General features: G+C 43.1%; 1 protein-coding gene and 1 long non-coding RNA gene across 3 annotated transcripts; both read left to right on the forward strand.

Annotated features, from left to right (window-relative positions):
- The first annotated feature begins 12,652 nt into the window (after positions 1 to 12,652).
- Positions 12,653 to 19,880, forward strand: SRSF1 (serine and arginine rich splicing factor 1). 2 transcript variants are annotated; one of them, XM_070932021.1, is made up of 6 exons: positions 12,653 to 13,103; positions 15,346 to 15,530; positions 17,415 to 17,587; positions 17,844 to 18,030; positions 18,448 to 18,567; positions 19,363 to 19,880. In XM_070932021.1, exons 1-5 carry the CDS (start codon positions 12,910 to 12,912, stop codon positions 18,468 to 18,470), a joined length of 762 nt encoding a protein of 253 aa, XP_070788122.1. In that variant the 5' UTR covers positions 12,653 to 12,909; the 3' UTR covers positions 18,471 to 18,567; positions 19,363 to 19,880. The 2 variants fall into 2 exon arrangements, with proteins under 2 accessions (XP_070788122.1, XP_070788123.1); XM_070932022.1 differs by lacking the exon at positions 17,844 to 18,030.
- A 4,322-nt stretch (positions 19,881 to 24,202) lies between these two features.
- LOC139318083 (uncharacterized) lies at positions 24,203 to 28,784 on the forward strand. The gene is made up of 2 exons (XR_011600489.1): positions 24,203 to 24,342; positions 25,598 to 28,784. It is a non-coding gene; the product is annotated as an uncharacterized lncRNA (long non-coding RNA).
- Positions 28,785 to 65,338: the final 36,554 nt, after the last annotated feature.

Genomic DNA, 65,338 nt, shown 5'->3' on the forward strand with positions numbered 1-65,338 from the left:
GGCACTTGGTACCATGTCCAAGAATTTTATAACATACATCAGCAAATTGCAGCTTCCTGCAATAACACCAGCGGAATTGCAAAAAACTGTGCTACTTGGAACATTGTACATCTTAAGAAGGTACTTGGTTGATACCTAGGACGCTGGCAGCAACCTGTATCAACCATTAGCACCAGTCAATGGTATTTGTGATGCATTTTTGAATGTTTAGTTGACTGAGTTTCATGTTTAATGAATAAAGTAAATAATAATAACTTTATTGTCATTGTACGTGTATACACAGTATACCCATACAACGAAATTCACTTAACACCCAAGACCGGGTCCAACGCACATACAATCCCCACCCTCACCCACCACAAATTCCCCACCCCTAAACCACCCAAACATCCACACAACAGACCAAGTAATGCTGTCCAACAGCTCACTGATGGTGGCCCTTTAGTTCATTGTTGAGTGCAATTATAGCTCTAGGATAAAAACTATTCAGAAAACGTGTGGTGCAAGTTTTAATTGTTCTGTATCTTCTGCCAGAAGGCAACAGTCCAAAAAGATTGTAAGCAGGATGGGAAGAGTCTCGGAGAATGTTATGCAACTTCCTCAAACAATGAGATTCGAAGATGTCATCCAGGACTGGTAGCTGGAGTCTGATGATATTCTGAGCAGTTTTAATTATATATAAACAGAGGCATAGAATCAAAACCACATGAAGTATTAGTACCACTTTATAAAGCCTTAGCAAGGCCACACCTGGAATACTGCATCCAGTTTTGGTTACCACATTACAAAAAAGATGTTGAGACTTTGGAAAAAGTGCAAAGAAGAACAACTAAGATGATTAAAGGCCTGGAGGCTAAAAATATATGAAGAATGGTTGCAGGATTTTCGTTTGGCTAGTCTAGAGAAAAGAAGGACTAAGTGGGACATGATAGCAGTATTCCAGTATTTGAGAGGCTGTCACAAAGAAGAGGGAGTCAACTTATTTTCCAAAGCACCAGAGGGCAGGACAAGAAACAATAGATGGAAACTAATCAAAGATAGAAGCAACCTGGAATTGAGGAGAAACTTCCTAACACTCAGGACAATTAACCAATGGAACAAAAGTTGCCTTCAGACGTTGTGGGTGCTTCATCACTGGAGGTTTTTAAGAAGAGACTAGACAGTCACTTGTCTGAAATGGTAGAGGGTCTCCTGCTTGAGCAGAGGGCTGGACTAGAAGACCTCCAAGGTCCCTTCCAGCTCGATTCTGATTCTGATTCAATTGCCAATTGCTGATGAGTGTGAGCGAGAGTAGAGGGAGAGCCTGGAAAGTAAAGATTGTCAGACACAAATAACCAAGAGATAAAGTTCCTTAGTATCTTATCTCATTCATGGCAAGCTTACAAAATGTCTACAAAAGCCAGGAAGAAGGAATTCAGAACAATGAAAGATATACTGACTAATCAATGAGGGCTTTCACACTTTCTAAGATTCTGTACCTCACTCCTAATTCTGGTGTTAAAAACACCTTATTAAGGTGTGTAGTTCTTGCTTCCTTGTTTGTGCCCTGCTTTACGGCTGTTTCTCCTGCTTCACTATATTGTTTGGAGAACACACCACGCCTGGCTCTCAGTTTTCATGGAATACAAACCAACCTTAGAACGTGGTTTCCCTTTGAGCCTTATTGGCAAAATGCATCCTTGTCTCTCCTGTATACGTTTAAATTGTAGCGGTAGGCGAGATTGACCTTGGGAGATGAAAGAGAAAGGATGCTGCCGAGGGAATGATGAGGTAAAAGAGGGCATAGCCTGCAGCAGCATTATGGACAGCGGGGAAGAGTCAGAAGCTAACTCCTTAGCAGTGGTGGGATTCAAATAAATTAACAACCGGTTCTCTGCCCTAATGACCGGCTGGGTGGGCATGGCCATGGTGGGTGTGGCCATGGTGGGTGTGACAGGCAGCACTCAGTCTCCTGCACCCCCCTGGGAGCAAAAACTGGCTGCGGGGGGGGGCTGCACCACACTCCCCCATGCCACTAGCAGGCCTCCCTGCAGCCTCCTGGGAGCCAAAATGGGGCGCGTGGGGACTCCTGGAAAGGATGGGGCAGGGAGGGGAGGGGCCAGCCAGCAATTTAACAACCGGTTCGCCTGAACCGGCTGAATCCCACCAGCTTCTTATGCTGTAAAACAGAAAGTGGGAAATTTGCATTTTCAGACTTGCAAGATTGATATCAGCCATCCCAGTTAGACCAGACAGAAAATAGGACGACTATATAAGATGTTTTATAGATGGCATATGTCACCAGAAAGATTAGCTAAGATGTTTAAAGATAAATCAGCTAAGTATTGGAAATGTCATCAGTTGCCGGGATCATACTATCATATGTGGTGGTTGTGTAAAGAAGCAAAACAATATTGGGCGAAAATACAAACATGGTTAGAGGGAATGTTGCAGCAACATATAGAGTTCAAACCAGAGATATTCTTATTGGGAATTTTACCAGAGAATTATAGTAAAGAAGATACATTTGATTATTCATATAATAACAGTGTCTAGAAATTGTATTTGCACAAAATTGGAAAGCAGATAAAATCCCGTTGGAAGGAGAAATTATAAAGAAAATTTTAGAATGTGCAGAAATGAATAGATTAACATTGAGAATAAAGGTAAAGAAGAGTCGATGTATTTCAAGACATGGGATAAATTTTATGATTGGTTAGAAAAAAAATATGAATAAGTACATAGAGATAAAATAGATAGAGAATAGATGGGAGAAAACAATTAGAAAAATAGCTACCCAGATGATGTCAAATAAAAGAAGAAAGGGGAGTGGGGGGTAAAAGGGAAAAAAGTGAGATATTATAAAAATGTACGCAAATGATGAAATAAAAATAAATAATAATTGAATAAGAAATTGAAATGAGAAAAAAGATAATTAGGAAATCGGGGCTGCTCGAATACCACTTTAGATTGAACTGAAAAGGGAAACCAGAGAGAGAGGGGAAGGAGTAGAGAGAGAGGAAGGGAGAAGAGGGGAGAGAAGAGGAGAAAGAAGAAAGGAAAAAGGAGAGGAAGAAGAGGGAGGGGAAAGAGGAGTAAAGGAGAAGGTTAGAAGGTGGAAAGAAGAGAGGAGTGGGGGAAGAGAAGGGGAAGTAGGAAAGAGAAGGAGAGGAAGAACGAAGGAAGTAGGAGGAGAGAGAGGAAGGAAGAGAAGGGGAGGAGAAGAAGAAAGGTTGGAGTAAAGGTAAAAGGTAAAAGAGCAGCCCCGAAAAAGTAAAAATTAAAAATGAAAGTTAAAAGAAAAGATGAATGAAAAATGATGGAAATGACTGTACATGTAAATGTGTTTATGAAAAATAAAAATAAAAACTTTATAAAAAAAGGAAAAGAAAAGAAAATATGACGACTACAGGTAGTCCCCAACTTACAACCATAATTGAGTCCAAAATTTTTGTTGTTAAGTGAGTTTGGCAAGAAAAGTCATGAAGTGGGGCAAGAGTTCTTAAGTGAATCACGGCAGTTAGTAAATTAGTAACCAGGTTGTTAACTGAGTCTGGCTTCCCCCCCCCCATTGACTCTGCTTCTCAGAAGGTCACAAAAGGTCATCATATGACCCTGGGACACAGCAACCATCATAAATGTGAGTTAGTTGCCAAGCATCTGCATTTTGATCATGTGACCATAGGAATGCTGTGACAGTCGTAAGTGTGAAAAATAGTTGCAAGTCACTTTTTTGAGTGATGTTGTAACTTTGAATGGTCACTAAATGAACTGTTGTAAGTCGAGGACTACCTGTAATTCTTCCTTGTGGTAAGAGTACATTGTCAACATCTTGCAAGTCTAAAATTATAAATCTCTCACCGTCTCTTACAATCTGAGAAGTTACGTAAATTCCTTCCTGAATCTACCCATTATGCAGCTGAGGGCTATGCCCACTCTTATCTCACCATTCCCTAAACAGCATCTGTTTTCCCAGCTCCTCTGTTTCCCAATATCATTCCCATATACTCATCCATTAAGTATCCAATTGTAGGCAGAGGAAATGACCAGGCTGAGCCTGAGGGAAGGGTCAAATGCATCATTGGTCTCGAGTCCCTTCATGCCCACAAGAGGTCTAAATCCCACCTTGAATTCCATTGACTCTTATCTACCACCAATTTGCTTTGACCTTTAGTAGTTCAGATTCTTGTAGAGAGCATTAGCATCAGTAAACCTATACAGTGTATTCATTTGAATTGCCTGGAGTCCGATTTCCTTCACAGAGATAGATGAATGCACCAAAACAATGGGCTGCTTTACTCATAGCTTGATTATGGGAAGCCAGTGGATATAGCAAAAATGCAGAGCTGGGGATGTATCACATACTGGGAAGGCCCAACATTTACTGGGGGTGGGTGGGGAGGGTGCCTGATTCTTTTTTTAAAGAAAGGGAATGGCTGTTGGTTTGTTATCTCTGACAGTTTACAATGGCAAGAAATGATGCTGAGCTTGCTGATCAGAAAGGTCAGCGGTTCGAATCCTCGGCCCGTATAGGTCTCCTGTGTGAGCAGGGGGGTTGGACTAGATGACCTCCAAGGTCCCTTCCAACTCTGTTACTGTTACTTCTATGCCCAGTTTTTGGCAATTGCATTACAGGTAGTCCTGGACTTTCAGCTCTCAGACCAAAATTTCCATTGTTAAGCGAGACATTGGTTAAGTGAGCTTTGCCCCATTTTACGACCTTTCTTGTCACAGTTGTTAAGTGAATGGCCACAGTTGTTAAATTAATAACAAAGTTGTTAAGTGAATCTGGCTTCCCCATTGAACTTGCTCGTCAGGTCACAAAAGGTGATCACATGACCATAGCATAATGCAACAACAGTCATATATATGAACCAGTTGCCAAGCATCTGAATTTTGGTCATGTGACTATGGGGACCTTGCAACTGTTGTTAAGTGTGAAAAACGTTCCTAAGAGACTTTTTGCAGTGCTGTTGTAACTTTGAACGGTCTTTAAATGAACTGTTGTTAAGTGGAGGACTACCTGTACTCGAAGTCAGTGCAGAGATCCAAGGGGACTGTGCTAAAAGAAAAATCCCAACCCCACATTCCAACAAATTTAGACAAGCTCAAGCTATCAATGGCAATTAGTGTTGGTGGTTGTTAACCAGATGGATGGATGGATGGATGGAGTGGTGAAATCTAAAATTTGTTACTACAGGTTCTGTGGGCATGGCTTGGTGGGGGGGGGTAATGTGACTGGGTGGGCGTGGCCAACTTTTTTCTTTTTTTAACTTTTAAAAGCATTTTTTTTCTACAACGTCTTTGGCTGAAGAGGTTATAGAAAAAATGCTTTTAAAAGGCTCTGATGATCCCAGCTGAGCCACGTGATCATCAGAGGCTTTTTTTTTTTTTTTTACTTTTTAGCATTTTTTCTTTGGCCAAAGAAAATAGATAGATAGATAGATAGATAGATAGATAGATAGTGTTAATGGATTGATAGATATAGATGTGAATGGATAAATATAGATAGATAGATAGATAGATAGATAGATAGATAGATAGATAGATAGATAGATATAGATGATAGATAGAGGTAGGTAAGTAGGTAATGGAAGTAAGTAGGTAGATGGATGATAGACAGATAGACAGACAGACAGATATATAGATATAGCTAGATATCCTGCCTTTACTATTTTTTACACAGAATTCATGACTGCAGAAAACATAAGAGGAGGAGAAACGTACCTTCCTCCTCCTCTTCCTATTTTCCCCACAAGCAGCTTTAAGAGGTTTCAGAAGTCCGCAATGGGGCTATGTGTCTGCTCACGTCTGCTCCGAATCTCACATTTTGCCTTTGAATTTGGATCTCTGCATAATCCTATTCAATACTGCTCTCTGGGGAGAAGAGCAGGAAGGAGAATCGCTGTCCTGTTCATCCTTGGGAAGTTTCTGAATGCGTTTGATCTGCAGGAGTCCAAATTAAAAACATTCCTCCAGATGGCTCTCTAGCCTCCGTTGGGACACATCCAATATTATCCGTCACCCCCAATATTAAATCAAAATCTCTCTTTCCTGTAACTTACGAGTCCTTTTTCCATGCCCTGCATTCTAAACAAAGAGAAGAGCGATTTTGACTTTCTTCTTTGAGATATATTTCAGGTACTATATTTGAGGGCTGTATACAGGGGTGGGCTTCAAAAATTTTAGCAAGGGATTCTCTGCCGGGTTGCTGGGTGGGTGTGGCCATGGTGGGCGTGGCCTAGTCAGCCCTTCCTGGGCTCTGGAGGCTTTCTTCGAGCCTCCGGGAGGGTGAAAACGGCCTTCCCAAGCTCCGGAGGCCCTCTGGGCCTGTTTCCGGCCTTTCCGAACTTCCGGTAGGCCCGTTTTTCGCCCTCTGTGCGCACCCTGCACTTACCTGCATCCAAAATGGGCCGTGTGGGGCAGTAGTGGGTTTCACTTAGCTTTCCTACTGATTCACAAATATGAGCACACGTCAGTGGTAGGTTCCTCCCGGTTTGGTCCGGTTCGGCCGAGCCGGTAGTGGTGACGATATGACGTCACTGAACCGGTTCTCCCCCCCCGCCCTCCCACACCCCCACGTTATTCTTACCTTTTATTTGGTCCCACCCCCAATCTATTGCTGCCTCCTGAGTCCCAGCAGATGACTAGAGGGAAAAAAACTGTTTAAACTCTTGCCGCGGGGCTTCAAAGCGCCGTCCTACAGCTGATCAGTGTTAAAAGCAAACAAATGAGTCGGGTCGTAAGTGCGAGGACCTTCCAGCAATGACTCTGACCAGCTAGCCACGCCCACCTAGTCACATGACTTCCAAGCCACACCCACTATATAAGCCACGCCCACAGAACCGGTAGTAAAAAAAATTAGAACCCACCCCTGGCACGCGTGCATGCGCAGAACATCCGTGATGACGTCCGGGCGGGTGGGTGGAGCCACCTGCTGCCACCGCTACCGGTTCGCCCAAACTGGGTAGAACCAGTAGAAACCCACCACTGGCATGGGGACTCCTGGGAGGAGCAGGTAGAGGTAGGCGGGGCCAGCCAGGAGTGGGATTTGGGGGTTCTCTGAACTGCACAGAATCTTAGCGAGATGTTCTCCCGAACCCCTGCGAACCCCCAGCAGCCCATCCCTGGATGAATAGCCTTGTCTCCCCCTTCCTTTCACCTTCTTTCTCAAGACTGAACGTCCTTAGCTCTTTTCAGTCTCTTCAAAGGACTTACATTTCTAGTTCACTGATCATCCCTGCCCTTTTTTGGACATGTTCCAATTTCTCTGAATCCTCTTCAATCCGATTCAATATGGATTCAGTACCGTGGCAATTTTTTTCCCATTTATGATACTGTTGTTGATTTGGGAATATAATAGCAGTTAGTTTTCAGTCACTCTATACCCCCCCCCCCCCGCAAATGCAAGACTACTTGTGTGGGTGAAGATGACCCTGCTGATAACTTGAACTTCTTCCCCCCAAAAAAGCTTTTGATAAAGTTTCAAATAAAACACTTGTGATTAAGATCCCAAAATAGGCAACTGTATATTCTTGTTTTCTTTCAAAACATTTAGCTTCTCCAGTTCTCAGAAATCTTGCAGATTGCAGGACAGTTCTCTGATGGCCCGAAGAATGGCAGAAAACTGAAAGTAGGAAGATTTTCACAACGGAGGGAGATAAGAAGGGAGCTCCAATCAGCTAATTCAAAAATGATTTAGAGTCTTTCCTATTGGCTCATACTGTCCTATTGACAGTTGCAGTGTTCTGGCGTCCTATGTAAAGGTGGTATTCAGCCGGTTTGGGCAAATCGATAGTGGTGACTGAAGGTGGGCCCGCCTCCGCCCCGGCATAATGCCATCCTATTTAGCCACGTTTTTGAGGCCGGGAGCCAAATTTTTTTAATACCGGTTCTGTGGGCATGGCTTGGTGGGTGTGGCTTGGTGGGCATGGCAGGGGAAGGATACTGCAAAATCTCCATTTCCTCCCAATCAGCTGGGACTCGGGAGGCAGAGAATAGATGGGGGTGGGGCCAGTCAGAATTTTTACTACCGAATTTTTACTAGTTTCTCCGAACTACGAGAAGAAAAAGATTCTGTTCCAGAGGTCTTCAAACTTGGCAGCTTTAAGACTCCAGCACAGCTGGCTGGAGAATTCTGGGAGTTGAAGTCCACAAGTCTTAAAGCTGCCAAGTTTGAGGACCCCTGCTCTATTCTATGAAGATAAGCTGGAGGAAGTGACTTAAATATGGTTTAATTAATTAGGATGGATTTTTTTTAAAAAAAATTGATACATGTACTGTTAGAAAGCTTTGTTAGTTTTGCATGTACAAAAAGAGTATGTATGTATACGCAGATCTGCTGGTTCTTTAATGCTGAACAATATGCTAAAGTTGGTAAAATATTATGGACTAGATCTGAAAATATGAGAATGAATGAGATGGTTAAAATGAGTCTCTTATCCAAATAAAGAGATTATATTTAATTTTGTCTGTAGTTTGAAATTGCTTCCGGATTTTGTGTTTGCAATGAGAAAAAAACCCCCTGAAACTTTGATTCTGTTTTTGTAAACCAGACAGGCTTATTGTTATAGAAATGGCTTGTACCTACTGTTGTGTAAAAGCAAAAAGTTGTGGTTGTAATGTTGTTACCTTCGACTGTGCCAAAGAGAGTTGTAAGTTGGTAGCAGGCGAACTGGTAGCAGCGGTAGTGGGAGGCTCAGCTCACCTGCCCAGATGTCATCAAAAACGCTTTGTGCCTGCACAGAAGTGCTGCGTGCTCAAAAAGTGCACGCATGCACCTGTGCACTATCGATAGCAAACTGGTAGTGCCGGAATTTGAAACCGGGTGCATCCTTGGGAGACCTGAAAAACCAGGATAAGAACAAAGTGCCTACTATCCCTGTCTAACTGTCCCATTTATTTGTATTTACTTCCTTTGTTTATGTTTATGTTCATACCAATACTTCAGTGGTGGGATTCAAATTTTTTTACTACTGGTTCTGTGGGTGTGGCTTGGTGGGCGTGGTGTGGCTTGGAGGGCGTGACAGGGGAAGGATACTGTAAAATCTCCATTCCCACCCCACTCCAGGGGGAGGATACTGCAAAATCCCCATTTCCTCCCAATCAGCTGGGACTCGGGAGGCAGAGAATGGATGGGGGCAGGGCCAATCAGAGGTGGTATTTATTGGTTCTCCGAATGATTCAAAATTTCCGCTACCGGTTCTCCAGAACTGGTCAGAACCTGCTGAATACCACCTCTGCTATACCTGTTATCTTGTACATGTTTGACAAAGAAACAAACAAATAAATAAATCATCATGGAGAAAAATCTATGCAAGTGGTTGCTAAGTCGAAAACAACTTAATGGCATATAATCATTAATTTAATAAAACCAACAAATAAGTGGAGGCTTATTATCCTTACCTAACACAGCCAAACATCAACCATCTGGGGATGGATGTCTAAACAATTGGAACTTTGTACAGGTTGACTTACGATCACAATTCAGCCCAAAATTTCTACCGCTGAGTGAGACATTTGAGTTTTGCCCCACTTAATGACCTTTCTCACCACAGTTAAGTGAATCATTGTAGTTGTTAAGTTACTAAAAAGGTTGTTAATCTGGCTTCCCCATTAACTTTGCTTGTCAGACGGTCACAAAAGGGATCACATGATACTGGGACACTGCAACCATCATAAATACATGCCAGTTGCCAAGTCTCTGAATTTTTGATCATGTAACCATGGGGTTGCTGCAACGGTCATAAGTGTGAAAACAGTCGTAGGTCACTTTTCAGTGCTGTTGTAACTTACAACAGTCACTAAACACTGTTGTAAATCGAGGACTACCTATATTGGATCCGAACCTGAGATGAAAAGTTTTCAGTTTATTGTCTATGGAGATTCTCAGTCATCTAGGCTGTGGTTGATCCAAAGGTGCTTTTTCAAGAGGCAACTGGACTTTCTGGTTTTTCTTTGAAGACGTTTCGCTTCTCATCCAAGAAGCTTCTTCAGCTCTGGCTGGATGGTGGAGAATAGAAGGATTTATACTTCTTGCAGGCAACTGGTCATTTGCATTCTTTTAGAGTCGTTGAGGCCACTTGGAGTTTATCTCCGTGTCCTCAGAGTCACCTGAATAATGCAAATGGGCATGGAGCCTTCTTGGAACTGCTGAAAGAACTGTGTTGTAGACAGGAGATAGATGTCATTTCCCTCCCCCTCTGTTGAGAGAGGGCTGTTCAATTTTGACTTAGATGGCTTCTTTGACCTGTCTTTCAAACCAGCGATCCTCTGTCCAAAATATGAACTTTATTGTCTTCAAAAGAGTGGTCTGTGTCTTTTAAATGCAGATGGACTGCTGAATCTTGTCCTGATGCGTTTGTTCTCTTACATTGTGCCATGTGTTTATGAAGTGGTTGTTTTGTTTCTCCAATGTACAGGTAGTCCTCAATTTATGACCACAACTGAGCCCAAAATTTATGTTTGCAAGAGACAAAATTGGTTAAGTAAATTTTGCCCCATTTTACAAATTTTCTTGCCACATTTTGTTAAGTGAATCACTGCAGATGTTAAATTAGTAACGCAGGTGTTAAGTGAATCTGGTTTTCCCATTGGCTTTTCTTGTCAGAAGGTTGCAAAAGGTGATCACATGACCCCAGGACACTGCAACTGTCATAAAAATGAGTCAGTTGGCAAGTGTCGAAATGTGAATCACATGACGAGGTTGCTGCAACGATCGTAAGTGTGAAATATGGTCATAACTTTGCATAATTTTGTATTTATTTTGTTGTTTATGTAATGTACATTCAAAGTGACAAAAGTTAATAGAATAGAATAGAATAGATAGTATAGAATTCTTTATTGGCCAAGTGTGGACACACAAGGAATTTGTCTTACTCTAACTCACTTTTTTCAGTGATGTTGTAACTTTGAATGGTCACTAAATGAACTGTTGTAAGTTGAGGACTACCTGTACAGATCTGCACATGGCTCTCTGCATTGTACTGCAAGTTGCTCAGTTTGTGTCTGGGTGTTTTATCCTTGGGGTGGACAAGCTTCTGCCTTAGTCTATGGAGATTCTCAGTCATCCAGGTCATGGTTGTCCCAAAGATGCTGTTTTCAAGAGGCAACTGGACTTGGTTTTTCTTTTGAAGACGTTTCGCTTCTCATCCAAGAAGCTTCTTCAGCTCTGACTGGATGGTGGGGAATAGAAGGATTTATACTGCCAATAATAAGGAAAGCTGGTCATTTGCATTCTTCTGCCTTAGTGTATTATTGGGTTTGAAGCAGTGGTGAAATCTAAATTTTTTTACTACCGGTTCTGTGGGCGTACCTTGGTGGGCGTGGTGTGGCTTGGTGGGCGTGGCAGGAGGATACTGCAAAATCTCCATTCCTACCCCACTCCAGGGGAAAGATATTGCAAAATCTCCATTCCCACCCCACTCTGGGACCAGCCAGAGGTGGTATTTGCCGGTTCTCTGAACTACTAAAAATTTCCGCTACTGGTGCTCCAGGACTTGTCAGAACCTGCTGGATTTCACCCAGGTTTGAAGTATGCACACATGTTGCATTGGCTTCAGTTTATTGCAGAGGTCTTCAAACTGGGCAGCTTTAAGACTTGTGGACTTCAACTCCCAGAATTCTCCAGCCAGCATAGTTGGCTGGAGAATTCTGGGAGTTGAAGTCCACAAATCTTAAAGCTGCCCAGTTTGAAGACCTCTGGTTTATTGATTTCAGCACTGTCCAAGTCCAGGTAGCTGCCAGTTATAAGGAAAGCAAATTAAAATATGCAATAGAATAAATTAATAAAGTGGGAAATCCAGACAACCCACACTGAAGCGTATGCAACAAATGCCACCTGAAGAACATTCTAGCAACTGGGGCATTCCTACATCCGGGAACTGCAAGCTTTCCGTTTGCAACACAAACGTGAATATAAACACGTGTTTTCTCTGCGCGCACGTTAACGAACTGCAACACTGAGGGAATTTATTTTTTTAAAAAAACAGGTGATGCGTCCGTTGAGCCTCATTTCTTTTAAAGATGCCGTTTGTTTCCTCAATACGACTTTCTTTTACACGGAAAGGCGGCCTCCCGAGGTGGGTTTTAGCGTCAGCCGTGTCCGCATTTTAATTTTCGTTTCCAGTCGCCGCCTGACCTCAAACCTATTGGCAGCCCTCGTTCTTCGCAATGCATTATGGGGACATTCTTCTCTTTTCGCGCCAAGGCCTCCCTTCGCGTGATGCATTGTGGGATTACTCACACTCCTCCTTTGTGCAACTCCTTATAAAAGCCGGATCTTCTTCGCGCGCACTTTTAACGGTTCGCGGCCCCCTGGAGGCTAGCGGAAGTCCTCAGCCACGAGGCCTGTTTGAAATTAGGTGTTTCCTTTCAAGTTAAAAGCCCAAGAGGGTGACTTTAAAAAAAAACAAAACGCCGCATCTAACGTCGGCAAATATTGAACGGCGCCCCATAAACTGTTCGATAATAACTTTGGAAAGAAATCTTTCGGAGGGGGAGGGGGGGAAACAACAACAACAACAAAAAAAAAAATCTGGAGAGCCGCGCATGCGCCTTACGAAGGGCGGGAAGGCCGCACTCGCCTCAGCTCCCCCCCTCGGGAGTGTGACGTCAAGGGCGCGGAAGGATCCTTGCGCAGGGCAAGTAGAGCGCATGAGTGAACGGCCATTTTGTGGCAGCCGAGAGAGCCGAAGCGGGAGGAGGCATCGCTGCTCCTGTCGTTGCCCGTTGGCCTCGCCCGCTTTTTTTCCCCCTTTCGCTCCCTTTTTTCCTTCGGTTGGATCGGATCGTTGCCGGTTTTATTTTTTTTTAAATTCCTCTTTTCTTCTTCCCCCTCCGCTCCTCCTCGGGCTGCTTCCCGCCCTTGGTCCTCCGCCTTCTTCTCTCACACATCGACCAACCCCAACCGCAGCCATTGCTGACCTCGCCATGTCTGGTGGCGGCGTGATCCGCGGCCCGGCCGGGAACAACGACTGCCGCATCTACGTGGGCAACCTGCCGCCGGACATCCGCACCAAGGACATCGAGGACGTCTTTTACAAATACGGAGCCATTCGGGACATCGATCTCAAGAACCGCCGAGGGGGGCCGCCCTTCGCCTTCGTCGAGTTTGAAGACCCCAGGTCAGTGGCCGGGACGGGACGGCAAGTGTGGGGGAAAAAAAACCGCCTCAGGGAGATCGCCGCCCTGAAAGGGATAAGAGGGTGCAGCTTCTCTTAGTCCAGGCCGGCGTAAACTCCGTGCCTGTTACTCCAGCTCCCATCATCCTCCCCTTAACACGTGTCGGACGATCGAGGCGATGGGGGAAGGGCGGGACGAGGGAAATCGATCGCGGTAAAGCCGCCCCGTTTTGGTGTGTGTATGTGCGCCGGGTTGGGATATTGTGGAATAAAATAAAATAAAATAACATTTTGGAATAAAAGGCGCGGCCGTATGTCGTCCTCCTGGGGATATCGGAAGGTTTTCAACGGTTCCTACCCTGTGATGAATCCTGTGCATTCATAATGACGAGTTGGGAAGAGCTGGCCAAACTCCCGGGGTGGTGAAGTGAAAAGAAGGACTGGGGTGGGGGGGCAGCATGATAGTCTTCCAGTATTTGAGGGGGACACAAAGAAGAGGGGGATCAACCTATTCTCCAAAGCACTTAAAGGCAGGACAAGAAACAATGGATGAAAAGAAGGAGAAAAACAACCTAGAATTAAGGAGAAATTTCCTGACAGTTAGAACAATTGATCAGTGGAACAACCTGCCTGCAGAAGTTGTGAATGCTCCAACACTGGAAGTTTTAAAGAAGAGATTGGACAACCATTTGTCCCGAAGTGGTGTAGGGTTTCCTGCTTGAGCAGGGGGTTGGACTAGAAGACCTCCAGGTCTTCTAGTCCAACCATGTCATTCTGTTTCATTCTCATGCACGTGGCACCTGCTGCTGTTTCCTAGGTGTCTCTGCACCCCAATCGCACCCAGTTATCCTGAGGAAGGTCAGATTTTTGGTCATATCATGGGAGGGTTCTTAATGGGGAGAATATTTATGGAAGATCTTTTATGAGGCCATGAAGCTGTAAAGGTAGAGGGTTAAAATCCATTTGGAAGTTTTTGTGTTTTGTAGATTGGTTTTCCCTCTGCAGCATTTGTACAGTAACAGGTAAATTCATGGGGTTTTTTTTCCAAAAGACAACTGGACTTTTTTTTTTTTGAAGATGTTAAGATGTTTTGTTTCTCATCCAAGAACTTCTTCCATTCTCAAAAAGCTGCTTGAATGAGAAGCAAAACGTGTCTTCAAGGAAAAACAAAAGTCCAGTTGCCTTTTGAGAAAAGCACCTTTGGGACAACTGCTATGGCCGGGATGACTGAGGATCTCCCTAGACATTTAACAGGATATACTTTGCAGGATCCGTCTTGCAGAAATTGAGAAAGAGGGATCAAATCCAAGAATGTTGATCTCTGGCCTGTGCAAGGTGAAGTGGAATCCACCGAGTTTTGGGAATGTTTATTTGGAGTCCAAAAGCTTATTTCAAAACTGGCATAATTTAATTTATAGTTCTTGTAATGTTGCTTGCAGTTAGGCCACTTTAAAATACTTCATTTTGTAGTTAAGAGTGAAAGCTATGTTGCTAGATTTGGAATAGATATAAAATAAAAAGTTTTAGTTGAGTGTTGGGCCTTCCTGTTTTTAAATTGATACAGCCTTGCTGCTTATTCTGAGGCACAGCTTCTATAACTTAAGTGCCAACTGCATCTTTATGGGTTCCAATCCATTATTTAGCAGTGAATTTACCCATAGATTTGTGCATTCATTGCTATTAAAGCCAGATTCTAAATTGACATTTGAAGTACGTAGGCTATTTTTTACAAACAAATACATTCTTTTCAATTAATGAACATTCAGAAGGGAAAAATGAAAACTAGTAAGAGAAAATGGAGAATATAGTAGTAATCGTCTATTCACACTTACTGGGCAGGTAATATTGTAATTCACCTTTGCTCCCCAAAATATATGCATTGAGATTTTTTTCCCCTCTTGGAATCTAAAATGTCTAACTACCTATAAGATTGTTTTGTATGTTACTGTTATTGCTTCCCAGTTTAAACAAACAGCATTGCTTTTTATACATATGCTAAAAAAGTAATGCATTACTTTGTGCAGTTGTGCTGCAATGTCAAGAGTGGAAGAACCTTTGTTGCTTATTTACAGAAAAAAATGTGTACGTGTAATACTGTTGGGACAAAGTCTTCTCTTGTTTTTGTAGATTGAAGACAAAGGCCAACTTCCTGCTCTCGGTGTTCCTGGAGGGCCTGTGATGCAGTTGTCTTTCAGGAATCCTGGATTGAAGCTCAGTGTGGTTTTCTTTTTTTCTCTTCTTGCAGGGATGCAGAAGATGCAGTGTATGGACGGGATGGATATGATTATGATGGGTACCGTCTACGGGTGGAGTTCCCTCGAAGTGGTCGGGGCACTGGCAGAGGAGGAGGAGGCGGTGGAGGTGGTGGGGCCCCAAGGGGCAGATATGGACCCCCATCGAGACGTTCTGAATACAGAGTGATAGTATCAGGTAAGCTTTCCCCTTGGGCAAAAACAAATTTCTCCAGGATCATTTTGAAAATGATTTGACCAGTTAAAAATTGAATTAAATTGTGGATGGCGTATATTTATTTAAGCTATCTTTCAGTTGTTTTCTGGGTATCTAATTAGCTCATGATTTGGCATCTTGAAAATCTGTACATTGTTCCTCATTTCCCCCCAAAATACTAGATCTTCTGGTTTAATCGAGATACTTTAAACTGCTTAAACGACTATATACTTTGCCATTGTGATTATTTGTACTGCAAATAATCACAATGAGATTTCAAAAGTTTATGTTCCTGTTACATGTATGCACTTCACAACTACTAACAATAAAAAGCAATAATAGAATTAAAATGTATGAAAGAATGTGCAGATAATTGAAGAACATGTAATTTTTAACTGGTGAATTAACTGCATGTCTAGACAAGATGGATTGCTATAAAGAACAATAAAAAAGAAGGCTAAACTAGCATTCTGGCCCAAAAAAATCTACAACTCAAGGGTAGCCCATGAGAAAGCCCTTTTCTTTTACTTCATGCCTTTCAGTCTTTGCATTTTAGTTGGAAGATAAAAAAGAATGCTTTTAACTACTGGATTTTGGAGACAGAAGTTGATTTTGAAGGAAATGGTTAAAATATTTTATGCGAAATCCCTTTGGCTTTCAGGATAAGCACCCACATGCTTTAAACTGAGTTGAGAAATACAGTATACAGTTTAAAATAACATAAGCGTAAGCAAGTGCTCATTTGCATTCTGACTAGTTATAGTTTCTGTAGACTCTTCAAAGCAGTTCTTAAGTAGCATACATTACCAAAATCCTATTAGTTTTTTTAACTAAATGCAAAAAAGAAGAGGAAAAAGATTTAAAAAATATGTAATTTTTAGTCAAAATTAATCTTAAGAATTCTATTACATAGGCTATTTTTGAGTCAAAATACCTAACAGTAGGAAGGAGAAATTAAAGTTACAAATTAAAAAACATACAAATTTCTGAATGGTTCTTCAGTTAAAAAAAAGTGACATAAGAATAATTGAATGCTTGTTCAAATATAGCAAGAGGTGAATTTTAGAGACTATTTTGTAATTGATACAAAGCAAATGTCCTTCCAATATTAGTCTTCCAACCAGAAAACATTTATTACAATTTCTATTGTCAGCTTGTCACTTTTTAAACAACTCATACAGGTAGTCCTCAACTTATGGCCCCAAATGGCATAGGAATCTCAGTTGAGCAAATCAGTTGTTAAAAGAAATGTGTGACTGCTTTGCTCAACAATTGCAAACTACACTCCTGGTTGTCAGTAAGCGATCTTGTAGAACACTACATGGATGAAGCTACAGATAAGGAACATGGGATGCTTCAGGAGAACCGGGAAGACCCTAGAAGATCCAGCACAGGCAGTGTGTAGGTGTCCCTCTACTCAGGAAATCCTAGAAATCCTCCTCATCTCTGGAGGCTGCCTGAGAAAACTGCTTGTTCTAAAGGATTTCAGCTCCATGTCTACTTGGATTGATGAAATCCTGCAGCAGCTTACAGCTTTTTCAGGCAGAGACCAGAGGGAGTTCTCTTGGCAGCCGCAAAGAAGATAAATGAGGATCGAGTGCAAACGGGTTGCAAGCAACCAGATCGTGATCACATGACCACGGGGTAGGGCATTTTGCAGCACTTGGATGTTCTTTACAGGCTATTTATTCAAACTTCTTGAGGAAACTGTCAAAAGTCAAAGACTACCTATAATTTGAAAGAATATATAGGTTTTAAACCATGATTAACATGTGAAATGAATAATTTTCAGTGTGCACAGGAAGGACTAAGTTGAGGAATGCCTGTATTTCACTAGCAATAACTTAACAACTGTCTCTTGTCTAGGACTGCCTCCCAGTGGAAGCTGGCAGGATTTAAAGGATCACATGCGTGAAGCAGGTGATGTATGTTATGCTGATGTTTTCCGAGATGGAACTGGTGTCGTGGAGTTTGTTCGGAAAGAAGACATGACCTACGCAGTGCGAAAACTGGATAACACTAAGTTTAGATCTCACGAGGTAGGTTTTTCCACTTAATATTTTAGCAAGAATTGGATTCAGAGGGTTGCATTTGGATGCAGTAAAATCGAAGGTAAGTTTTCTGCTTGTAGTATTTAAAAATGTAGAAAGGGCTAGATGGGTGTCATGCTTAAGTAATGTATGGAGAAGTAATGCAACTTTTCTTGTTAAAAAAAACCTTCAGTCTATCAGCATGCCTGCAAAAGACTGCTTAAAAACTTAGACCTTTCAATCGAAAGTTGTGTCTATTTGATAGGGAGAAACTGCCTACATCCGTGTTAAAGTTGATGGCCCAAGAAGTCCGAGTTACGGAAGATCTCGTTCCCGCAGCCGTAGTCGTAGCAGAAGCCGTAGCCGAAGCAACAGCAGAAGTCGCAGTTATTCCCCGAGACGAAGCAGAGGATCTCCACGCTACTCTCCCCGTCACAGCAGATCACGTTCTCGTACATAAATGATCTTTAATAGTGCTCCTTTTTGTAGAATTTCTCCATGTTGTATGCAGTTTTCTTTTGCCCATAAATAGTCCATTCTTTTAGGGAAAAAAAAGAACAGATCTGAAACTGTTTTACTGAAAATTGGCTAAAGTGTTGAATTGCAGTTTTGTATGATACCCCTAGTGAGTATTTGTTCTTTAACATCAACATTCCCTTGCATCTTTCATAAATTGTATTTTAACATGTCCTAGTCAGGGTTCTTTCTAGCTAGTTTGCTGCCCACTCTCTCTTCCAACTGTGATATTGCTGTATTAAAAATGTCTTTGTTCAGCTATGGTTTATACAAGCTTGGGGTGTTGGGGTTTAAATTGTCTCTTTTGGGGGAGCTTACATTTTTATCTTGCCTTTTCATGTGTCTTTCTGTAGACATATCTGAAGAGATGGATTAAGAATGCTTTGGATTAAAGGATTGTGGAGCACATGTCAATCATTTTAGGATTGTCAAAAGGAGGATTGAGGAGGATCAGATCAAAAATGGAGGCAATGGTATGACTCCAAGTGCTATTGTCACAGATTAAATTGGCAGTATTGACCTTATACAGAAAGAATAGTGAAATAGGCACGCCTGTTCTCTATTGTTCCACTCATTTTCTAGTCAGCTGAAGTTTTCTGACTACCCTCATGACAATTGTGGCTTAGCTGGATCCATGCAGGGTGGGGTGGTGGGGGTGTACTGTGTCGGTTGATTACAGGTGTTGCCCGTTTTTATCCTTGTAACATGCAGGTTTTTCAGACATGGAAGTATAATCTCAATACTGCTAAAATCTGCATGTCCTCTTGTGTGACTGATAGAGCATTTTGCTGTTTCATCTTAAATGTAATGAAATGGAAGCAGTGGTGGGGGGAGCACACTGGGGATTTCTTTCCCTCTTCCCCTGCAAGATAAATCAGAAACTGACTCTGATAAACTTCAGTTAATCTTGTCACTTCTAGACTGAGTATAATGAGCTTTTAGTTTAGGCCTGGATAGTTCTAGGAGCAGGATTTGGCAACTTCATGACATTTTTTTTTTCAACCACAAAACCTGTAATGCACATATAGTAATTGAAATGTTGAAATTATCAGTTATCCTTTGTAAATATTAGAATGTTTCTTCCAAATGATTAACACTGCTAAAATTTGAGCATCACAATACAAAAGTTTGTCTTGGGGAACTGATAGTTATCAATGCCTGTTTTTATTATTCAGCGGCAGACATAACTGATCATTCCCCAGAATCCTATTTTTCATTACGGTATCTAACTTTTTGCCTCCTCTTTTTTGGTTTTGCTGGTTATAAAGGTTTGGATTGGAGAGGGCTCACTGGATCCCAATCCTTGGAGCTGGATCATTGGATTCAAATCATAATGTGGATAGGATAGGGAGGATCAATTTCAAGGATTCATGGAGCGGGATCAGATTACCAGGAACATAGGAGTGGATTCCTGCCCCAACCAAACCGCACTCGTATGGAGTTTTATTCAACTCAATTGGCTATTCCAAAGATTTTTTTTTCCTATTTTTGACGTTTGGAGCCCATCCATAAGATGCACGATGGAGTTTTCATATTTTTTTTTTGTAAAAGGAGCAAAGCAAGGACCTGGAGAGGTACGCTGGAGCATTCTCCTTGGAAGGATTCAGCACAAGTAGATGGTAAATGTTAAAGGGGAAAAAAAGGGGGGTTGTTTATAAATGTTAAACCAATAAGTCATTTACCTAAATTTAACAACGCAAAGAAATTGGAATCTTTTAAGATTAAGTAGGCTTTCAATTGGCTATTGCCTTTTTCTTTTTGACAAATAAAATTTTATAAAAAAGTGCATGGTGGTTTTGTTGTATTGAATAATGCCCATATATGTTGCTCTTCTGCTATGATGAATTCACTTGTTAAGTTCCTCTGATTCTTGGCCTGGTAATTGACCGGGCTTCATCTTGTGCTCTGTGGCCCATTCATAAGCATTGGAGCACTGGTAGTAGACTGGGCACAAATAAGCCCTGATGAAAAGGTGTTGAGAATGAAGATAATAAACATCCTGGAGCTTACATTGTCAGGCACATGGAAGGAAATACTTGGCTGCTCTAGCAGGATACATAGCCAAGGGTTCATGCAACTTGGTGACTGCAGAATGTGGATGATAAGGTAAGAGCTACAGAATTCTGTATCAAGTAGAACTGGTCGATAAAACGGCTGCTTTAGCTTCACATGGATAATCCTTGAGGTTTACAGTTAACATCTGTAATGTTATCTAACATTCTTGCAGAGTTTTTAAAGTCCGTTAACAGTTGGCACTTGATTAAAAATTAATGGAATTTCCTAGGGCCGTGATGGCGAACCTATGGCACGCGTGCCATGGGTGGCACGCGGAGTCATGTTGTCTGGCACGCCAGCTCAGCTCTGTCAGCTGATTTTCGGCCCTTTTGGGCCCACCAGAAGGCCTGGGGGGGGGGGGGAAGGCCCGTTTTTCTTTCTCCCTGGCTCCAGATCCTCTCTATGCATCTGGGGAGGGTGAAAACAGCCTTCCCCACCCCCTTGGAGGCCCAAAACGGCCCATTTCTCAACTTCCGGCCTCCGAGTGGGTGGGGAAGGCTGTTTTCGCCCTCCCCAGATGCATAGAAAGGATCTGGAGTCAGGTGAGAAAGAAAAATGGGCGTGCCAGGAGTGGGGGGGAAGGGGGGTCACGCATGTGTGTGGCGGGGCACAGAATTATGGGTGGGCACACGCATGAGCAAACCTCCCCCACCCCACCCCTTCCGTGCAAGCGATGGCAAAAAGGTTAGCCATCACTGTCCTAGGGGGTTATTGAAAGTACTTGGTTAGGGTCCATCCCTGACAAGCCCTGTTTTACATCTTGGTGCCATATTAGTAAACTCCATTGATGTTTTTATAAAAAAAACTTCTCTAACTGTAGCATGGAAATGGTTTTCTATTGCTGCTTTTCTAATGCAATTTACAGCTAGTTTTCCCAGGCTGCCTAGAGTTGCTGGGAATTGGGTAGCATATAAATCTAATACTGTGGTACCTCGGTACTTATCGTTGATTGGTTCCGGGAGGCATGATGAGTACCAAACATTTTCTCCATAAAGGAATAATGTAGTGAGTCACAAGGCAGCTGACACCAACAGGTTCTCGGTTGTGTGTCGAACATCAAATGAGTAACAGGACATATTTTTCATGTCAAAATGTGTTCAGTGCCAAAAATTTGATGAGTTTCAAAGCAATTGTACCACAATAAATTATCTCCTATCAAAGTTCTTAGCAAGCTGGCTGTACTTAGCTTCCAACCCCAGAAAACACCATGGTGTAAAATAGTCTAGGATTCATTATGTCCCTGCGGAAACAAGGACGTGGATCTCTGACATGCTTCTTAAAGGTATGATAGAATTGATTGTGCACTTGCATAAATTATTTCAGGGTTATATGCTGTTTCTATATTAGATATTGAGGCTATCTAGATCCTCAAAAAAGGTAAAATAACAGTCCTTGCAGAGAAGGTGTTAAACCCCGACCAACTGTAAAAAGTATTGGTCACTTGACAAGCATTTTAAGTCTAGGATTTTGGGGGGGGGAAATACGTTGGTTATAACTATACGTATACAGATAGTCCTGGACTTGCAGCCATTTGTTTAGTGACCAAAGTTAAAATGGCACTGAAAAATGTGACTAGTCTTCCGATTTATTGACCAGTACATTGTCTTCATGGTCACATGATGAAGATTAAGGAGCTTGGTAACCAGCGTGTGTTTGCTGTGCCCAGGTCATATGATCATAGCATGCAACTTTCCCAACCAGCCTCCGACAAAGTCATGGAGGAAGTGGGATTCATTTAACAAATGCAGTGATTTGCTTAACCATGGCAGAAATGGTCATAAAATTGGGCTCACTCACTTCTGTTAATTGTAAATCGAGAACTACCTGTAGCTTACATTTCAGATCCGTGTTCTAGTTAATGAGGATCATCAGATGCTGGTCAAAGTTGGTTACTGTTAAAGTGATTTAAATATTAGGTGTTCTAAAAGATTGAAGGAAGACTAAAAATGCCTCAAAATAGAGAATGGAAGCAATAAGATATTTGAAGTGTTAAAAGTATTGACTGAGTCTCCTTAGGCAGATCCAAAATACTTTAGAATGACACTAAATTCTTCAGCAGCCCTTGATATATTATTTTCCCTATTAGGTTTTCTGTTTAATTATATGTATTGAGGTTGAAAATTGGGTAGGATCCCTATTCATGAATCCTACTGGTTACTGTTCTGGTCTATTAAATTTACGGCCAAACGTATTAAGAGTTGACAAGGAAGAACACATCTCACGTTTATGGTGTTACATAGGTAGTCCTCATTTAACAACTACAATTTGGACTGACAACTGATCATTAAGTGAAGGCACTAGGTGAAACTGCAACTACTTAACAACCTTTGGTTTCACAGGCTCAGAAGACCAAACAATTTGATAGTCAAAAATATGAGGATTAATTTTTACTTTTATCACGGTCATATAAACTGAACAGTCACTAAATGAGGCAGTTGTTTTTTGGTATAATTTTATCAATGCAGCAGTTGTTAAATGTGGCCAATCTGTACTGAAGGGATCATGTTTCCCCCTGGAACATTACTTGAAATGTTGATAGCTTCAAATGCCTCATATAAATCACTTGCTTTACAGTCTTAAACTTCCTCGCAAAATCAGCCTTTGAGTAACTTGCGTAAAAAGGCTGCAGAGCTGAATAGTAACATTCTAGTGAAAACATCTCTTGCTTGTTTACTGAAGGTTAAAGAAGCAGAATAACGAGATAAGCCCTTAGATGTAGCAGGGGAAAGTTGGTAAATCAGACCTGTAATTAGATTGTGATTTGTTTTTGTTAACACCTAGTTCTGTAGCTTCAGGCTAAAGGTTTTCAGCCTATATAAGCTCTGGGGCAAGCAGCTAGGCTGGCGCTGATAATGATAGCTTTGTATAATTGCCCTGTGGTCACATTACTAAGTTTGGTGGAGTTATTTTTTTTCTTTTTGTATATGCACCTGTGCAATGGAAAAATAGGACTTCTGAGGCCAAGTAAATTCTAGACCAGGCGTGTCTTACCTGCGGCCCAAGGGCTGCGTGCAGTCCTGGGCAGTTAGTAATGCAGCCCCACAAGACCATAAAAATATATGCTGTATTATATATATTTGATATGTGGGCCAAGACTATTCCTCTTCACTGAGTGTGGCTCAGGCAAGCCAAAAGGTTGGACACTCCTGCTCCAGACTAACCTAGCCTAGAATATGGAGCACTACTGGGGAGTTATATGTTTTCATTATATTCTCTTTTAATCATATATTGCATAGATCAAAAGGTTCATGAAGTGTTCGAGGCAGCATGGCGAACTCTTGTGTGCTGTAGTTTTTAAGTTAACGGAGGATAATTATCAAGTAAATCTGCTTTATTGCAGAGTCGTTTGTCAATGAGATGGGCAGCATACAAATTTATTAAATAAATAGGAATATAGACCTCTGTTGAAGTGTGTTTAATGGCCTAACATGCCTTGGAGGGGAAAATGTTTCAGACCTCAAATGATAAATTAGAGAGACTAAAGATCTAATTTTAGGAAAAACACAGTTTTCCCAGTTCTGGGCTCGGTTTTATAATACTCTAGAGCAGTGGTCCCCAACCTTTTTATCGCCGCGGCCCGCTGAGCGCGCGCAGGGGTGGGGCCGCGGCCCGCTGAGCGCGCGCAGGGGTGGGGCCACGGCCCAGGAGCCTTTGCGCAGGCCCATTGCGCACAGCCCAGGAGCCTTTGCGCACGGCCCAGGAGCCTGAGCCTTTGCGCAGGCCCATTGCGCACGGCCCAGGAGCCTTTGTGCTGAAGCGTTCCTGTCCCCCGGCCGCTGCGCGGCCCGGTGCCAGGTACTTCACGGCCCGGCACCGGTCCGCGGACCGGGGGTTGGGGACCACTGCTCTAGAGTGCTAAAATGGAGGAAGAAGTTGGCAAAAGTTTTCTAATTTCAAATTTGATCTGGGAGGGGGGAAATCTATAAACTTTGACTTATACGGAACCTTGACTAATTTGTTTTTTAAAAGGCATTAAAAATTGCTATAGGCATTCCTGAAATATATCAACAGGAAATAGCAGTGTTATCTTTATGAGGAAACTCCTGTTAATGTCATGTGTGTGTTTTTCTTAAGATTGGGCATGGTTCCTCAATCTGGTTTCTTTCCACAGGGTGGCCACTGAGGGACCACTGTCAAGGGAATGCCCAATCTGGCCATTTCCTCCACATGAGCATTTCGGCCCTTATCACATGGTAACTACATGGAATAACACAAGATGGCTGTCTCGTTTCTCTAGCTGCTTCTCCCTTCTCATCCAGCCACTGGATGAGAAGAAAGCAAGAAAGTCCTGATTATTATTATTTTTTTAATTGGCAGAAAAACAAGCACGCAAGTTAGAAATTCTCAAACCTGCTTAAAGTGGGAAATTTTCCAGCCCATATATTGGCTGCTAGTAAACATTTCCATGTATTTCCCTTTAATTGCTGCTGTTTGTTCCATGTTAGCTGAATATTCATCAAACTTTTGCTGATTTTCCTTGCCATCCTTCCAATGCGGTGCAGCTTATATAAAATGAGGATCCCTGAACTGGGAATTGCTGGTATTAGAATCTCCTCTTCATAAGCAAAACTGCATTTCATGGTTTCCTTTCTTCATAACTGCTGTACCTGCACTATGATATGGTAATTAGTTTATAGGATCATGTGAGGAGAAACAATGATTCGCCATCCATGCATACGGCATTTGATTTGGTGAAATGTACACTAGAACAATCTCTTGTTTTCAAATCACTTGCAGCATAAAATGTGAAGTGACAGAAAAAGGAGTGATGGGCAGATCACTATAGTATATGAGCTATAGCAAATATTTCCCAGATTCTTTTTTCACGTATTGTGGAAAGAGCTTCCTGTGGTTTATTTCTGCTATGCACCTCCATCTGTAATCCTCTGGATTGCCTTACATCCTCAAATGTTCCCGTCTTTTGCCTTGCTTATTGGAGATTTCCTGACATCTGGCTTTGCAATGCTCCTTCCATCTCTGCAGGATCGGTTACCTTCAGTTTTTGGGGTTGTGGTGCATTATATGAGTCAGTCCTGAATTGTCCAAACTGGATGTTGAAATTTTTTTAGTGGAAATAAGTTTTCTCTGTCACATCACAAATGCATTTATTGAGATGTCCAAAAGAAAATTGACTAAACAGTTCAGCTAAAGTACCTGGATTAGATGTTAGGTAGGCAGATTATACCAGCAAGAGTTAACAGAATATATGTGTTCATTTGACAAGATAACAACCCTAACCCCTCATGAGATTTTTGAGGTAAGAAGGTAATCTTGCTATAAAGATGTTTTTAATAGTGTTGGGAGGGGAATCAGAATTCAGTAATGGGTTGTGATTCCTAGCATGTGAAATAGATAGGCAGGCTAGATTTACGTGGACTTCTGGATGCCTATTGTTAATCTGTTTAACCTGCTGTTTTTTCCTCTCCCTCCCCCCATGTTACCGTTCAGAAAACTTTGAAAAGAACCAGAAAAGCAGGAAATGAAAGCTGAGCTCCCTGGCTGCTCTTAAGATTGCATATCATTCCTGTTAACTGATGACTGGTGGTGCATGGAGATGTGGACCTCTACTAGTAGATGATTTGCACTTGGAGCCAGGAGAGGATTCCTTGACTGCCCAAAAGACAAACCTTCCGCCTTTACATTCCCTTGCAGAACGGTTCACCCGTGCAGGAGGAAGAGGAGGAGCCCAAGTTTTTATTGGGAAACATTAGGGTAATATTTCTGCAGCAGCACTGCCATCGTAAGAGCCTTGATAGTACAGTGGTCTAAGCACCCTGTTATTAACACAGCTGCCTGCAATTACTGCTGGTTCGAATCTCTCCAAGGCTCAAGGTTGACTCAGCCTTCCATCCTTTCTAAGGTAGGTAAATTGAGGACCCAGTTTGTGGGGGCAATAAGCTGACTTTGTATAAATATACAGAAGTATGAAGGCTATTGCTTAACGCATTGTAAGCCGCCCTGAGTCTCCGGAGAAGGGCGGCATATAAATCAAATTTAAAAAAAAAAAATCGTGTTTTCAAGAAACCCATCTCCTCCCAAGGGAAGGTTATGTAGGCATTGCGATAGTTAAAAGGACTGTAACTCTTGGCCTTTGCTGGACAGAAGATGGGATTGGGGGCCTCAGCTGTGTTAATGAATATCTTGAAATGCAGCCCCCCCCCAACATCTGTAGAGAATGATGATTGTGGTTGGTAGTTTGTTTTGTGGGTCAGGCTAGGATGATCTACAGGCCAGGTGCCCATCAACGTAAGCTCTAAATACACTGGTACCGTAATGGGCTGTGCACATCTCCACTTATAGCATCTAGCAACTGTTCAAACCATTAACCTGATGTGCAGCTCTGCTCAACATCTGGAGAGCATTAAATTCCAGTGGAACGAGAGAGGTATGTGCCAGTGGACAAGCTTTGCTGGAATCCATCAGCCTTCACCGTCCATTTAAGGTAAAGCCTGCTTTGAGTTTGACTTCTAAGGACTTAGAGTCTTGTCCGTGTTTTGACTTTTAAAATCTAGCCTGCGGACTTCACACTCATTTCTTAAGGTCCCATCCCAAGTGTGAAGGAAGCTTGAGCCTGCTTAGCTTCTGAGCCGGTGAAAACCAGATGTGGGACACCTAATTAAAAAGACCAAACAACTTGGGAATGTAACGAAGCGTTGGCTTCTAGCATAATTCTTATTTAACCGAATGCTAAAGAGTGCCATGTATAAATAGGTCATAGTTGTTGTTGGGTGGCTGTAATACAGCAGGTGGAAGTGAATCCAATTGCAAAAAGGGATCACAGTGAGCTAAGTTGGTAGAGAAAATGTGAGGGGGGGGGAAAGACACAAGTCCCCCAGTTTGCTTTTGGTGAATGGTTTTAATGCTCGAATGAGGATTCCTTTTTTGTAAATAAACATGCCTTTCAATAATTTTTGTAGGAGTCCCGTGACAGGGTCTTGAAATCCTAGCTTTGCCCAGAAATTGCCTGTCTGTGAGAATTTTCCATTCTGCAAAGCTTATCCCCTCTTGCCTTCCATCGTTCTTCTCGTCTGTTCTCAAGAAAATTGGAAAAATGTGGTACGCCATAACTGTGAAAGCTCCATGAGGGATTCCCAAAGGTTCTACAAGAAGTGGATGAAGTTGGGGCTCCAGACACTAAACCCAAGTTCAAATGGTTTATTTCCGTTAACAGTCAATGGACTGTTGTGTAGATCAAGGCCTGAATATAGAACAGCTTTTAAATATATGGTATTTTAAAAATATTTTAATTTAAGGTCATGCTGGTGCCCCAGTCTTCTTATAAGCAACACTGGCCTTTTTAGGAACCTAATTTTACTCTTTTTATTTTTCCTTTTTGGGATATAAACTGGAGAAATCTCTAGAAAATTATAACTACTTAAGATAGGAAGGCATTTTCTGACCAGTGACGTCAGATTTCTCTTGTTTCTCTTTTTGAGGTCTAGCCTTTGAAAAGTCTTCTTGCCTGTTGTATTTTCCCCCTTAACATTCAGATTTTAGAGCAACTGAAAAGCAGAGGTGGAGAAATTGGAAAGTACAGAGAGGGGTGTAATTTTGCCTGTGAAGTAAGGATGTAGCCTTGCATATTTAAGATACGGAAAACATCCCATTTTTTGCATAGTTAGTTGGACTAACTTTAGCGGTTTCTGAATTTTAGTAGTTTTTTTTTAGTTGATTGGAGACCTGTACTAGAGTAGAATAATCCCAGTAGGCATGTGTCAAGGGCTTCTAAAAAAAATACCATTTGAAGGAAGCTTTTACTGGATCCTCTCTACTGTATTAAAGTTTAAGCTTGATATTTTTCTTAAATCTTTTATCCTGCCTACAACTTTGATTTAGCCTTAGAGAAATCACCTATTTCCTTTTCTCAATTCTTTGACATCCTCACTTAAACATTTTCCTGTAACGTGCAGCTTGAATTATTGACAAGTCTTTTTGTACATTGTTTGAGCCGAGGAGTTTGACAGCAGAGGTGTCAAAGTCCTCGGCTCAAAACATGTACAAAATGACTTCTCTTTTTGTACATGAAAGAGAACTGAGCAAATAGATGAGTGCCTGCCCACAAAATTATATCTAGTATGATACACTGGAATTGGAAATAAGTCAGTATCGGTTCCTCTGTTATCTTTAGCCTGGCCAATCTGTAAATTAAATTGCAGAATGACACTGTCAGTTAATGGCCACAAATGTTTCTCTAAAAAGCCCCTTTAAAAAAGCCTCAAGTGTCAACAATAAAGAATAGGTTCATTTAGAATTATTGTGCCTGGTTTGTGCTAGGTTTTTATACTTCCAGGGGTGTATTAGGTACACAATCTCAATGTATCTAATGCAGAATGGTGGCATTTCAAAATTGCTTTACTGTAGCAGATGATTTTGCTGCTGCTCTTAATAAGGAGCATAAGTTTGTAACATCAGAGGAAGGCACATGTTTGTGTGACTTTCAAAACCAGTGTGCAAGAGATTATTTTAAACCTCTACAAATTCAAAAGAGAACAGATTCAGAAAAATACCTTCCGACCCAGTTCTCAAACCTGGAATAAGCCCTTTTGTGCCGCTAAGTATGCTGTATCTTTAGAGATTTTTGATTGTAAGCCTCATGGCTGAAATGCATAAATAAAATTGCTGTTTATTATCATAAGAGCATCTGAACTTCCTCCATCCTTGCCTTTGGTGTGTATCTTTCCCTCTGTGATTGCAGTAATTTTCAGACCATTCACAGAAACGACACTGAATGAATCATAATAACTTTCGTCCTACAGAATTGAGTTTGTGAATTTTAACTAGAGTGACTGCCAGCAGGAAGCCAATTCCCAATATGAGCTTTGATTGTTTTTCTATTAGGGTAGGGGTGTCCAACCTTGGCAGCTTTAAGACCGGTGGACTTCAGCTCCCGGAATTCCCCAGCCAGCATGATTGGCTGGTGGTGGTGGTGGAGAGACCACATGACCCCGGGACACTGCAACCGTCATAAATACGAGTCAGATGCCAAAAACGTCTGAATTTTGATTCTGTGACCACAGGGAATGCAACAACAGTTGTGTGAAAATTGTCATAAGCACTTTTTTTCAGTGCTGCTGTACAACCTTGGTCACTAAATAAATGGTTGGAAGTTGAGGACTACAACCATTCTTTCCCCTTGAAAAACTAGGAAGTCCACCCCAAGGGTAAAAATTCTTCAATAAGTAATCAGCTAAAACACAAATAGTTTGAAGGCCCAGGCTTCAGTTCCCGATTCTGCCTGGTAGCACAATTAACGGAATTAGAGCTAATGGGAAGCTTCTGAAATGATGTGAAACGGCTGTCGGCCAGAATAAACAATATTGGGCTAAAATGTGAAGTTATGTAATATTTATTTGTTGAATAAGCCATCACTGGCTTGGATAAGCCTGGATAGCTCAACAGACTAAGCACTGTAATTTAACACCAGCTGCCTGCAATTAAAGTAAGATCGAATCTCGCCAGGCTCAAGGTTGACTCAGCCTTCCATCCTTTCTAAGGTAGATAAATTGAGGACCCAGTTTGTGGGGGCAATAAGCTGACTTTGTATAAAAATATACAAAAGGATGAAGGCTATTGCTTAACGCACTGTAAACCGCCCTGAGTCTCCGGAGAAGGGCGGCATATATATCAAATTAAAAAAAAAACTGATTGGGGTCATGCACCAAAGACATAAACCAGATACAACATGGGAGGGCAATGGTGGTGGCACTTAAATGGGGCCAAAATTTTCTACTTATTCTATTTATTTTGGGTGCAATGGTCAGGGGGGTGGGGGGCATATGGAGCAAAGGAAGTTTAGATAAACTATTTTTTAATCTGTTAAAAATAGTCCAAGTATGGGAAAGTGGCTTGGTTTGTGGAAACTTAAATTGAGGCGAATCAAGAAAAGACTACAACCTGAAGAGTTGCTGAGAACGATTCTCATGGCTTTTGGCAGATAAAACTCCCAAGATCAGAGCTCAGTTGGACTGCAGTAGAAGCTGGTCATTGCCAAAGTACGGTAGTATAGAATAACAGAGTTGGAAGGGGCCTTGGAGGTCTTCTAGTCCAACCCCCTGCTTAGGCAGGAAACCCTCTACTTCAGACAAATGGTTATCCAACATCATCTTAAAACCTCCAGTGTTGGAGCATTCACAACTTCTGGAGGCAAGTTGTTCCACTGATTTGAGCCTGCATGTTCTGGCAAATAGGACTCTCTAGTATAATTTCTTCCACTTCTCTGCTGAGTCCCTGATCCTTGTAGCTGGTCAAGACTTTTTGTAATGTGAAAGGAGTTGGATCTGAGCATTCAAAACATTTTGGGTCTATCGCTTCTGAAGGAGCCCTGCTGAAGAAGCTACTGCTTTGATCCGACTCCTTTGGACAACTTTAGACCAGTTTCTTAAATCTTGTTTTTGGAAAAGGTGATGATGCCACAACTTCAGAGGACCATAGAAGCAGCAGATCATCTGGAGCGGTGGCAGCTGGTTTTCAGGCCAACGCTCAACATAAGAGTCGTGAACCTCTTGGTTAGCTTTAGAGAGACGAGATCTGGGGGAATAGAATCCTGGAGAATTTTTGATTTCTTAAGTTTCTTTGAAGCCGACTTCTAAGCAACTTTCAACACTATCAACCATGGTACCTTTGTAAACCACCTCTGGGACCGAAATTCTTTTTGTGGCCCGCCAGCAGAGCTGGCAGCAGATTCGGACAGTGAAGAGGTTGGGGAGGAACGTGGGCCAGTCCTGGAGTCTGGGGAAGGCTGGGACGAGGGCTCTGAGTCAATTGGTCCCACATCAGTGATGGGTTTCAAAACTTTTTACTACCGGATCTGTGGGCGTGGCTTGATGGGTGTGGCATTGCTTGATGGGTGTGGCTTGGTGGGCATGGCAGGGGAAGGATACTGTAAAATCTCCATTCCCTCCCCAATCCAGGGGAAGGTTAGTGCAAAATCCCCATTTCCTCCCGATCAATTGGGACTTGGGACGCAGAGAGTTAGATGGGGACGGGGCCAATCAGCATTTTTACTACCGGTTCTCTGAACTACTCAAAATTTCCATTACCGGTTCTCCAGAACTGGTCAGAACCTGCTGAAACCCACCTCTGTCCCACACGCAATCAAACAGCTGATGATCCTTTTTCAAGCCCTATATGGTCTCAGACCTAGTTATTTATTTTATTTATTAAGAAAATGTACATGACCACTCAACTCATTCGTGGTAACTCTAAGGCTACAGTTACCTGGCTTCTTATATTCACCTACTCATCTAACCAGATCTAATAGGGTCAACTTTCTTCTCATCTGATGGGACCTAGGAAATGGGCATTTTAAAAAGCGACTCCTGAGCTTTGGAACTGTCTCCCTATCGAGATCCATCATCTACCTCTTCCTTCCTGGGTTTCAGGTGAGCAGGGAACACCTGTTCCATCCATGCCAAGGGGCAGTCATGCTTTGAATGTTGGGATACATTGGCAGTCGCATGACTTTGGTTTTTTTTTTTTTTTAAGTATCCTTTATGAGACCCAACATCACCTATCATCAAAAACATCATCAAAGAACGTTCTTTCTGCCCAAACTCAGAAAGCTCAAATTACCTAAAGAGCTGCTGATTCAGTTCCACAGAGGAATTATTGAGTCTGTCATCTGCACCTCCATAACTGTCTGGTTAAGCTCTGCAACCCAACAAGACAGACACAGACTTCGGAGGATAATTAGAACTGCAGAAAAAACAATTACTACCAACCTGCCTTCCATGGAGGACCTCTATACTGCACAAGTCAAAAAGAGGGCTGTGAAAATATTTACAGACCCCTCGCATCCTGGACATAAATTGTTTCAACTTCTATGCTTAAAAAGACACTATAGAGCACTGCACACAAGAACAACTAGACACAAGAACAGTTTTTTTCCCGAACGCCATCACTCTGCTAAACAACTAATTCCCACAACACTGTCAAATTATTCACTAAGACTGTATTACTATTATTCTTCTCTTCCTTACTAGTATCTATCTCCTCTCACTTATTACTATAACCATGTTGCTTGTATCTTTCAATTCTATTGTTTTTATTTGTTTCCTAGTACAATGTGATAGCTTATTAGTAACCTTGACTATCACTAAGTGTTGTATCTTTTTATTCTTGATGAATGTATTTTATTCTCCTTATGTACACTGAGAGCTTATGCACCGAAGATAAATTCCTTGTGTGTCCAATCACACCTGGCCAGTAAAGAATTCTATTCTATTCTACCCTACCCTACCCTACTTTACTCTATTCTATTCTATTCTATTCTATTCTATTCTATTCTATTCTATTCTATTCTATTCTATTCTATTCTATTCTATTCTATTCTATTCTATTCTATTCTATTCTATCCTATCCTACCCTACCCTACCCTACCCTACCCTACCCTACCTTACTCCTATTCTATTCTATTCTATTCTATTCTATTCTATTCTATTCTATTCTATTCTATTCTACTCTATTCTACCCTACCCTACCCTACCCTACCCTACCCTACCTTACTCTATTCTATTCTACCCTACCCTACTCTACTCTACTCTACTCTATGATGCTGTTGAGATTTTTGTTTTTCTCAGTGGGATTATTTTTATTTTGGGTTTTAAAAAATTACTTGGGATTGCTAGTTGCTCAGAAAGTTTGGGAATGGGCAGCGTACTAATATAGTATGTAAGTAAATAAAGAATTCTGTCCCATTTGAAAAGTTCATTGCAGGAACCAGAAGAGAATGGTTAGGTATATGTCCAGAGAAGGAAGGCGAGCTACATATGCAGCAAAAGAGGCCATGTCTTTCCTTTTTTGTCCTCGGCTTCTATCCGGCAAGCTTAACCTTAAAGATCGAATATTGTTCTATTTTTTGTGTGTGTTTTTTAAACTTTTGGGCTGTTTTCACACCAATAATTCAAACTTTAGTGCATCGTGACCTCGTAAAATGTCTGCTGCTCCCTTTCCCTTCTCCGTTGGCAGGCTCAGCAGCCTAGATTTATGTTATTTCCCGATTCTAGCAACTGGCTTCAAACCAGCCCCTTCACCTCTACTGTATTGGGTAGAACCCTTGACTCATCATGCAGCATGCTTTTACGGTGAAAGATGAACATTTATGGTGGTGTGGATTCTATATGATTACTAACACATGTTCCTGAAAATTATTTGTTTTATAAAAAATATTGCAGTTGAAAAACCAGACTTTCTGATACTGGAAAAAGTAATTTTATATCCACGTAGGGTTAAGTGCATTCATTTTTGCAAGTTTTTCATTGCAATTTCTATTGCAGATGTCAAGTTAAACAGCTACCTTGTCCTTTCCAGCTGCGCACATGTCTCCTTTGCCTGTTCATAGCTGATAAATCTAAATGAAGGTGACTTTTAACATTATATTTCAATTATTTTGAATATGCCCCCCCTCTCTCTTTGGGGAAGGTCTATCCGCTCCGTTCTGCTGCGATCAGTTTTCTGAATGGAAACAGTGGCCTGCTATAGCCACCTAGTGAGAAAAAATGGAAAATGCAGATTATGTTATCTGTGTAGAATCTTCCAAGAACCAGGTTGAACTTCTCTCCTACAGCAGCAGCTAGTTTTCTTCAAGTATAAATTTAAGGTGACCAGACGTCCCGCTTTTGGCGGGACAGTCCCGCTTTTGAGCAATTTGTCCCGCGTCCCGCGGCGTTTTAAAAAAGTCCCGATTTTTCATTCTGCCTCCTGGTTCCCGGCTGCCTCCTGAATCCCCGCTGATGGCTGGAGGGAAAAAACCTGTTTAAACTCTTGCCGCGGGGCTTCAAAGGGCCGCCCTATGTTAATTAGCTCGGCTTCCCCCTCTCAGCTGATTTGCACAGGGTTCTGCTCTGGCTAAATTGCTCAGCAGGTTTTTTTTTCTCTTTGTGCAAACCAAGCTCAAAACGAAAGTGAAAGTAAAACAGGCTGTTGGCTTTGCGGTTTGCTTGCAACGTTGGAAAATTAGGCAGCAGATTTATTTTCCTTTTCCTCACCAAAAAAGGTAAGTGCAAACAATGGAAAATTATTTAGGGCAAAAGAGGAGAGTTCAAGATTTTAAAACACAAAAGAAAAAAAAGCTCTTTTTAACTAGGGAATTGTAATAATTGAGATATTATTAATTGTATACTATGTTGAAAGCAGAAATGGTTAAGTTGTGGTTTGGAGGAATATATGGGGGAAATTATTTGGTTTATTATTATTGGTAAGTATAATTAATTGATTTGTAAGAAATTGGATTGCATGGAAATAATTGGAATATTCATGTTCATATTGATTAATATACAAAAAAGATAGATAACTAATTGATTTATATTAAAATGTTGAATTTGTATTAAACAACTGTATTACATAATTACATAATTAACCAATGTGAGGATGGATATAAAAATAGATGACAATGGGAAGGGGTATAAAATAGAATAGAAGGGAAAAATTGAATTTGATTAAGATTAGAGATGAGGATGAAGGGTAATATTGTTTTTTTAAAAAAATAGATGAGGAATAAATATGGCAAAAAGGAAATATAGAAATTGTAAATTTAATTGAAATGACTAAACGCTGTTTAAATTTGTGAACCAGCCAAATATTCTGTTCAAAGAAAATACATTGTATGTATGTGTGTTTCTAATTATTGCTATTTATTCATATTTGTTCTCTTTTATTCTTTAAAGTTTAACAATTCATTCTTTATCTTAATATCTTTATATTTGTTTGGGGTTGGCTTTCTTCCCTTTCATCTTTTTTATTGTACAGCAATCTTTCTCCTCAAACCTACCACCTCTCTTTTCTTTCCTTCTTACTTTCTCTTCCCCCCCTCTTCTTCTCCTCCCTACTTCCTCTTCCTTTCTCCTTCTCCTCCTCTCTTCCTCCCTCTCTTAACCATCACTCCTACTCTAATTTCCCTTCCCTTCCTTCATCCCTCTCAATTACTGTATCCTTTTATGCATATGGACTACTCAGAGGGCTGAAAAAGTTATTTTTGACTGGTCCTCGCACTTTTGACCAGTCCTCGAACTTACGACTGTCCTCACATTTTACATTTTTGCCCTATCTTGTCATCATGGTGAAGAGAAGCAGTTGTGAAATGAGTGACATGGTTGTTAAGAATGCTGCACGGGCATAAATGTGAGGATGGTCATAAGTGTGAGGACCAGTCAAAAGTGTGAGGACCTGTCAGAAATGACTTTTTTCAGCCCTCTGGTTAGTCCTTTTGTGCATATGGACTACTCAGAGGGCTGAAAAAGTTATTTTTGACTGGTCCTCGCACTTTTGACCAGTCCTCGAACTTACGACTGTCCTCACATTTTACATTTTTGCCCTATTTTGTCATCATGGTGAAGAGAAGCAGTTGTGAAATGAGTGACGTGGTTGTTAAGAATGCTGCATGGGCATAAATGTGAGGATGGTCATAAGTGTGAGGACCAGTCAAAAGTGTGAGGACCTGTCAGAAATGACTTTCCAGCCCTCTGAGTAGTCCCTATACACATAGCCATGGCCACCCGGTCACATGGCCTCCAAGCCACGCCCACACAATAAGCCACGCCCACAATGGTGTCCCTCTTACCAATGTTAAAATCTGTTCACCTTACCCTATACACATAGCCATGGCCACCCGGTCACATGACCAGCTAGCCACGCCCACCCGGTCACATGACCAGCTAGCCACACCCACAAAATAAGCCACGCCCACAATGTCCCTCTTTACCAATGTTAAAATCTGGTCACCTTAAGTATAAACCATTCCAGACTCCCACCTTCAGGGAGAATGTCAGAAGGAAAAAGCATGGGATTTGGGAAAAGCTTTTGTTAAAGAGGAATTAGTAATTGTACCTACATATGACTGGATCAATGGCTCGTTCTGAAAAGATTTTTGTATGTTTATGTGTTTTAAAAAAATAAAAAAAAATTGTTCAAAAAAAAAAGGAAAGAGCATGCTGACAAGTGTAGTCCAGGGGTGGGTTCTACTTACCTTTACTACCGGTTTGCAACGGGTAGTAATGTCTCCATGTCATGTGGCTGGCATGACTAAACGCCAAAAGCACATGGAACAGTGTTCTCTTCCCACCAAAAATGGTCCCTATTTTTCTACTCAGCCGCCCTGAGTCTTCGGAGAGGGGTGGCATACAAATTGAATGAATAAATAATAAATACTTGCATTTTTTACATGCTTTCGAATTGCTAGGTTGGCAGAAGCTGGGACAAGTCACGGGAGCTCACCCCGTTACACGGCCCTAGGGATTCGAACCGCTGAACTGCCAACCTTTCGATCGACAAGCTCAGCGTCTTAGCCACTTAGCCACCGCATGCCTTATATAGTAGTAGTAACAGCAAAATAAGATTTTATGCTTTTGGTAGAAGATTCTTTAGTGCAGGGCCTTGTTAGGCATCCTGACTTGATGGCTAGCTTGGTTTACGTCTCTGTCCCGTCTACAATGGGAATGGAAAAAAGGGAACGAAATGTTCCAGTGAAGCCATGCTGGCTCAGGAATTCTGGGAGCTGGTCCACTGTTGCTTTTGCCGTAGTTGACCATCCCTGCTCCAAAGCCATCTCCAGGGATGACCCTGAAAATGTGCAAGATGGCAAACTGGTATTACGAGCGCCAATCTTGCTTGCGGAGGGGAAGAAAACACTTGTATACTTGTGGACGGACAGGCGATGCCTGGTTTGTTTCCGATCTGTTAAGTCGTTCTGGAAGCTTGCTTTGCCTGAAGAGCAGGTCTAAAGAGCTTTCAATAAATGAACTAAATTAATTAAAACCCACCATCACTATAAAATTAAACGGGGGAACAATTATATTGCTAAAATGGAGTGGCTGTTGTTAATTAAGGAGCAGGAAAATTAGCAGGAAACCTTAAATGCTCTCAAGAGCTTTCTTAGTAGTTGGTTTTGGCTGGCATCTTATCTAAGGGGCAGTATAATGTAATGGTTAGAGAGTTATATCTGCACTGGGGGGAAAATATCTCATTTCGGACTAGTGTGAATGAACTAGATATTTGTTTACATCTAATCTGGATCCAACTGGAGAAAGCGATTATATTGGGAAGAGTTAAAAGGAAACCAGGTGGCCAAGGAGCACAATGGTTTGGACACCATCAAAGCTGACAGCAGCCAGAAGAGAGAAAAACTCAAAAGAAGCAGTGCAAGTTCAGAAGATGTGGACCAGGGGTGGGTTCTACTTATCTTTACTACCAGTTCGCATCACACTCGCACGCGCTCACACTCTTCTACACATGTGCAGAAGCTTCTGCACATGCAGAAGATCACCTATGATGACGTCCGGGTCAGTGGGCGGAGCCTCCCACCGGTTTTACTACCGGTTCTTGCGAACCGGTCCGAACCGGGGGCAACCCACCATTGATGTGGACAGACCTGGCCCACAGAATCACCAAGAGTCGGACTCGGCTGAATGGATAGCATTATCATCATCGTCTTCTTTTAATGACTCCATAATCCCTTGCGGGGTGGAGTCTGGATGGACTGAATGGAGCTGACTGTTTACTGGCCAGATGCCCTTCCTGTCGCCAATGCGGAGTTTTATTCAGCATTATCATCTTCGTCAATCTGGATCCATAAATCTTACTAGCAGCAGTGGTTCTCCCTGTCCTTAGAATTGTATGTCCCTGATAATTGTATTAATAGCATAGTTCTCTTCCTCATACATTAGGAAACCTGGTAGTTCTTCAAAGCGCTCCATGGCTCAGGACCTGGGTACTTGCGGGACTGCCTACTACCACCAATAGCCTCCCACCGGCCGGTACGCTCTCATAGAGAGGGGCTCCTCCGGGTGCCGTCAGCCAAACAATGTCGACTGGCGGCCCCCAGGGAGAGAGCCTTCTCTGTGGGGGCACCTACTATCTGGAACGAGCTCCCCCCAGAGATACGGAGGATCCCGGATCTGCGCACCTTCCGCCGCGCTCTAAAGACCTTTTTATTTCACCAGGCGGGCCTGGCCTAACTTTCTCCCTCTTTTTTAAACAATTTTAATTTTAATATTTTAATATTTTTAATATTTTTAATACTCAAAGTTTAAATCTGTTTTAAATTGATTGGGGTTTTAATTTGTCTGGGCCAAACTATTTAATTCGATTTTATTTCTGCTTTTTAAATTTTGTATGTATGTATTTTATTGTTGGCTGTTCACCGCCCTGAGTCCTTCAGGAGTAGGGCGGTATACAAATCAAATAAAAGTAAAAGTAAAGTAAAAAAGTTCTAAAAACGTTATGTCACTTTGCCTCTCAAAGTCCTACCAGTAGTTTAACAATTTAATCTGGCCAAAGTATTTAATGTATTTTAAATGGTTTTTAACGTTTGTATCATGTATATTTTACTTTCTGGCTGTTCACTGCCCTGAGTCCTTCAGGAGTAGGGCGGTATATAAATTTAATTATAAATAAATAAATAAAAATAAAACAAGACCTGCAGATTGTGGCATGACGTGAGTGGCTGAGAATTCAGCCAGGAAAACCACAACAAAGAGTTATGGCTGCCTTTGATATATCAAAACCTTCCTGACAGAAGTTCCTCCCTTCTTTCAATCTGTCCATTTTCTTTGATATGTCGGAAAATAAAATTCATAGTGGTGAGTTCTTTGCATAGAGCTTGTTTGTATGATTGAGGAGACTTACACATGGATTAAATAAATGTGCTTCCAAATGGTTAATTGATCTACATCTTTTTTTTCTGCATAATTTCATATTCTGGGTTAAGCTGTAGCATCTTAAAGCACACTAACCAATCCCAGTACAAGTAGTCCTTGATTTACAACAGTTCATTTAGTGACCGTTCAAAGCAGTGGTGGGTTGCCCCCGGTTCGGACTGGTTCGCAAGAACCGGTTGTAAAACCGGCGGGAGGCTCCACCCACTGACCCGGACGTCGTCATAGGTGATCGGCGCATGTGCAGAAGCTTCTGTGCATGCACAGAAGAGCATGCGTGTGCAATGCAAACCAGTAGTAAAGATAAGTAGAACCCCCACCCCTGGTTCAAAGTTACAACAGCATTGGAAAAAGTGACTTGCGACCATTTTTCACAGTTACAACCTTTGCAGCATTCCCATGATCATGTGATCGAAATTCAGATACTTGGCAATTGGTTCATACTTTATGACTTGCTGTGTCTCAAGGTTATGGGATCTCTCTCTGCAACCACTTGACAAGCAAAGTCAATGGGGAAGCCAGATTCACTTAACAGCTGGCTTATTCACTTATCAACTGCAGTGATTCATTTAACAACTGTGGCAAGAAAGGTTGTAAAGCGGGGCAAAACTCACTTAACAAATGTCTCACTTAACAACAAGATTTTTAGGCTCAATTGTGGTCATAATTTGAGGATTACCTGTATTTTGAGTTTACCCAAAAGGCTAAGCTAAATGTAGCTTACCGCATTGAGTCTCTACATCTGTAGGGCAATACTTTCCCATAGAATTTTTAATTTCCGATTTTCAGACTTTAACGTTTAGTTTTTATGTTTATGTTCCTGAGGAAAGAGTGGGAGAATACTCCGGACATGCTGGATTTCTGACCCACTGCTGAATTGTGGTCGTCTTTTCCTTCCAAATGCTTCCTTTGGTTTTCCTTATTATGTGGAATTGATATTAATTGACATGGATTGATTTTAATCACAGATCTCTTAACTTTTGTCTTTTCATTTTTATGGCACTGAGTTTATGGTTGTGTTATTCTATTATGCGTTCATGTGTGACCAGAAATGTAAAATTTGTTACTACCAGTTCTGTGGGCGTGGCTTGGTGGTGGTGGTGGTGGGTAATGTGACCGGGTGGGCGTGGCCAACTTTTTTTTGTTTTAACTTTTCAAAGCATTTTTTCTAATGCTTTGAAAAGCCTCTGCCGATCAGGCAACTCAGCTGGGATCGTCAGAGACTTTTCAAAGCACTTTTTTTATCACCTCTTCGGCTAAGAGGTTGCAGAAAAAAATGCTTTGAAAAGCCTCTGACGATCCCAGCTGAGCCGCGCGATCATCAGAGGCTTTTTTTTTTTTAACTTTTAAAGGCATTTTTTCGTCGGAAGAGGTTGTAGAAAAAATGCTTTTAAAAGTAAAAAAAAAAAGTCTCTGATGATCGTGAGGCTCAGCTCGGCATGGGGGTGGGGTGGGGGCCCGCAGGAATTTTTGCTACCGGTTCTCTGAACCACCCGCCACCATCGCTACCGGATCAGGTGATCCAGTCCGAACCGGGAGCAATTCACCCCTGTGTGCGACCAACACGATGAAAAAGCCTTTGCGCCAGTGGTGAAATCCAAATTTTTTTACTACCGGTTCTCTGGGCATGGCTTAGTGGGCGTGGTGTGGCTTGGTGGGCCTGGCAGGGGAAGGATACTGCAAAATCTCCATTCCCACCCCACTCGGGGGCCAGCCAGAGGTGGTATTTGCTGGTTCTCCGAACTACTCAACATTCCCGCTACCTGTTCTCCAGAACCTGTCAGAACCTGATGGATTTCACCCCTGCTTTGCGCTTATCTTGTGATGTGACACACAAGGATGGAAGGGGAATTCGTTAGTGACATCATGAGCCATACAGTATCTTGTCACTGCCCCATTCATTCCCCACTCCTGCCCTTAGGTTTATACAGGCAGTTCTTGATTTATTTATTTATTTATTTATTTATTTGTTTAAATTTCTATACCGCCCTTCTCCAATGTAGGACTCAGGGCGGTGAACAGCCAAAGTAAAAACAAGACATACATACAAAGCATACAAAATCTAAAACTGTTTAAAATAATTAAATAATTTTGGCCGTAATTAAAACATTCCAATTTAAAATCCGTTTAAAATTTGACTCAAGCCAGCCCAGCTAGTTGAAATAAATGGGTTTTCAGGGCCCGACGAAAAATCTGGAGGTCTGTTATTGTACGTAGCTCTGGGGGGAGGTTGTTCCAGAGGGCGGGCGCCGCCACAGAGAAGGCTCTCCCCCTGGGGGTCGCCAGCCGACATTGTCTGGCGGACGGCACCCTGAGGAGGCCCACTCTGTGGGAGCGTACTGGCCGGTGGGAGGCTATTGGTGGCAGAAGGCGGTCTCGTAAGTACCCCGGCCCTAAGCCATGGAGCGCTTTAAAGGTGGTCACCAACACCTTGAAGCGCACCCGGAAGACCACCGGGAGCCAGTGCAGCTTGCGCAGGAGAGGTGTCACGTGGGAGCGCCTCGTCGCCCCCAAAATCCCCCGCGCGGCCGCGTTCTGGACCAGCTGGAGCCTCCGGGTGCACCCCAGGGGGAGCCCCATGTAGAGAGCGTTGCAGTAGTCCAGGCGGGAAGTGACGAGTGCCTGAGTGACTGTGCGTAGGGAGTCCCGATCTAGAAAGGGGCGCAACTGGTGTATCAGGCGGACCTGATAAAAAGCCCCCCTGGCCACGGCCGCCAAATGATCTTCTAACGACAGCCGTGCGTCCAGGAGGACGCCCAAGTTACGAGCCCTCTCCGTGGGGGCGAGTGATTCGCCCCCAATAGCCAGCGATGGCGTCAGCTGGCTATATCGGGACGCCGGAAGCCACAGCCACTCGGTCTTGGAGGGGTTGAGTTGGAGCCTGTTTCTCCCCATCCAGGCCCGCACGGCCTCCAGACACTGGGACATCACTTTAAGGGCATCATTGGGGTGGCTTGGGGTGGAGATGTACAGCTGGGTGTCATCAGCGTACTGATGGAACTCCACCCCGAAGCCACGGATGATCTCACCCAGCGGCTTTACATAAATGTTGAACAGAAGGGGCGAGAGGACCGACCCTTGTGGCACCCCACAAGCAAGGTGCCTCGGGGTCGACCGCTGCCCCCCTGTCAACACAGATTGCGACCGGTCAGAGAGGTAGGAGGAGAACCACCGCAAAACGGTGCCTCCCACCCCCAACCCCGCCAACCGGTGCAACATGATACCATGGTCGATGGTATCAAAAGCCGCTGAGAGGTCTAACAGGACCAGGATAGAGGAGCAACCCCTATCCCGGGCCCTCCAGAGATCATCCACCAATGCGACCAATGCCGTTTCCGTGCTGTGCCCAGGCCGGAAGCCGGACTGGAGCGGGTCTAGATAGACAGCTTCATCCAGGTACCGGGGAAGCTGTTGCGCCACCACACTCTCAACAACCTTCGCAATGAAGCGAAGGTTGGAGACTGGATGATAGTTAGCCAAAACAGCCGGATCCAGAGAAGGCTTCTTGAGGAGGGGCCTCACCACCGCTTCTTTCAAAGCGGCCGGCAGGACCCCCTCACCCAAAGAAGCGTTAACAATCTTCTGGAGCCAGCCTCGTGTCACCTCCCGGGAAGCCAGTACCAACCAGGAGGGACACGGGTCCAATAAACATGTGGTCGCGTTCAGCCGTCCCAGGACCCTGTCCATGTCCTCGGGAGCCACAGGATCGAACTCCCCCCAGATAACACTCTCAAGACCTGTCTCAGTCATCCCGTCTGGACATACCCAGTCAGAGGCCAGCCCTTCCCGAATCTGAGCGATTTTGTCATACAGATACTGCACAAAATCCTCAGCTCGACCCTGCAAGGGGTCATCCCGCACTTCCAGATGGAGGAGGGAGCGGGTCACCCTAAACAGGGCGGCTGGGCGATTATCTGATGACGCGATAAGAGCGGCAAAATAGCTAGTTTTCGCCGCTTTTATCGCCACTAGGTAGGTCTTAATATGAGACCTCACCAGTGTTCGGTCAGGTTCGGAGCGGCTGGTCCTCCAACTACTCTCCAGGCGTCTTTTCCGGCGCTTCATCTCCCTAAGCTCCTCGGAAAACCAAGGAGCTAGGTGAGTTCGGTGCCGGGTCAGAGGCCGCAAAGGCACGACTCGGTCCAAGGCCCCGGCAGCCGCACTATCCCAGGCGGCCACCAGGTCTTCAGCCGAGTCATGAGCCAGAATCTCAGGAAATGGCCCAAGCTCCATCTGGAACCTATCAGGGTCCATCAGGCGCCTGGGGCGGAACCACCTGGTCGGTCCCCGCCTCCCTGCGGCAGGGTGCAGCGGTTAGAAAGTCCAGTCGAAGGAGCGAGTGGTCAGACCATGACAAGGGTTCGATGGCTATATCCCCTATATCAAGGCCACTCAACCACTGACCAGAGACAAAAACTAAGTCCAGAGTGTGTCCTCCTGTGTGAGTGGGGTCATGAATTAACTGAGTAAGGTCCATGGCCGTCATGGAAGCCATGAACTCTCGAGCCACCTCAGACGTTTCACCGATTTATGACCACAATTGGGACCAGAATTTCTCTGGTTAAGCAAGGCGGTGGTTAAATGAGTCATGCCCAATTTTATGATTCTTTTTGCCATGGTTGCTAAGTAAATCACTGCAGTTGTTAAGTTGTTAAGAATCTAGCTGTTGTTACCCGAATCTGGCTTCCCCCCATAGACTTTGGTTGTGAGAAGATAGCTGTGAAGGTTGCAAAGGTCACGTAATCCAAGATGCTGCAACTGATCATAAATACAGGTAGTCCTCGACTTACAACGGTTCATTTAGTGACCATTCGAAGTTACAAAGGCAAAAAAAGTGACTTGTGGTCATTTTTCGCACTTATGACCATTGCAGCATCCCCATGGTCACCTGATTTACATTTAGTGCTTGACAACTGGTTCCTATTTATGACGGTTGCAGTGTCCCAGGGTCACGTGATTCCCCCTTTTGCGACCTTCCAACAAGCAAAGTCCATGGGGAAGCCAGATTCACTTAACATCCATGTTACTAAATTAACAGCTACAGTGATTCACTTAACAAATGGGGCATGGAAAGTCATAAAATGGGGCAAAACCCACTTAACAAACCTCTCACTTAGCAACATAAATTCTGGGCTCAATTTTTCCTGTACACATACCGGTTGCCAAGCATCAAAATTTTGATCACATGACCATGAAGCAGGGGTGAAATGCTCCCGGTTCGGACAAGTTCGGCTGAACCGGTAGCGATGGCGGCCGGTGGTTTGGAGAACCGGTAACGATGGTGGTGCGAGGCTCCGCCCACCCACCCGGTCATCATTACTTCCTGGTTTTAACCAGGAAGTAATCTGGTTTTTACCCTCTGCGTATGCGCAGAAGAATTTACGCATGCGCAGAGCAGTGGTGGGTTGCTACCGGCTCTCCCTGGTTTTTGCGAACTGTTAGTGGAAATTTTGAGTAGTTCGGAGAACCGGTAAATACCACCTCTGCCTGGCCCAGCCCCCAATCTATTCGTTGCCTCCCGAGTCCCAGCTGATCGGCTAGAAAGAAAAAATCAGGGCTCACTTGACAAAGAAGAGAAAAAGAAACAAGACACTGTAGCTTTAAATTGAGAAGCCAAGAAGCTTCCCAACTTATCGGCTGGAACCGATCTGCTCCATGTAAACCGCTCGGTGGTGGTAGATTGGCAATTGAGGCCAAGCTGCCTGAAAGCGGTGTCCGATGCTCTTGGTGGTGGCAGAGCAGCAAAAAACTGTTTAAACTCTTGCCGAGGCACTTCAAAGGGCTGCCTTACAGCTGATCAGTGGTAAAAGGTAGTGTGGTGGTAGACCAGTGCACTAAAAAAAACCAAATGAGTAGACTGGTGCGCTCCCAAAACAAATAGGTAGACCGGTAGGGCTCTGCAAGCAGTTAAAAGCCTGGTAGACCAGTACCTCTGCTAAATCCTAAATAATTGTTTGTCACATGACCATCAAACCATGCCCACAAAATAAGCCATGCCCACAGAACCGGTAGTAAAAAAATTTAGAACCCACCCCTAGCGCAGAGGGCCCATGCGTGCACATGCGAGCAAAGCGATTGCACGCGTGTGGGGCACATGCTCTTCCGAACCGGTTGGGAAGTTAAGTAGATTTCACCCCTGCCATGAAGGTACTGAAGGTTAACAGTTGTGTGATTGCGAGTCACTTTTTTCAGTGCCGCTGTAACTTCAAACAGTCACTAAACGAACGGGTTGTAAATTGAGGGCCACTTGTAGTTTGGCTGTGAAACTACCTCAACAACTTTTCCAAACAGAAAAAAGACATGGCACAATAAATGGAACCGGATTCTATCCATGAACCCCCTCCCCCTTTTTTTAGTCTTTTTTAGTTCTTTAGTTTTTAAATTGTCATTGGGTTTTAATTGAATTGTTTTAAATTGGGCCAGTTATGTAATTCTTTTAATAATTTTAAAGTTTGTATTGGCATGTGTTTTAGTTCTGGCTGTGCACCGCCCTGAGTCCACTAGGAGAAGGGCGGTATACAAATTGAATAAAATAAATAAATAAATGGTGGTTGGGGGAGGGATGTACAATCAGGTCCAGAAATATTGGGACATCGACAGAATTCTAACATCTTTGGCTCTATACACCACCACAATGGAGTTGGAATGAAACAAACACAATGTGCTTTAACTGCAGACTGTCAGCTTTAATTTGAGGGTATGTACATCCTAACTCAGGTGAACAGTGTAGGACTTACAGCAGTTTGCATATGTGCCTCCCACTTGTTAAGGGACCAAAGGGAATGAGACAATTGGCTTCTCAGCTGTTCCATGGCCAGGTGTGTGATATACCCTCATTACCCCAGGGGTGGGTTCTAAATTTTTTTACTACCGATTCTGTGGGCATGGCTTATTTTGTGGGTGTGGCTTGGAGGTCATGTGACTAGGTGGGCGTGGCTAGCTGGTCAGAGTCATTTCTGGAAGGTCCTCGCACTTACGACCAGTTCTCACACTTACGACCAGTCCTCGCACTTATGACGGGACTCATTTGTTTGCTTTTAACACTGATCAGCTGTAGGACAGCCCTTTGAAGCCCTGCGGCAAGAGTTTAAACAGGTTTTTTCCCTCTAGTCATCAGCTGGGACTCAGGAGGCAGCAATAGATTGGGGGTGGGACCAAATAAAAGGTAAGAATAACATGGGGGGGGAGGGCGGGGGGGAGAACTGGTTTCGGTGACGTCATATTGTCACCGCTACTGGCTCGGCCGAACCGGACCGAACTGGGATGAACCCACCACTGCATTACCCCAATTACAATGTGCAGATAAAAGGCCCAGAGTTCATTTCAAGTGTGCTATTTGCATTTGGAATCTGTTATTTTTTATTTTATTTATTTTATTAAATATTTATACCGCCCTTCTCCTGCTGGACTCAGGGCGGTGCACAGCCTAGAATAAAAAAAACATCCCAATACAAAATTTAAAATTTTAAAAGAATGAAACAAATTTTGGCCCAAAATTTAAAACCTCCCGACTAAAAACCATTTACAAACAGTTTGTTTCATTCCAACTCCATTGTGGTGGTGTGTAGAGCCAAAGATGTTAGAATTGTGTCGATGTCCCAATATTTCTGGACCTGATTGTAGATGTTGGTGGGCAGAGAGTCTAGTGCGCGTACAATCCTTAGATTGTTTAAAAAGTTTTACCCTGCAGTTTGCCTGGTCTGCCAACAAAGGCGTGGATAATTTTTGTGGACCAGTGCAGCCTGTTTGTCTGGTATGTGGCAGCTTGGACTGGAAAGCTCCGTCATGGTGCAGCATCTGCTGTTTGCTCCCCGCGTGCCACCAACAGTGGCTGCCGAGGAAGGTTTCTTGTTTCCAATGGAATTCTAGCCATCCGCACTAATCTTTTGAGCGGCTTTGATGTTCCTGTGAATCCGCGCCTTTGTCCTCTTCCAGGGGCCTCTTTCTCGCAAGGGATCCTTCTTGGCTCTCAATCTCTTTTACGGCAAGAGACTCCTTTCTGTAGAAAGCTCCAAACCGGAGCCCCCTATTTGTTACCTTCTCTTCTTCGTTTCTTTCTCTCTCTCTCTTTTTTTTTTTTTTGTTGGCGTGCAGAAGCAGATGTGTGCAGGCGTTGCAAGAGAAAGAAAAGCAAGCTTTGGTGGAAAAATTAGTATTATTTGCAGCCAGCGCTCTCCCAGTCGATCCCTGTATCGGGATCCCAAATAATTAATCTCCCAAGCATCCAAAACAGTTAATTTTGCAAAAAAAAGGGATAAAGGGCAGGCAAAACCGGAAAGAGAGAGAAAGATGAACAAAAGGCAAGGATTTCTATTTTCTACATATCTATATCAAAAGAACACAGAGCTTTTCAGTTATTGGAACGAATCCTGTGATTAATTTGCCCCAAAAGGAGGGGTCTTTGCTTCTTCCAGACTTAATTATATGCCTAATGGCAGCTGAACAGAGATGGAAAGTAGGACACCAGGTGATCCTATCTCTATCCTAAACGAAGGAAATTACCGTATTTTTCGGAGTATAAGACACACTTCCCCCCCCCCAAAGAGGGTGAAAATTTGGGTGCGTCTCATATATTGAATGTAGCCCCGCCCGCCCTCCTGCCCCCACCCTTTGCCTCTGCCTCCAAGCAATTTACCTCCTTGCAGCAAACAGCCCGTTTCAGCTTCAGCACAGCCTGATTAGCACAAGCAGTTGATTGTCGGTTGGATCGGCCTCTCAACCCTCAGCTGTTTCAGGCTGCAGAGATTGCCATTGCCTATTGCCACATGGGCCTCTGCTGTTTGCTGCAAGGAGGCAAATTGCTGGGGGCAGATTTTTTTTGTGTGTGTGCTAATCAGGCTGTGCTGAAAATGAAAATGAAACTAAAGCAGGCTGTTTGCTATAAGGAGGCAAATTACTGGGAGGCAGAAGCAGATTTTTTATCTTGTGCTAATCAGGCTGTGCTGAAAATGAAACTAAAGCAGGCTGTTTGCTGATTGCTGCAAGGAGGAAAATCGCTGGGAGGCAGAGGCAGATTTTTTTTTTCTTGTTTTCCTCTCCAAAAAAGGTTGGTACGTCTTATAGTCCAGAGCGTCTTATACTCCGAAAAATACGATATTTGTGCATGGGATGATGTGTTCAACATTCCTCTTCTCTTCAGCTCAGTACACCAAATTATGCACTATGATGAATTGTACCGCTTGCATCTGATGCTCAAATGCCAAGGCTGGTGCCGAAGCCAATGATGGATGCCAGACACGAGGTGCAGGTTTTCTGTTTTCTTTTTATTGGAGTACTCCAAGGAAAAGTGCTCCTGGCTAAAATGCCAAGAACCAAGAACAAAGGATTAAGTAAGCTTTATACATTTTCACTAAAAGAGAAGGCAGGACAAGGCGAGAAATATAATCTAATAAACATTTTAGTAATAATTCTACAATTTGTTCTATTGGTCTCTAGCTGTCCCTATTCCTAAGCCTTGACTAATGAATACTCCAGGAGTTACATAATACACATTTTATTGGCTGCAGGCCATCACTATTCCTAATTTTTAGCTGAGGCCTGCAAGTTGTCTAACTCTTCTTACTTTTATCAGCTTTCTAACTACCCAGAATTGTTACAAGATTTACACATGCATATTTCCTGTAGATAAGCATTCTTTGTTCTTGCCAGACACACTCCCAGTGGTGGGTTCCTTCCGGTTAGGTCCGGTTCGGCCAAACCGGTAGGGGTGACGATATGACGTCACTGAACCGGTTCTCCCTCTCCCGCCCTCCCACCCCCCCCCACCCCCCCATGTTATTCTTACCTTTTATTTGGTCCCACCCCCAATCTATTGCTGCCTCCTGAGTCCCAGCTGATGACTAGAGGGAAAAAAACTGTTTAAACTCTTGCCGCAGGGCTTCAAAGGGCCACCCTACAGCTGATCAGTGTTAAAAGCAAACAAATGAGTCGGGTTGTAAGTGTGAGGACTGGTCGTAAGTGCGAGGACCTTCCAGAAATGACTCTGACCAGCTAGCCACGCCCACCTAGTCACATGACCTCCAAGCCACACCCACAAAATAAGCCACGCCCACAGAACCGGTAGTAAAAAAAATTAGAACCCACCCCTGACTCCCCAATTACAGGCTTCCTGATTTACTTTCAAGTGTGTGTGTGCCATAGCCTAGCTTTATTTTAGCATGCAGCCCATCAAAGTATTTGTACTGCTTAAGGCCACACCTGCAATACTGCATCCAGTTTTGGTCATCACATTACAAATAGATGTTGAGACTTTGGAAAAAGTGCAAAGAAGAGCAACTGAGACGATTAAAGGCCTGGAGACAAAAACATATTAAGAACGATTGCAGGAATTGGGTATGGCCAGTCTAGTGAAAAGAAGGGACGGAGTGACATGAAAGCCTTGGTAGTACAGTGGTCTAAGGCACCCTGTTATTAAGCTGGTTATTAAGACCAGATGCCTGCAATTACTGCAGGTTCGAATCTCGCCAAGGCTCAAGGTTGACTCAGCCTTCCATCCTTTCTAAGGTAGGTGAAATGAGGACCCAGTTTGTGGGGGCAATAAGCTGATTTTGTATAAATATACAAAAGGATGAAGGCTATTGCTTAGCACATTGTAAGCCGCCCTGAGTCTCCGGAGAAGGGCGGCATATAAATCAAATTAAAAAAAAAAAAGCAGTGTTCCAATATCTCGGGGTCTGCCACAAAGAAGAAAGAGTCAACTTATTTTCCTAAGCACCAGAAGGCAAGACAAGAAACAATGGATGGAAACTAATCAAGGAGAGAAGCAATCTAGAACTAAGGAGAAACTTTCTAACAGTGAGAACAATTAACCAGTGAATCAGCTTGCCTTCAGAAGTTATAGGTCAGTGATGGCTAACCTTTTTGCCATCGCGTGCCAAAATTGAGGGGAGCGCAGGGGTTTCGCGAGCACGTGTGCCCACATCCATAATTCAATGTGCCCTGCCCCCGCGCATGCACATGTGACACCCCCTCCCTGTGCGACCCCTGCTTTTGGCATGCGATGGCATGGTGGGCATGATAGGCCTTTTTTTTCGCCCTCCCCAGGCTCCAGAAGGTTTCTTGGAGCTTGGGGAGGGCGAAAACAGCCTTCCCCATCCCCCTGGAAGCTGGAAACGGCCCATTTCCCAACTTTCGGTGGGCCCAGAAGGCCCGAAAATCAGCTGGCCAGTGCACGCATACACACTGGAGCTGAGCTAGGGCAATGCTCGCGTGCCCACAGATACAGCTCCACGTGCCACCTGTGGCACTCGTGCCATAGGTTCGCCATCATGGTTATAGGTGCTTCATCACTGGATTTTTAAGAAAAGAGTTGGACAACCACCTATCTAAATGGTATAGGGCAGGGGTCAGCAACCTGCGGCTCTGGAGCCACATGTGGCTCTTTCACCCCTCTGCTGCGGCTCCCGGTCACTCAAAATATGCGTCACAACCGCCAATATGCGACACCCGTCAGCACGCAATTTATTGAGCTTTTCAACCCCCGGGTCAACTTGCAAAGCTTTCAAGTTCCCATGAGCAGGAGGGAGGGAGAACTGAAGTGAATTCCATACATTCTTTCTGACCGCAATCAGAAGGAGGGTGTTAGGTTTCACAGCCAGCCAAAGTGGTTAATTGGAGAATGTGATTTATGACATGGCCAGAGAGGAGGGGAGAGACAGGGTCATAGGGGAACGTAAATCTAAGTAGGATCAGTCCTAACTGCATCCGAGTATTGCCGGAATGTTGCTCCTAATAAATGACTATATTTCCTTTGAAGTGTGGATCATGGCTCATGAATTAATTAGGGCATCTTTCGGAAACTTGACACCCCGGTAGGCCAACCATGGATAAATCCAAGAAAAGAAAAGTTTCAGAAGAAAACAGAATGCTTACTTCAGCTACATATGCTAGTTTTGTGGCCACTCAAGAAATAATCAGGCACAGGAAGGGTTTTGTGGCTCCTGGTGTTTTCTTTTCTGTGGGAAACAGGTCCAAATGGCTCTTTAAGTATTTAAGGTTGCAGACTCCTGGTATAGGGTCTCCTGCTTAAGCAGGGGGTTGGACTAGAAAACCTCCAAGGTTCCTTCCAGCTCTATTCTGATTGATATTTAGCCTCTGTCGATGATGAGGCTATGATGCTTTGTTTCTTGCTGCACCAGACAATGGGTGCTATACCTCCAAAAAGAAGATGTATCTTGTATCTCCAACCCAATCAAAATGTGCATATCGAGTAGATTTGGGATGATTTCCGAAAGGCCCTGAAGACTTATTTATTCCAACAAGCTGGCCTAGCTTAAATGGTTTTAATGGGGTTTTTAAATTTTCGATTTTATTGATTCTGGGTTTTAAATTGGGAACTTTTCGATTTTGCAGATCTGGGATTTTAAATTGGAAATGCCGATGATTTAATTTATTTATAGTTTTTTCTTAACTTTTGTACTATATGTGTTTTAAGTTTGGCTGTCCACCGCCCTGAGTCCCCCTGGGGAGAAGGGCAGTATATAAGTTGAATAAATAAATAAATAAATAAAATGGTCTGCTATTGGAAGTTTTCAAGGAAAGCGTAGAGTTCTGTTTAAATGTCTGCCTAATCTTTTTATTTCTGTCTGCAGATCTCAAATTACAATCACCATTCAGGCCAGAATTGCCTTTGCTAAGGAAGGTGGTTGTTAAGTGAGTCATGGCCAATTTTTCCCACTTTTTTAGCTATGGTTGTTAAGCAAATCACTGCAATCATTAAGTCACTCTGGCTCCCCCCCCCCCCCCCCCCCGTTGACTTTGCTTGTCAAAAGCCAGTTGGGAAGGTTGCAATTGGCGATGGCATGATCCTCAGACACTGCAACTACAACCATTGTAAATATCATGGCAATGATATGTCAATTGCCAAGTGCCTGAATTTTGATCATTTGACCATGGGAACGCTGCAGTGGTCGTAAGCACGAGGATGGGATGTAAGTTAACTTTTTTCAATGTCATTGTAACTTTGAACGGTTGTGAAATGAATGGTTGTAAGTTGAGGACTACCTGTAGGCCAATTTCACTAGTTCTATATCTTCTCACAGATGCAATGTATATAGTAGGTGTTCTCACAGCTATTCCCATATTGCTCATTACTTGCTAACGTGGTTTCCTCTTCCATCTACCTTCCATGGGTGGAAAGGTAGTGCTCGCTTACTGACTGCAATTGGGACCATCAACTCCATCACTAAATGATGCAGTTGCAACGTGAAACATCACATAACTGTGCCTGACTGATGACATCAGTTCCAGTTGTGGTTGTTAAACAAACCAGTAGTGGAATTCAATGTTTTTTACTACCTGTTCTGTGGATGTGGCTTGGTGGGCATGGTTTGGCTTGGTGGGCGTGGAAGGATACTGCAAAATCCCCATTCCCTCCCCACTCCTAGGGGAAGGATATTGCAAAATCTCTATTCCCACCCCACTCTGGGGTCGAATGTTGGCTGGGAAGGTCGCAAATGATAATCACATAGCCACGAGGCACTGTTATCATTGTAAATGTATGCTGATTGCCAAAAGCCTGAATGTCTAGTTTAATGAAAAGAAGGACTAGGGGAGACATGATAGCAGTCTTTCAATATCTCAGGGGCTGCCACAAAAAAGACGGAGTCAAGCTATTCTCCAAAGCACCTGAGGGCAGGATAAGAAGCAATGGATGGAAACCAATCAAGGAGAGAAGCAACCTAGAACTAAGGAGAAATTTCCTGACAGTGAGAACAATTAATCAGTGGAACAACTTGCCTCCAGAAGTTGCGAATGCTCCAACACTGCATGTTTTTAAGAAGAGATTGGATAACCATTTGTCTGAAATGGTATGGGGTTTCCTGCCTGAGCAGGGGGTTGGACTAGAAGACCTCTGAGGTCCCTTCCAATTCTGTTATTCTATATTCCGATCACGTAACTGCGGGGATGCTATGATAGCTGCAAATTCAGACTAGTTGTAAATCTCCCTTTTTTAGCACTGTAGAAACTTTGAACAATCACTGAATAGGTCAGTAAGTGAGGAGTAGCTATATCTGTGTCCTTTGCCTCACTGAGGCCTAGAAACATTATTAGGCTTGTTGTCTTTCGTTTTTGATTAAGTAGATAAAGTCCACTTTGGTCCTTTTTATTTCAGTTCCAAGGGAGTAGATAATAACCCCAGAAAGATTTACTTCCACTTTTTTAAATTTAAATTCTTCATTCTTTTGTCTTCTGCACATAAATTATCAACACAATATATATACCTTCTATTTTTAATTCATGTTTATAAGCATGGCTCAGCGTTTCCCTGTTTGTCCATGTTTTTGCAATCTTTGGTTTATCAGACTACGCTTTGGCTGCTTGTTTTAGACCATATATGGATTTTTTTGCAATTTTGCACATCAGTTCTCCTCTTTCAAATCACCATGCAAAAAAGCTGTCTTAATATCTAAGTGCTTCCCATGCAGTGTTCTAAACGTGGCTACATTTGGTAGTATCCTGATGCTTCCAAGTTTAACGATAGCTGCAAAAACTTTTGGTATGATATTTGCCATATTTTTGGGTAGCCTTTTGCTACAAACTTAGCCTTGGCATTGCATGAACTTTTGTTCTGGCTTTGTTTTGAAAACCCAACTTTCAGCCTTTGGCTATCCTGTCCTTTGGTAGCTCTGTTAGAATCTGTGGTTTGGCTTCAAAGATTCTATTTCTTTCCATGCAACTCAGAAGTGGGTTCTACATTTTTTTACTACCGGTTCTGTGGGCGTGGCTTGATGGTCATGTGACAATTCTTTAGGATTTAGCAGAGGTACTGGTCTACCAGGCTTTTAACTGCTTGCAGAGCTGTACCGGTCTACCCATTTGTTCTCGGAGGCACCAGTCTACCCATTTGTTTTTGGAGGCACCGGTCTACCCATTTGTTTTTGAAGGCACCAGTTTACCCATTTGTTTTTGGAGGCACCGGTCTACCCATTTGTTTTTGGAGGCACCGGTCTACTCATTTGTTTTTGGAGGCACCGGTCTACCCATTTGTTTTTGGAGGCACCGGTCTACTCATTTGTTTTTGGAGGCACCGGTCTACCCATTTGTTTTTGGAGGCACCGGTCTACTCATTTGTTTTTGAAGGCACCGGTCTACCCATTTGTTTTTGGAGGCACCGGTCTACTCATTTGTTTTTGAAGGCACCAGTTTACCCATTTGTTTTTGGAGGCACCGGTCTACCCATTTGTTTTTGGAGGCACCGGTCTACTCATTTGTTTTTGGAGGCACCGGTCTACCCATTTGTTTTTGGAGGCACCGGTCTACTCATTTGTTTTTGAAGGCACTGGTCTACCCATTTGTTTTTGGAGGCACCGGTCTACCCATTTGTTTTTGGAGGCACCGGTCTACTCATTTGTTTTTGGAGGCACCGGTCTACCCATTTGTTTTTGGAGGCACCGGTCTACTCATTTGTTTTTGAAGGCACCAGTCTACCCATTTGTTTTTCGAGCGCCCTGGTCTACCACCACACTGCGTTTTAACACTGATCAGCTGTAGGGCGGCCTTTTGAAGCCCTGCGGCAAGAGTTTAAACAGTTTTTTTCCTTCTAGCCTTCTAGCCAATCAGCTGGGACTCGGGAGGCAGCGAATAGATTGGGGGCGGGGCCAAATAAAAGGTAAGAATAATGCGGGATGGGCGGGAGGGAAGAGAACCGGTTCGGTGACGTCATATTGTCACCGCTACTGGCTCGGCCGAACCGGGCCGAACCGGGAGGAACCCACCACTGATGCAACTTCTATCCATTTCGATGCCTCTGTTGATGGCAGTCTCTGAAAAGGTAGTCCTCGGCTTATGACTGGTCACTTAGCAGCCATTCAAAGTTATGGTGGACCTTCCGGAGGTACTTACCACCCAGATTCAAAATTGTGATGGTTACCCCTCCCTGTGGTAACATGATCACACTTCAGATGCTTGGCAACCAGCCTGCATTCGTGGCAGTGGTGAAATCCAAATTTTTTTACTACTGGTTCTGTGGGCGTGGCTTGGTAGGTGTGGTGTGGCTTGGTGGGTGTGGCAGGGGAAGGATACTGCAGAATCTCCATTCCCACCCCACTCCAGGGGAAGGATACTGCAATATCCCCATTCCCTCCCCACTCCAGGGGAAGATTACTGCCAAATCCCCATTACCTCCCCACTCCTGGGGGAAGGATACTGCAAAATCTCCATTCCCACCCCACTCCAGGGGAAGGATACTGCAATAGGATAGGGCCTGGTGGCTCAGCAGACTAAAAGCATTGTGATTAACACCAGCTGTCTGCAATTACTGTAAGTTCGAATCTCACCAGGCTCAAGGTTGACTCAGCCTTCAATCTTTTCTAAGGTAGGTAAAATGAGGACCCAGTTTGTGGGGGCAATAAGCTGACTTTGTATAAATATACGAAAATATGAAGGCTATTGCTTAACACATTGTAAGCCGCCCTGAATCTCCGGAGAAGGGTGGCATATAAATCAAATTAAAAAAAAAAATCCCCATTCCCTCCCCACTCCTGGGGGAAGGATACTGCAAAATCTCCATTACCTCCCCACTCCTGGGGGAAGGATACTGCAAAATACGGCTGTCTTTAGAAGGGCATATGACGGCCGTAGCCAGGGGGGCCTTCTATCAGGTTCGCCTGATGTGCCAGTTGTGCCCCTTTCTGGATCAGGACTCCTTATGCACAGTCACCCATGCCCTCGTCACGTCTCGCCTGGACTACTGTAACGCTCTTTACATGGGGCTCCCCTTGAGGTGCAACCCAGAGGCTTCAACTGGTCCAGAATGCAGCCGCGCGGGTGATTATGGGAGCCACAGGGCACTCCCACGCAACACCTCTCCTGCGCGAGCTGCACTGGCTCCCAGTGGTCTTCCGGGTGCGCTTCAAGGTGTTGGTTCTCACCTTTAAAGCGCTCCATGGTATAGGGCCAGGATACCTGCGAGACCGCCTGCTGCTACCGATTACCTCCCACCGGCCAGTACGCTCACACAGAGAGGGCCTCCTCAGGGTGCCGTCGGCCAAGCAATGTCGGCTGGCAGCCCCCAGGGGGAGAGCCTTCTCTGTGGGGGCACCCAACCTGTGGAATGAGCTACCTCCTGGGATACGACTGATCCCGGACCTCCGCGCTTTCCGAAAGGCCCTGAAGACTTATTTATTCCAGCAAGATGGCCTAGCTTAAAATGGTTTTAATGGGGTTTTTAAATTTTCGATTTTATTGTTTCTGGGTTTTAAATTGGGAACTTTTAGATCTTGTAGATCTGGGATTTTAAATTGGAAATGCCGATGATTTAATTTATTTTTAGTTTTCTCTTAACTTTTGTATCATATATGTTTTAAGTTTGGCTGTTCACCGCCCTGAGTCCCCTTGGGGAGAAGGGCGGTATACAAGTTGAATTAATAAATAAATAAATAAATAAAATCTCCATTCCCACCTACTCCAAGGGAAGGATACTGCAATATCCCAATTTCCTCCCCACTCCTGGGGGAAGGATACTGCAAAATCTCCATTCCCACCCCAATCTGGGGCCAGCCAGAGGTGGTATTTGCCGGTTCTCCGAACAACTCAAAATTTCCGCTACTGGTTCTTCGAACTACTCAAAATTTATGCTACCAGATCTCCAGGATCTGTCAGAACCTGCTGGATTTCACCCCTGATTCGTGGCCATTTACAGCATCTTGTGGTCCCATAATTGCATTTTATGATAGTTTTGCCTCCCACAAATGGCATTTACTTCATTTTTGTCAAAACTGCACCCATAGCAAACCACTGGTTTGCTTAACGACCATGGCAAAAAAGGTTGTATACCAGGGCGTGACTCAAAGTGGGTGACCCTATTTACAACTGTCACAAGTTATAACTTTGATGGGCAAGCCCGATTATGGCCCTAACTTGAGGACTACATGCATTATTTTCAGTTGATTGATATCAGGCATATCCCTTGCTCTAGTAGTACATCAATAGTACATCTTTTAGTAGATCTTTGAGATCTGAATTCCATTTCTGGTTCAGATTGTGTATCAGCAGCTCCTTCTAAATTTAATGCTATCAGCAGCGACAGCAGTACCATATCATCTTGTACTCTTTGTGAATTCCTGGATAGATCCAGGTGCTAATGGTAAAATTAGGCTGGTTTGTCCTCGGCTTATGACTGGTCACTTAGCAGCCATTCAAAATTATGGTGGACCTTCCAAAGGTACTTAACACCCAGATTCAAAATTGTGATGGTTACCTCTCCCTGTGGTAACATGATCACACTTCAGATGTTTGGCAACCAGCCTGCATTCGTGGCAGTGGTGAAATCCAATTTTTTTTACTACTGGTTCTGTGGGCGTGGCTTGCTGGGTGTGGCATGGCTTGCTGGGCGTGGCAGGGGAAGGATACTGCAAAATCCCCATTCCCTCCCCTCTCCTGGGGGAAGGATATTGCAAAATCTCCATTCCCACCCCACTCTGGGGTCAGCCAGAGGTGGTATTTGCTGGTTCTCCAAATTACTCAAAATTTCAGAACCTGCTGGATTTTACCCCTGATCTAAACCCGCTGAAAGAGTTCCCAGAAGACACTTTGAAAACCAAAGGTAGCAGAATTTGAAAGCCTGACAGGATTTCTCTCATACTAAAGAGAGTCAAGACAATACAATCTTGAGTTTCTTCCTTACAATTTCCTGCTTTCCCAAGAAATTGCATTTTCTGGGTGGAAATTTTGCATTTTCCTAAGCCCCCCAATTTACTGCTATTTCAAAAGGACTGAAGATTTACCTAGATTTTGGCCCTAGTCCTTTGGCCAGCATAATTGAAGGCCCCCCCCCCTTTTTCCTTTTTCTTTGTTCCCATTTGGATTTGTTATCTTGGTCCTCTTTATTTTGTTTAAATGTTTGAACAATTTCTAAACTGTCCAGAGTTGCTGGGAGGCAACTACATTAATTAGTTAATTACTTTCTTCAAGGCTATTTCTGTACTCCTCCCTTCTGGCGTAGAGATTGTGCCTTTAATTTCCCAACTACTGTTATGGGTTGCAGGAAATTATTTGGAGAGCACATGTGGCCTGCAGGCTGCAAGTTTGAAAGCCTTGCATTAAGCTGTAATAATATTACGGCAATATGGTTTATTTCCTTGGGTGTAACATGTTATGTAAACATTACTTGTCCTTTATTAATCCTGGAGTTTAGCAAGTTATTTGAATCTAGACATAGGCTTGCCATGTGAAAAGCTGCAAAATAAAGAAAGAAGCTGTACTTTTGAATACAATCCTACATATGTTTAATATAATTTAATACAGCTACTGTTTACACTACTTTTCTTAGTAAACTGCTCGTAGAATTCAGCCAAACGTAGTTAATGAAAAATAAATTATTTAATTGGCCATAAACAGGTGACTAACTGATTTCAGTGGCACTTCTCATATATCAATCTCACCAGAAATGCCAGTTTTGAAAGATGGGATTAAAACAAAACTGCATTCAACCATCTGAAGCAGGTGGTGGATGAAAATCAAATCACATTTTTCACTTGGGGCATCTCCTCAAGGCCAAAGAAAAACAGTGATTTTTAGGATAATCACTGTTCCTGATTAACCTAAATGGAACTGTTTTTTTTAAAAAAACAACATAAACAAAAGCAATTCTTTGCAATAGGGAGCAGGTGGCAACCTTATGTAGGCATGCCTGCAAAAGAAGTTGCAAAGAAAACATGCCTAAGCCTCAACTTGTCAAGAGAGCAAAGTACCACCTCTTCAATTGCAAATGCTCAAAATGTGGCTTATGAAACAAGCATATTCTGCTGAGTCATCCTGGTAGGAGATAGAAATGCACACCACCAGGGAAGTCTTGGGCGCTGAATCATAAATCAGATTAACATCTCACCTTATTTCCGCCTTTTCAATGCTGTCTCACACCTCCTGTTCGCTTACCAATATTTCCTGTCTCTTTCCGTCCCCAAGGACTTCATCGAGGAAAGCACAACATGAACCAGAGGCAAAAAGCCTGAAATTTACTATCAAAGCTGAACGACATTAGTTACGTTTGGAGTGAAGGAAAGCAGCGTACAGAAAGGGGAAAGTGCATTTTCTTGGTCAGGGGTCTGCAATCTTAAATAGTCAAAGAGCCATTTGGACCGTTTCCCACAAAAAAGAAAACACCGGGAGCCACAAAACCTGGGTGGGCGTGGCCAATTCGATGTCACTCACTTCCACCAGTCACATGAGCCATGCCTACCCAGCCGGTCATCAGGGCAGAGAACCTGTTGTTAAAAAATACTGGGAACCACAAAATCCTTTTGATATCTCTCTCTCTCCCCTCCCTTCCTCTCTCCCCCCCTCTCTCTGTATCTCTCTATGTCTCTCTCTCTCCCCCTCTCTCTGTATCTCCCTGTCTCTGCCCTGGCCGCTTCTCCATCCCCCACCGTCGCCCTTACCTTCTCAGGCCAGGAAAGGAGTGACTGGGAGTGACTGGGAGGGGAGGGCGAAGGGTGGGGCCAGCCAGTGGTGGGATCACCTGACAAGGAGCCACAGCAGAGGGCCCAAAGAGCCGCATGCAGTTCCGGAGCCGCAGGTTGCTGACCCGTTCTAGGTCATGCAAATCTGTGATTCTACCTAGTTGAATTTAACAGAATAACAGAGTTGGAAGGGACCTTGGAGGTCTAGGTCAACCTCCTCAAGCAAGAGACCCTGTACCATTCCAGACAAGTGTCTGTCTAGACTCTGAAAAGCCTCCAGTGATGCAGCATCCAGAACTTCTGAAGGCCAAGCCATTCCACTGGTTAATTGTTCTCACTCGTAGGAAGTTTGTTTCTCTCCTTGATTAGTTTCCATCCATTGCTTCTTGTTCTGCTTTCAGGTGCTTTGGAAAATAGGTTGATAACCCCCCCCCTCTTCTTTGTGGCAGCCCTTCAAATAATGAAACACTGCTATGCAATAACCTCAAGTTCAACCCCCAATATTTACAGATAGAATTCCAGATTGCGTGTGTGTGTAGAGGAGAATATTGAGAGTCAATTCCAGCTGGCAGTGGTGGGTTGCTCCCGGTTCTGTCCAGGTCTATAGAACCGGTAGTAAAACTGGCGGGAGGCCCCGCCCACCTGCCACAACACCATCATGGGTGATCTGCGCATGCGCAGAAGTGAGTGCGCGCAGGCGTGCTCCCGGTAGTAAAGGTAAGTATAACCCACCCCTGCCAGCCGGTATATAGCAACACCTAATTGTATTAACTTAGATGAGTAACCTGACTTGGCAAAAATATTATTTAAGTAGTAGTTAATTCTATTCCTGCCTGAGAGCTAAAAATTTGATTTTCACTTGACATCAAAACTTGGAGTCAAAGAGTAGTGCTTCCAGAGGTGCAAAAGCCCCAAGCCAACATCCCCAATTCAGTCTTCAGTTTTTCCATACAGCAGTGTTTCTCAACCTTGGCATTTTTAAGATGCGTGGACTTCAATTCCCAGAATTCCCCAGCCAGTAAAGTTGAAGCCCACGCATCTTAAAAATGCCAAGGTTGAGAAACACAGCCATACAGGGTTAGGAAAAAAATCCTCTAACACTCTGAAGAGCTGTGCATGTCAGCTGGATGGACTAATATCTCTATATTTATGGTATTAAAAAGAAGCCCCTGTGAATACCCACACTGGGCAGGAAAAGAAGATCAGATAAAAGCAAAGCTTTTTTTCCTGGAAACATTGTATTGCTAATTAGAGCTTCTAAAACTTATGCTATTATGCAATTTTGGAGTATTGTTCAACTGTTTTGAATTCCCACCATATATCTGACATCAGTACAATCGAGCGGGTTCAGAAGTACTTCACGAGAAAAGTCTTGTAGTCTTCTGTACACAATAGAATTCCCTATGCTACTAGTCTCGAAATTCTCGGTTTGGATAACTTAGAACTGCGTCATTTGCGGTCAGACCTAGGTATTACACACAAAATTATACATAACGTTTTTCTGTTTTAATCGCAATAATATGCGTGCGAACAACCGCTTCAATGTAAATCATTCTAAACTTGAGTATAAAAAATATGATTTCTGTAATAGAGTTGTCAAAGTCTGGAATGCCCTACCTGATTCAGTTGTCTCAGCTACAAATTTTCACAGTTTCAGTCACAAATGGACTTCCGTGGATCTTACTTCATAATTAAGTGGTCAGTAGAGAGGGCGTGCATAAGTGCACTAATATGCCTATCGTCCCTGTCATTGTATTTTTATTCTCTTATTCTTGTTCTCATTTTTGTTTGACAAATTCCAATAAATAAATAAGTAAATCCAGTTTTCATGCAGGATATTGGGTCCTCAAGGTTTGCAGGAAAATTACAGGTGTGTGAAAGGATACATTTTCCAAAATGACTTTCCCCCCCCTTCCCTACCCCCATAACATTCCAAGCAAAGTGATCAAGACAATAATAGCAATTCATTGATCTGACTGGTAACCTACTTTTCCTCTAAGACAGCAACAAGCAAACCTTTTTTGGCCTGAGGCCAAGGCTTTTAAGGAAATATTTCTACCTGTTAAGATCAGTTCACTCAAGGAGCTCATCCGGTCAGTTAAAAGCCTGATGGTTCTATTTACACAACAGACTAAGCTTGGTTAAAATTTTTGCAGCTTAAGTTAATTGAACACAAAGCATATTTACAAGAAATGTTTCATGGTGAAATGTACTGCATAAAACTCAGCCTGACTTAACATTCATGGGGAGGGAAGCGGGATCTGGATGATGTTGCCAAGTGGGCGGAAATGAATATTTCTAATCCTTTAGAGGGACAAGAAGGCAAGATGTTCACTATTAAAATGATCAACAACAATTATAATAAAATCTAAATAGGATGCCAACAAAATTAGACATCTTGCTACCAAATGGTGCGGTGGTCGGTTGCTACCGGTTCTCCCCGGTTCTTGCGAACCGATAGTGGAAATTTTGAGTAGTTCGGAGAACTGGTAAATACCACCTCTATTCACAATCTATTCGCTGCCTCCCGAGTCCCAGCTGATCGGCTAGAAGGAAAAAAAACTGTTTAAACTCTTGCCACCACACTTCAAAGGGCTGCCCTACAGCTGATCAGCGGTAAAAAACAGTGCGGTGGTAGACCAGTGCAAACAAATGGGTAGACTGGTACGCTCCAAAAACAAATGGGTAGACCGGTATGGCTCTGCAAGCATTTAAAAGCCTGGTAGACCAGTACCTCTGCTAAATCCTAAGGAATTGTCACATGACCATCAAACCACGCCCGCAAAACAAACCACGCCCACAGAACCGGTAGTAAAAAAATTTAGAAACCAATCCTGAAATGGTGGTGGTGTGATCTGAATTTGGGGGAGGCAGAGATTAGGAGGCAGTATGGGACTGGGACCCACAAGTTGCTCCAGAGCAGGGCTGTCTAACTCCCAGCCCACAGTCTGGATGTGTCATGCATTGGCCATGCCCACACCTCGTTTAGAGAATGGGGGGGGGGAAATCCCAATACGTACGTGATGCCACCAGGACGACGTGAGTTTGACATCCCTGTTCTAGAGGTTCAGGATGGTGCACATATCTTTAAGATATCTTTTATCCTCAGAGCAACCTACCTGTGAAGTTGGTTGGCATGAGAACTATAAGCTGGTTAAAGTCCTTCGGGGAATGTCTTAGGGCCGTGATGGCAAACCTATGGCACGTGTGCCAGAAGTGGCACACAGAGCCATTTTTCTGTGCATGCGAGTTGTCGCCCAACTTGCCTGCAGCTGCACATGCACGTGCGACCCAGCTAGTGTTCAGGCCTCTGGTGCGCATGCATGCAATTCAGGGGACCCAGCTGGACTTTGGAGCTCTCCTGCGCAAGTGCACGCATTTGCACATGCACATGAATACTGGTGCACAGCACACGCATGCGCAGAGGGCGTTCATGTGAGTGCATTGCGCATGTGAAAACCACATGCATGAGCAGATGGTACAATTGCGCACGCAGCACATGGGGAGGAGCCGCATGTTAGCACACGCGCGTGCAAAGCGCGGACTTGTTCAGCATTCGGTGAGTAAAAGGTTCGCCACCACTGTCTTAGGGCTTCCTCAGCCCTGGTTCAGCAGCCCCATTTCTTGATTCCAGACAGAGCAGCAAAGCTGAAAGATACCATGCCACCAGGAAGGGAGGAATCTTAATAGATGATAGTTTTTATATACTTGTGAGCCACAAAGAAACCCAGTTCCCTTTGCTTTGAAGTCCTGGAATAACTAATCACTCTGCCTGAAAACTGTGGAAAACTTCATCTGTGGAACTTCTGCTTAAAGATTTGGGAAACGATGCAGTCAGAGTCACGTTGGCATCTTATTTAGCATGCAGTACTAATCTAGCTACTGTAATTTATTAGTTATAATCTATAGTTTAATATGTTGAACATTCCCAGATAATTTATTTAATAGTTAAACCAACTATGAAAAACCCACAAAAGGGATTCTTGGTATTAGCTGGGAGGATTAAAGGAGTTTGTAGCAAAGTTAAGAAATACATTAACTATGTAGAGTTTACTAATGGAATACTTACAGAATGTTCTCCCTCGCCAGAGGTTTCTATAACATCTACTATTCTGCACTTCTAGGAGGTTAAAACTGTTTTAACATGGTTCTGGTTCCAGCTGACTGCTATAGGTCCCTGTGTTGGTCATATTAGGTATTTATTTTTGGCTTTTGTAATAATTTCTTTGGTTTTGACATTGTTCTGATGTCTCTTATTATCAAGAGTTTTGATTTTTGTGTCATTGATGTTGAGAGGAAGGAAGGAAGGAAGGAAGGAAGGAAGGAAGGAAGGAAGGAAGGAAGGAAGGAAGGAAGGAAGTTCTTTGGCAGGACAATGTGAAAAATGAATAATCAGGAAAGATAAAAAAAAGTCAATATGGCAGCCATAATTACGTAATTATCCTTTTCACACGCCATGGCCACCATATTTGCTTTTTGGAGTGCCATCCCCTCCCCAGAGGCAGGCCTGACTGTAGCTTTTGAGCCTACATCTGCCTGATCTAGTTTACTGTATGTCTCTTTTGCCAGCCTGACCTAAACCTAATGTTTTCATGGGTAATCAAGTCTGGTTAATTTAGCAACTTTAAAATGTCTAGAATACCTCAGAGTACATTGTAAGAGCTTTCTTCTGAAACTAACCTAATGGAAAACTTTTAATAGGGTGATTGATTTTCACTCCCTTGCTTTTACAAGCAGCCTGGAAAAACTGACATTTTGCTGAGCAGAGATGGTAAAAAAACTAAAAAAAAAAGAGCAATTGTAAATTGACAAGTAAGACTTCTAATTCTTGGTAAACCTGTTTTTCTCTGATTCACAAAGACTGTTTACTCTTTTAACCACAAATGTAAATGTTCTGTACTTTCTGAAATCTTATTTTAAATAGCTTCCCTTAACGTAATATCCATTTTTTTCAATGATAGATTTGTCCGCCTTTATATGCAGTAACAATTTCTGTTAATTGAATCATTATCTACAATGCTTTGTAATTTCATTCATTTTAAATAAGAATTAGATGCCTGCCTCTATATTGTGTCTCTTATTTCCGCTGCCAAAACTTTACTTTCTTCATGCCAATTTTAGTTTCACACCTATCAGCTTTTTCTTCCCAAAGGAAAACAAACCCAGATTTTTGACAAGATGAATAAGGATTTAAGAAACCCGAGGAAAGTATAAGATAATGGCTTGATAAGAAAGTCACAGAGATGCCCTGTTAAAAAACAGCCAGTTGATCAAAGCGCAGTTCTTTCATATTGCGCACTTCTGTGGGAGCACCAAAGTGTTCTTAATTTGCTGGAGAATGTGAGAATTTTACCGAGTGTATAATTAAAGCATTCCCCTTTAGAACAAGCTGATTTGTCTCATAAATGGCCTTTTCTTTCCCACTGTGTATGTAGCTTCAATTGCATCTCAATTTCTGAATTTCAACCAGGTGGTGTCATGGATTTTTTTTTTTTTTTTTTTACAACTGCTTTGCTTTCTCGCCTGGGTTTTTGGGAGGATTGTTTTTATTTATTAGCTATAGCATGTGTGGAAAGTCTGGAGTAAGATGCAAAATGCCAACCCCTCTGCTGTGCACACATATGAGTACACCAGAAAGGTGCATCTGGCTGTGAAATTGTGGAAGATGGGGGTGGGGTGTGACTCTGAAGCAGAAAAAGACAGCCCAGGGAATCGATAACCCTCATCCTCCTGTTTGGCATTCTGCAAGCTGCAGTGTGCAACCTTCAATTTCAGCTTATCATCACTGCAGTCAATTCCCTCCCTTCCTCCCTCCTTATTTTTCCAATAGAAAAAGTAGTACATCCCTAGTGGGTTACAGATTGCAGTTTAACGGGGCATCTCTTTATCCAAGCAGCTGTATCAGCATCTTCCATCCTCTTTTCCTTCTTTTCCAGAGGTAAAGGAGAATACATCTGCATGGTATGGCAAGTGAGGTGGGGGGAGGAGAAAGATAATTTCCAAACAACAAGCTGGACTGCAAGATAGAAAAATGACAGCTTGCAAAACTTCAGGTTTGCAGCTTCACAAACGATGCATTGATTAGGTTTTTTTTTTAAATACATTTTCCCTCTTACCTTCGCTACACTGTGGCAGTATGAAAA

The sequence above is a fragment of the Pituophis catenifer genome, unplaced genomic scaffold, assembly GCF_029215685.1.
Source record: "Pituophis catenifer annectens isolate HBS135680 unplaced genomic scaffold, rPitCat1.0.hap2 SCAF_1, whole genome shotgun sequence".
Classification (NCBI taxonomy): domain Eukaryota; kingdom Metazoa; phylum Chordata; class Lepidosauria; order Squamata; family Colubridae; genus Pituophis; species Pituophis catenifer.

Coding starts and splice junctions, on each gene's coding strand:
- SRSF1 (XM_070932021.1), top strand. CDS start 12,910: ATGTCTGGTGGCGGCGTGATCCGCGGCCCGGCCGGGAACAACGACTGC. Junction 13,104..15,345: donor GTCGAGTTTGAAGACCCCAG/GTCAGTGGCCGG, acceptor CTCTTCTTGCAG/GGATGCAGAAGATGCAGTGT. Junction 17,588..17,843: donor CTAAGTTTAGATCTCACGAG/GTAGGTTTTTCC, acceptor TCTATTTGATAG/GGAGAAACTGCCTACATCCG.